This window comes from Rhipicephalus microplus, chromosome 5 (genome assembly GCF_043290135.1).
Source record: "Rhipicephalus microplus isolate Deutch F79 chromosome 5, USDA_Rmic, whole genome shotgun sequence".
NCBI lineage: Eukaryota > Metazoa > Arthropoda > Arachnida > Ixodida > Ixodidae > Rhipicephalus > Rhipicephalus microplus.
Window position 1 is genome coordinate 172,607,578 of NC_134704.1, and position 62,982 is coordinate 172,670,559.

At 48.0% G+C, this 62,982-nt stretch overlaps 2 protein-coding genes across 2 annotated transcripts; both read left to right on the forward strand.

Moving 5' to 3' along the window:
• Positions 1–9,829: 9,829 nt before the first annotated feature.
• Positions 9,830–39,715, forward strand: LOC119174118 (uncharacterized). The gene is made up of 3 exons (XM_037424925.2): positions 9,830–9,952; positions 39,170–39,221; positions 39,515–39,715. Exons 1-3 carry the CDS (start codon positions 9,897–9,899, stop codon positions 39,638–39,640), a joined length of 234 nt encoding a protein of 77 aa, XP_037280822.2. The 5' UTR covers positions 9,830–9,896; the 3' UTR covers positions 39,641–39,715.
• Positions 39,716–41,216: 1,501 nt separating this feature from the next.
• On the forward strand, positions 41,217–46,010 carry LOC119173621 (uncharacterized). Its single transcript, XM_037424422.1, has 2 exons — positions 41,217–41,244; positions 45,382–46,010. Exons 1-2 carry the CDS (start codon positions 41,217–41,219, stop codon positions 46,008–46,010), a joined length of 657 nt encoding a protein of 218 aa, XP_037280319.1.
• Positions 46,011–62,982: the final 16,972 nt, after the last annotated feature.

Below are 62,982 nucleotides of genomic sequence, written 5' to 3' on the forward strand. Positions count from 1 at the left end.
CTTGCCGCACAACTTCTGCAACGCAAGCCATGGCATTTTCTGGCGGAGTCACAAGGAGGTTTCGGATCTCCTCCCGAACGACCTCACGAATGAGTTCGCGCAGAGAACCCTCACTACCGGCACTCAGAGCAGAGAGGCTGGGAGATGTTTTGTTTGGTTGGTCATGGTATCGGCGCCGTTGCTGCAGTGCTCGCTCGATTGTTGTAGCCTCTTTGGCGAATTCCGCTGCGCTTGTTGGTGGGTTGCGTAGGAGACCGGCTAACAGCTCTTCCTTGGCGCCCCTCATCAAATCTCGGAGTTTTTTACCTTCAGGCGTGTCGGGGTCGGCCCGCTGAAGTAGGCGGGCCATGTCTTCCGCAAACATGGCGACGCTCTCGTTTGGTTTCTGTATGCGTGCCTCAATGAGCTGCAGAGCAGAATCACGGCGGTTGGTGTTTGCGAATGTCACGAGAATTTGCTGTCGAAATTCATCCCATGAAGACAGCGTTGACTTGCGGTTCTCGTACCACGTACGAGCGCATGTTGTCGCTAGGTGAAAATAACAAAATACAGGACGACGGTGCGACCAGAAAAAACGAGGTCTGTATTAACAGAACAAAAGAGCAGCCGCTTCGACTTCTTCTTCTTCGAAGGAACCGTGGGTGCTGTCCACGCTCATCATTTCATCGTCCTCTGTCTTCTTTCCCGGCCTTTAGCCATGACAATATGTGGGGTTTAACGTCCCAGAACCACCATATGATTATGAGAGACGCCGAAGTGGAGGGCTCCGGGAATGTTTGACCACCTGGGGTTATTTAACGTGCACCAAAATATGAGCCCACGGGCCTACAACATTTCCGTCTCCATCGGAAATGAAGCCGCCACAGCCGGGATTAGATCCCGCGACCTGCGGGTCAACAGCCGAGTACCTCAGCTACTAGACCACCGCGATGGGGTACATTGTCAAGTTTGTCAAGACATACATGACAAGTATATTGGGCTATTGAAGTCTCTTCCTGCCAGTAATTTTACGTAGAGGCAATATTGGCTTACGTCATGCTACTTGAAGAACTCAAGAACTGGAAGAGATAGATAGATAGATAGATTGATGGGTAAACGATAGATAGATAGACAGACAGAGGTATATGTATCCTGAAGGTTGTAGAACTGAGCAAAAAATGCTTAGAATTTAAAACGAATTGAGATACTAGGAAACAAACTGAACCCGACAAGTAAAGTGATCTTTGCAAGCTTACTTGTAAACCCAATATTTCATTTCATTTCATTTATTTATACTGTTAGCCCAGAAGTGGGCCGTTACAGGGTGGAAGTACAAACAATTATTTGCGAAAAAGAAGTACCGTACAGGTCTCGAGATAATTTCTCGGTATTATTGTGAGCAGCAACTCGAAGTTATACATAACAAGAAATGGAACACACATGCAATGCAATACATACGCGCAGAACGGCACATGACGCATTTGAGGCGGCACTTTTGCACCGCGCTGAAGATTTGAAAGACAACTACTACAGTCTCATGCAACCAACAAAAAGTACACACGCACACCACTGTTATTCAGAAAATAAACGTTTTAGATTCTGTTCAAATGATGTAAGCGAGGAACAACCAATTATAGACTCTGGCAGCATATTCCAATCTTCAATAGCACGTGGAAAGTAACTAAACTTAAAGCAATCGTTACGTGGGACTAGGGGTGGTAAGTACATATTATGGTGATGTCTGGAGTGTTCTTGTGTGTTGACCTGGAAGCAATCTGAATAGTTTAGTTTAAAATGATTATGAATTAACTGGAAAAGGAATTTCAGACGCTCAATCCTCGTCCTAAGTTCAAGACTATCCAGTCCAGCTTTTTTACAAAGTTCAGTAGGTGAATGATGTCGGCGATATTTATTAAAAATAAAAATAAATATTGTAGGCAACAGAGAACGGACCCCGCAATTTGCACATAACCGCAATAAAAACTAAATGTGTAAGGATAGTGCCCTATGTTGCGCACTGCCTTGGGGTCTGATTATCGTGAAGTGGTGAAGCATATCTGGCCTCTCGAATGTACACAGAGAATAAAAAAAAGAAAGACAAAAAGAACAGAGGACTTCACGTTTTACCGCGCTAACCTATGTGGAATAAAAAAAAATTACTCCATCTCCCGCTAAAGAGAGCCACGCGTAGAGTCGAAGCAGTGGCGCTAACGCTTACATTGGTGGTGGCGTTGACACTGGCTTTCATTGCGGCGTCGCACTTGGGAGCCTTCATGTGCATGCCACCGGGTCCATACGTTGCACAAGAGAGAAACATGGTAAGGCGCAAATGACGCACTGATGGGCCGCTGTTTCCGACTGGAACACGCCAATCGCTGCTAATGGGCAACGAGAGGCGAACACTGAATGAACACAGAGACCCGAAGTCCGCTTTTAGTTAATGAGCCCGCTGCGAATTTTTCTTCAACAATGCACAGGAGAAATCTCCCAGCGGCACTACCTTGGTAGTCAAGAGAGAGATAAAGATGCAAGGAAAGGCAGGAAGGTTAAGACCTTGGTAGTCAGGATGCAGTACCTGTATATAGGGGTGGCCAGCGCAAGGGAGGTGTAAGCTCCACGGGGAGGAATTTCGGGAGATGAGAGAGGGGGGTGGGGCCAGCGTAGAGTAGCAGATGCTCCCGGCGTTATCGTTGCAAGGCGAGAGAAGGGGGGCCAATGAGAAGAGGAGGAGGGGGCGCGCATTCGAAATGGGGCTGTAAACGCCGCGGAGAGGGACGCCTAGGGGAGAAATGGGGGGGGGGAGCAAGCGTAGACTAGGAGATGTTGCTTGCGATGGCGTTGCGAGGCGAGAGAGGCGAGGGGAACGAGCATGCACAGGAAGGGCGGCCACGCCGCACAATGGATTGAGCTCGACCATAAGATACTTCGCATCTCTAATAAAGGAATTCATGTTGCTTCAGTTATGCCGTTTGCAGTGCATGCACTCAGATGATCACCAATACACGAACAAAGGGCTCATACATGTAGAGCCATTAACACCTTTAGCACCTTTAACACGAACACTTTGATGCGTGGCCAGGGCTAGTTTGATTGATGCCAGCAGCAAAGTGGTCGGTGCTTTTGCCGAGATAGGGTTTGCCGAGATATGCAATCCTACCGAGGTAGGATTGGATAGTATGTCGGCATGTATGGTTAGCATGTTGGCAACAGAACCCAAACACACGTGGTGTCAGCGTCAATCAAACTGCTGCAGGGCACATCGTGTTAAAGATGTTGACGACTGTGCGTGGGAAAATGAATACATTGTTCCAAATCGCTATCCGGTCTGGTTCAGTGCCTTGCGTGGTTACTAGTTTTTCAATTTATCGATTTCATGACTGTGAAACAGTCAGGTACCAGCCAGTCTGTGTTAGTCCTAATAAGAATGAAAGAAGCTCATCAGAAGAAAAGTAATTAAAGACGAAAATATTCACAGCATATTCACGGAGTGAATGATGATGAGTGGGGTGAAGTGTCCATCCACCCATCTCTACATCTTTCTGTCCATCCATCCATCCGTCCGTCCGTCCGTCCGTCCGTCCGTCTGTCCGTCTGTCTGCCTGCCTGTCTGTCTGTCTGCCTGTCTGTCTGTCTGTCTGTCTGTCTGACTGTCCGTCCGTCCGTCCGTCCGCCCGCCTGCCTGCCTGCCCGCCTGCCTGCCTGCCTGCCTGCCTGCCTGCCTGTCTGTCTGTCTGTCTGTCTGTCTGTCTGTCTGTCTGTCTGTCTGTCTGTCTGTCTGTCTGTCTGTCTGTCAAACGGACGCTTCGTCCCACTCATCATCATTCACTCTGTGGATATGCTGTGAATTTCTATACGAAAACCATTAACGCCCTATAGCGATATTATTTTCAGGGACATATACACATAACACATAGTGAAAAATTATTAAAACTACATAGAAGTGGCTCCTGTACAACGTACTTATACTAGGAGAGAACAATCCGTACAATAAGGAGCTTCGCCTCTAAGAAAAGCAGCCTCAGCACTGGTATGCATAGCGTGCGAAAACTTATTCGGGTCCTGAATATCAACCCTCGACTTTATTTTAATGCTCAGTTTTTTTATTACATCTGGATCGGCTTTGTGGACATTCATGAAACAGCGAAGCTGTTGGCGTTCAGTGGCGTTGAATTAGGTGGAATGATGTGGGTGAACGAAGTGGGAGTAGTGGTGGACGTAGCGGTGACTTGAGGGAGTAGTGCGCAGTAAGAGTGGTAATAGGAGGGACACATCTCCGTAGGTGGAGTTACCTACTTGCTGTGTGTAAATCCCTGTATATATGATGACTCCTGGAACTGAAACCCTCGACGGAGAACAGCTTGTCTTGAAGGGCCACCCACCGGGCCCCATAACAAATTTTAGTTAATTTAATAATAGTGATTCTGCGGACCAACCCAATAACTTCATTTCTTTAGACAGAACTGCCATGTTTTTAAAAAAGTGCCTCGCAATTCTGGTCCGCTTTATGGAGTAATTCTGCATATGCAAACCTCGGTGTGCTAGCGAGCGGTGCTCGTAGGCATGACGGCGAGTGCGGAACACCCATTTCTTTTTCTAGCTGCCGTCGTGTGGCACGTGATAACTTAACGAGTGGACAGTTGACCAATAATCCCTCGTGCATTACATCAAGTCAGCCTGAATGAGACCCTCGCTATGAATGAATGGAAGAAGTTGGTAATTTTGAGGGCTCGTTTCTTTGTTTGACGCAAGCTTAATTAGAATCAGCTGATAATGAAGCCAGGGAAGACATAAAAGACCCTAATTTCACTGTTTTAAGCATATTGTTTTAATTATGATATAGATGTAAAAAGAAGTGCGGTGAAAGAAAAGACAACTTCTCGCCGACAGTGACCGAACCTGCAACTTTGGATAACGGGAACCATAGAGTTTCACAAAATCATACCTAGAGAGAAATTTGGCGCTAGTGAGCTGCTAGATGCAAGGATTCGAATTACGGGATGCGTGAGCTTCGAACTTGACTTGGATTTGTATACCTCAAAGTCGCGTCTGGCTTCACGTTAACACGACTGATTTCTTATTAAAAACTCGCGTAATAAGCTACTCATTTTTGTCATTGCACAAAAACATGTTGTGTTTAACACTAGAACCTTCTACGTTGATGTAAAATTTTATGAATCGTAAGAAGTAACCAGCGTCGTCTGCCTGCCAGTAAACTCGGCAGGCAGACGACAAGCAAGCGTTCCCTCCGCCACTTTTATGCCGTCTGTTTCTTTCTTTCCTCCTTTGGTTGTGGCGTCAAGGTAAGTGTACTTTTATTTTAGAGTGTAATACGCGTGAATGAGATCTGTCTGTAAACGTTTTGTTTTAGTAAACCTTTATTTACGCAATCGTATTCGCTTTTGAGCCGAAGCCTCGCTGAACACCAGCCGACACACACACACACACACAGAGAGAGATAAAGATGCAAGGAAAAGCAAAGAGGTTAACCAGACGCACATCTGGTTTGCTACCCTGCACTGGGGAAGGAACGAAGGGGAGAAAAGAGGTTGCAGGGAGATAAGAAGGTACAGACAATCATGAGCACACTCGGGGGAGCACACACAGTCTACAGGCGGTCGCTCAGGTTTGTTGACTTTAAAGTAGGAGTGCTTTAGTCGCTTTCTGCGCAGCTGATGCAGGTGCCCAATGTCCTAGGATATTCTGCACATAAAATTGTCTGGAGTCACGTTGATTCAAAACTATCCGGAGCTGGCATCGCTGTGTGTCGTAGCAAGCGCAGCTGCACAGGACGTGTTCAATGGTCTCTTCAACTACACAGTTGTCGCATGTAGAGGTGTCTGCCATACCAATGCGAAAGAAGTACGCCTTTGTGAATGCAACACCCAACCGGAGGCGGCATAACAGTGTCGCATCGGAGCGGGAAAGTTGTGATGGCAGCTTTATCTTGAGCGAAGGATCCAGTTCATATAATTGACACCTTTGGAAGCTGGTAGACGACCAGAACGTGCGTGTAAGGTCTCGAGCCAGCTGAGGTAAAGTTGTCTTGCTGCATCATTCCTTGATACATGAATCGGGACCACACGGGTTCCTTCATGGGCTGAGCGGGCTGCATCATCGGCTAATTGATTTCCGGTAATACCGATATGTCCAGGCAGCCATTGATATATAATATCATGCCCTCAGGCTAGAGCTTCATGATGGCAATGTCTTATTTCATGTACCGATTGTTCATGATTCCTCCTACGCGTGGCAGACTGCAAACTCTGAAGCGCTGCCTTCGAATGACAGAATATGACCCATTTTCTTGAACGCTCTTGAACGAGATATTGCAAAGCAGCCGTTATAGCAGAAAGCTCTGATGACGTAGATGTAGTTATATGCGGCAACTTAAATTTGATTGTCATTGCTGCAGCCGGAATTACAGCGGCACCTGAAGAGCTGCTGGACGAGACGGACCCATCGGTGTATATCTGCGTTCGGTCCAAGTACAACTCATGTAATAATAGCAGTGTTGCTTGCTTCAATGCTACTCTGGAGCGATTGCTTTTCTTTTTGATACCCGGAATTTATAGACGTACTTGCGGCTGGTCGAGGCACTGCTGGCGTATATCCTGATGGAATGTTGTGTAGGTGCTTGGCTATGACGTCTGAAAACGTAGCAAGTGGTCTTCCGGAGAGTAGAAGGGCCAAGTGGTGATCGGGGACACGGCTAGCATGTCGAATGTGTGCTCTGAGACAATCTACAACTCTATATGCCCTGACCGGATGGTCTTTGGCAAGCACGATTGTGGCATAAGCAGAAGCGCGTCGGGGCAGTCCTAGGCAGATACGCAGCGTCTGACCCCGCAAACTCTCCAATGAATGAGTATTGGATTTGCAAGTGTTAGTCAGTACCGGCAAGCTGTAGCGCAAAAACCCAGAAATAGGGCCCTGTGCAGCTGTAGCATGGAGGCCACAGAAGTTCCCTATGCTTTCCCGCACAAGAATTTCATTATATGCAGAATAGACAGCACTCTCTTCTTCAAGTACGCACAATGCGGGCTCCATGAAAGACTTCTGTCGATTGTTATGCCCAGAAAATGATGCGTCCGTGCATATTTGACACTCTGCCCATTGATGTAAACAGGGTATGATGTCATTGGTTTGTGTGTAAACGCCATCAATGCGCACTTAACAGTTGATATAGTTAAGCCTTGTTTCTGAAGGTAGGCTGTTGTGAGGGTTGCTGCCCGCTGTATTCGTGCACGCACCTGAGGGCGAGTGACTGCAGCACTCCAGAGGCAAATATCATCGGCGTATATGGATAGGCACACCGACTTTGGCAGAACTTTCACCAGACCAATGAGGGCAACATTGAACAATGTGGGGCTTAAATCACCTCCCTGAGGTACTCCGCAGTAGGTGTAATGTTCAGCAGTTTTACTCTCATCTGTTTGCACAAAGAAGCCCCTGCCAGTTATATAATCTTTTATGCATTGAAGCATTCGTCCACCAATGCCCATTGCTGCGAGAGAAGTGAGGATGGCATCGTGAGCTACATTATCATATGCACCCTTCACGTCAAGAAAGGGTGCAACTGATATACGCTTAAGACTTTCTTCTTGCTGAACAAATGTCGATAAGTCAAAGACACAGTCGATGGAGGAGCGGCCCCGACGAAAGCCTGCCATGCAGGAAGGGTATTTGGTGTATCGTTCTAAGTACCACTCGAGACGAAACAGAACCATTCTTTCCATCACTTTTCCAAGGCAGCTTGCGAGGGCAATAGGGCGATACGCTGTCAAGTCCATTGGCGATTTTCCCGATTTCAGAAGTGGCATTAATCGACTTATTTTACATTTTCGGAGAACACTGCCGCTAAACCAGGAGTTGTTAAAGCATGTTAAAAGTTCTGTTCTGGCTTTTGGTCCAAGATGTCCCAACGCAATATAAGTAATACCATCAGGGCCTGGCGATGATGTGCACTTAGAAGCGACTAACGCACCTTCCTGTTCTTCCATGGTGAATGGAATTTACATTTGTGGTGATCGTGTCTCAGGAACGATCACGGCGTTGATGCTCTCGTTCATAATATTCCCGGCAACTCTCGTGGAAAATTCTTCAGGCACCTCGAGTTCTGTTTTTCCATGATGGAGTGCCAAACCTTTAAAAGGGTGCCGTTGTTGCGGAGAGGAGCGAAGACCATGAACTGTTCTCCAGATATATGACAGTGGTTTATGAGGACCTAGAGATTCGCAGAATGCTTTCCCGCGTTCACTCTCTAGCTTGTAAATGCGTCGTTGAATCTTTTTCTGAAGCCGTCTTGCTTCCCTCAGGTCGTAAATTGACCTTGTGTGTCTGTATCGTCGTTCAGCACGCCTTCGTAATCTTTCCAGTTCGATGTCGAACTGTGTTATTTTAGACGAAAATGGTAATTTACATTTGGATGCTTGCATAGCTTCCGCGATGGTATTTTTTTCCAGGCTGCAGGCAAACACAAGCCAACACAAGCTGCGAAGAAACATATAGGCTGTGTTCCAATTCTTAGGCAGCACGTAGACAGTCTACGAAGACTGCTTAGAAGACCGCACCGAGCCCATGCTGTCCGAGAATGGGAACACGTTTAGACAGCTTTTACGCGACGATGCGCTACCTAGCGTCGAGAAGAAAAAGCTAAAAGAAACAAACGTAACAGTTGTAATTTCTGGCTTGTTTCGTGTTAAAATCAAAAACAAATAAACATTACTCACATTGAGCGTCTGGGAAAGCGTCTGATTGTGTGCAGACGGTCATTCTAGCGAGATTTTATTTATCGAAACGATTCGTTGAGCCGCCATCTTGTTTAGACAGCAAAGTAGTCTGCATCGTATTTGTCTACGATGCGGTCTTCCCGGAGCTGTCTCTTTGCCGGTTACAGGCGAATTGGAATGGGACTTAAGATGGCCGCCGTCCATATAGCTGTCTATTTAGCCGTCTACGGTGAGTATTGGAATACAGTGACTGTCATTCCCAGCGCTCCAACATCGCTCCTTAAGAAATTAGCATAGACGGCGGCGCCACACTTCCCTCTAGGTATAATTGTGAGAAACTCTATGACAGGAACGACGCTGTACTGATTAACGTATTCGTAAAATAAAAAGTAACAGTCGCGCGCATTTATTTTTCTTCAGATTGTGCTGCCCGCAGGCTTCGGTGCTTCCGCCGGGTAAATGTTGTCAGCGCGTTTTGTTTTGTTTGTGAACGGGGCAACATTTTATCGAAGAAAGACGCTCTAGTGGTGATAAGTATATATCGACTTGCTTGACAAAGAACTTTCTGTGCGTGCCAACCCCCCACCCAGCTTGTTAATAGTATCGGTCATTTCCGTTCTGCTGTAGAACATCATTTTGCCACGTCTAACTTTATTGGTTACCTCTGCGGATGGAATGTGGATTTGTTTCGCGATAGCCAGTTGTTCGCTTGGAGTGTTCTCGCCCTGCAATTAAAGGCCAGATCTATGTCGCGTCATTATATTGCAAGCGGCCGACTTGGCGAAAAAATATCACTGCGATAGGGTGGATATTCAGTCTAGCAGCCGCAATCTTCATGCAATGATGACATTTCTTAAAGATCTTTATCGTGTTGCGCACCATCTCTGTACGTGCATTGACGACCGACAAGCGAAGGTGTTGCCCTTGAATGTTAACGCCTGAAAGCCTGGGCTTGGCGAATGATGCAATCGACGCCCGTAGAAAGGTTTTAATCACTTCCTTCTCCTGCCACGACGATGGAAGAACAACAGTGAAAGAATAGATATGTGGTGGCGCGCGAAAAGACTGCTTTCGACACAACCGGTCCAACGTGGTATATAAATGGCAGACGTTCGTGTTTCACATGCTGAGTCTCTTCGAAGTTCTGACATTATAGCCTCTTTAGGGGAAGTACATTTGCGCAGCAAGATGAACAAGACCCTGATGTGCTTCATTGTAGCGGCAGTTTTTATTCGCTGCACTGAGTGAGTACGCAGGACTGTCACTATTTTATTTTACGCTGTTTGAAAGACAAGTTCGTTAAAAAATTGTTGAAACATGTTGAACACTTCCGCACAAGATACTCGCGTCCGCTAATTTTGGTAAATGTTAGGAACTTGCGTACGGCTGCGAACAAGCAATGACAGCATACGCGCAGGATGACCCTTGTCTTTAAACTTAGTAAATATACACAGTTGTCTGCCTAAAATAAATAAATGCATGCCTTACTTGCATAATTTCTGGATATCTTAAATTTTATCTGCGGTAGTATCCAAATATGGTGCGTTCGGCTGATGTCGGTGAGGTTCTCGCCTGGTGAGAGAAAATCACTTTTTTGCATAGCCACATTTGCCGGCATGCTAGCTTCAGACCAAAACTTAATTCACGGTTAATCTATCCCACGCGCGGCTTTATTTTATAATGTGAGTGGTTACGTGCATTAGTGTCTGTCTTGAGCTTGACGTATCGATTTTAGTAGTGACTAAGTTTGCTTCTACTTGCTCAGGTTCCCTCATGTTTGCGTTAATATTGTGATAGCGTAGCATAATTACATAGGTGAATGCTGAAAACATCGCCACGCCATAGTGGCACTCAGTGATTCAGAAGCCAAAGTGCCAGCTGAAGCAGGTAATCTTTCCATAGACGCGAAGCAGCTTAGGCTACACCTCAATTCGGTGTGCGTTGTGACCCCCCCTTCTGCGCATGCGCGTACGCTCCATTTCTCTCATCTCCCACGTCATCCCTCTCTCACCTGGCAATGTCCATGCAGAGAGTGTCTGCTAACCTGCGCTCGCTCCCCACTCTCTCTCCTGTAGACTTTCCTCCTCGCGAAGTTTACACCCCCATTGTGCTTGCGCGTACCCTCCCCCTCTCTCTCTACGTTCCCTCCTCTCTCGTCTCCAAACGCCGGCGCAGGCAGCGTCTGCTAGTGAGTTTCTTGATGAAAAAAAAAAATGAACCCGTATCTGCATGTTTGACTGCAAACGTCGTCGAAAGGCGATAATATTCCGTCCGGAGAGAGGGCGTAAAACGTTTATTTGATGTTTTGCGCGAGAAAATTGGTGAATGGGATTCTTGAGGCGCTGTGTTACTAGAATTTGGCAAAAAAGCAACACTCTTCTCCGCCGCTCTTGTTCCTCCTTGGTTTCCTCTCCACTCTCTCTTTTCGAACCTGGAGTCACTTACTTTGCTCTTGCATAGCCTACGGCCTTTCGAAAAGTGAGCGGCGTGCGCCAGGCCGAATGCTTTAAGCATTCGTACTAGCCATCTCGCTTGCGGTATCTTTTGTCTTTGCTTTATATGAAATGTTAGCGCTTTTATAAAGCTTCACACCCTCGTTTTCGCAGACAGAATACGGGAAAATTGCAGCAATTCCAGAAATACATCCATGAGCAACAAGGGAGTGTTCATGTATCTTCTTGTAAAGCGCACTACTTCTCTCCGATAGCTCATGTAAATTTATTATCACCGGGCGCGCGGTGCATGCAAGTGATAAATTGCAGCGTTCTGTTAGCATAAAAACACTTGGGGTAGGAAAGCCGCGAGTGCCGAGTTATCACGAAAGAGCACGCAATCTCGCCAGAGAACTGTTAATCATGAAGAGCAAAAAGACTCCACAAAGGGTGCGAAACATTTTTGAAGTGCAAGAAACACATAAGCAATAGGCGTTGGGGGTATTAGGCTGGTTAAAGTGTGGAGATTCCAATTTATTTGCAAAATGCTGTCAAGTTTCGTGGACTTCATTTGACAAGCTAAAACTCTGCGACATTTCGCCCACGCCACCTTACATTAGTCTCTCTCTAAGAACATTAGTTTTAGGGTGCCTACAGGTTGGAGGACAGTACGACCTGACACCCCTATTGTGTTCCACTGCTGGGGTGGAGCTGAAAAGAATAAGGAACCTCATGTCATTAGTGATTGTATACAAAAGCTGGAAGTATATGCTATTTATTTCCAAATACTTGTGCATCAAAAGTTTGCGTTTAGAGTCTCCACGTACGCAATTACACTACTGACAACATAATGTGGGCGCGTCAATTTAAACAGGCGCTAGCTGTTTGAAAACTACAGTAAATCACCTTCAATGCAATGACGCGTTTGTGCGAAATACAAGAAGCAAGTAAAAAACAGGGCAATTTAACACCGGTTCCTGCTGATAAACGTATACATTTGAGAATGCATCAATGAAAAAATCTATGGTGTGATTTCATGATGGGTCGTCATATTATTCAACATAACTTACTACTTAAGAGGTAAATATTGTTGCGGGGAATAAAGTATACACAATGAATATACTGGCGAGCAAATGCGTACAGCGCTGCTGCAGTCGAAGCACGTTCCGCATAGCACTTCGTCGTCGTCATCTTCAGGCATCTACTTAGCCCGTGACATTACCAGCCGACGGCAGAAGCACCGCCCCGGTGCGATCAATTCTCGGGGCGTGAGTACTATGTTTTAAGCCGTGAGACGTGCACTATATCGGTCGGGACTGAAGCTGGTACTGACGTGGTATGGAGTGGAGCTATCTCATAGGTCACGCTGGTGACCTTGCGTATGACGTGGTAGGGGCCAACGTAACGGGACATCAGTTTTTCGCAGAGACCAACATGACGCGATGGTAACCACAGCAAGACGAGTGACCCCGGAGAGTACTTTAAGTCGCGGTACCGGCGAACGTAAGCACTCTTTTAGTTAAGCTGCGAGGCACATAACCGATCCCGGGCGACTTGGTGGGCGATGTCAGCTCGGGCCAGGGCATCACGAGCATAAGCAGTCGATGAGGGGGCGTCAGATCGGAGCATGGTGTCCATGGGCGAAGGTGGGTCATAACCAAACAGTAGGTAAAAAGGTGAAAATCCAGCTGTATCGTGACGTAAACTGTTGTATGCGAAGGTAACGAAAGGTAAGTGGATGTCCCAATCTTTGTGATCCTTGGAGACGTACATCGCTAACATATACGTCAGGATATGGTTGAGGCGTTCGTGAGGCCGTTGGTTTGTGGGTGGTACGCTGTAGTGAACTTGTGGTGGGTAGAGCAGGATCGCAGGAGCTTGTCGACTACTTTTGATAGAAAACAGCGGCCGCGGTCAGTGATCAACTGACGAGGACCACCATGACGCAGAATGATGTCATGAAGAAGGAAATCGGCTACATCAGTAGCGCAGCTGGTGGGGAGGGTGCGTGTAACGGCATACCGCGTTGCGTAGTCGGTAGCAATAGCAATCCATTTATTACCGGTGGCCGACACGGGAAAAGGTCCTAGAAGATCGAGGCCGACTCGGAAAAATTGCTCATCTGGTACTTCAATGGGCTGGAGTACCAGCAGGTCCCAGAGCAGGTGTCTTGCGGCGCTGGCAGAGGTCGCATGTGCAACCTACTGTCGCACAGAACGGTAGAGGCCAGGCCAAAAGAATCGGCGGTGAACGCGGTCATACGTGCGTGACACCCCTAGGTGTCCAGCGGAGGGGGCATCATGGAGCTGAGCCAAAACGTCTGAGCGAAGATGCGCAGGAACAACGAGTAAAAGCTTAGCACCATGTGGGCGCGCGTTGTAGCGGTGCAAAATGTCGTTGTGAAGAACGAACAGTTGTAAGGAGTGGTCAGGGTGGGGGGAGTGCAGACCATTGATAATAGCACGCAAAGAGGGGTCGCGGCGTTGTTCAGCAGCTATGTTGGTGAAGTCGGTAATTGAAAGAACGAGGACCTCTTGTCCCTCTTCCATCATGTCAGGAGGATCGACTGGATAACGGGACAAGCAGTCGGCACCCTTGTGAAGTTGTCCGGATTTATAGGATACGGAAAAAAGTGTACTCTTGTAAGCGCAGCAACCAGCGGCGAAGGCGTCTCGTAGGGTCCTTGAGTGAGGAGAGCCAGCAAAGCGCATGGTGGTCCGTAATAACTGAGAATAGTCGGCCATAAAGGTATGGTCGGAATTTCGCAATTGCCCAGACGAGAGCTAAGCACTTGCGTTCTGTGATCGAATAATTTTGTTCCGAGCGTGACAACAGTCGACTTGCGTACGCGACGACGTGGTGCATTCCTTGTTGCCGCTGCGCCAGCACTGTGCCTATGCCATGGCCACTGGCGTCAGTACGAAGCTCCGTGGCGGCAGATGGGTCGAAGTGTGCTAGGACTGGTGGATTGGTGAGAATCTCAACGAGCGACGAGAAGGCGTTTGATTGCTGTTGGCCTTAGGTGAATGCGACATCCGTTTCGTGGAAGCTGGTTAGAGGACGGGCTACTTCAACAAACTTCTCGACAAAACGACGGAAATAGGAGCACAGTCCTCGAAAACTTCGGAAGTCCTTGGCTGAGCGGGGTGTGGGGAAGTCGCGAACTGCTCGGACTTTCGCATGGTCTGGTTGAACGCCCGCAGTGTCAACAAGATGGCTAAGAACGCAGATTTGGCGTTGCCCAAAGCGACATTTGGACGAGTTAGGCTGCAAGTTGGCACGTCGGAAAACATCAAGCACTGTGGACAGACGGGTAAGATGATCGTCTAAAGTAGTCAAAAAAACAATAACGTCGTCAAGATAGCAGAGGCAGATGGTCCACTTCATGCCTCGAAGGAGAGAGTCCATCATGCGCTCAAAAGTCGCGGGGGCATTGCATAATCCAAAAGGCATCATCTTGAACTGATAAAGTCCATCAGGAGTAACGAACCCCGTCTTTTCTCTGTCTTTGTCGTCCACAGCGATCTGCCAGTACCCTGAGCGAAGATCTATTGAAGAGAAATATTTGGCACCGTGTAAGCAATCGAGTGCATCATCTATGCGCGGTATGTGATAGACATCTTTCTTGGTAATATGGTTGAGATGGCGGTAATCAGCACAGAATCTTCAGCTATTGTCCTTATTTTTAACAAGTACAACGGGTGAGGACCAGGGACTAGATGAGGATTCGATTATGCCCTTATGACGCATTTTATCGACTTCTCGCTGTATAATAGCACGCTTCGGGGCTGACACAGGGTAGGGCCGTCGGCGAATGGGCCGAGCGTCACTGGTGTCGATGCGATGGGTTACCACGGATGTCTGGCCCAAATTACGGTCGCCGAAGTCAAAGATCTCCGATAAGAAGCAAGCACACTGCAGAGAGCAGAGACTTGTTCACAGGTGAGCTTGTCAGATAGCATTGCCTTGAAAAGGTAGGAACAGGAACGTGACGAGAGCGACGTTGATGAAAAATAGGGTGGCGGATCGGTGGTTAGGGGGAAACTGTGCGGTCGACCAGTGGTGTCAGATGCGCAAGTGACATGCCGCGAGGAATAACTTGCGCTGAGAAGCCAAAATTGAGGACGGGAAATGAAGTTCGGTTGTTTTTAACGGTAACCACCGTGTTGGGGAGTGCAACATTACGTGTCATGGCCACGTCAGAAATTGGGGCAGCAACATAATCATCATCGGGTACTGGAGGATATGGTGAGAGTTGGACTTGGACTGCGGCTTGCGGCGGAAGTCTGAGGAAATCGACAGAGCGTAGACGAGGTGGGCTGGCAGAGACGGTGTCTGAGAAGGATGGTAGTTCGAGCCGAAGAAGACCTTTGGAACAGTCAATGAGCGCAGCGCGTGAAGTCAGCAAGTCGAGTCCAAGGATGAGGTCATGAGGGCAGTGTTCCAGTACAGCAAACATAACTGAAGTTTGATGCTCAGAAATCGTTATTCGCGCAGTGCACATTCCAAGGACAGCAAGAGTACTCCCATCCGCTGTACGAACGGTCGGTGCAATCGCAGGTGTCAGAACTTTTTGGAGGCGGCAGCGGAGGTCTGAGCTAATCACAGATATTTGCGCACTGGTATCAATAAGAGCAGTTACAGGTAAACCACCAACGAGAATTGTAAGAAGGTTGCACCGCTGGTCGGGAGTAATCAGAGGATTTGCAGTCCGAGTCGTGTATGCAGCGTCACCTCCGGGGGCTGCACCGGGTAGTTTTCCGAGCGACGGTCGTAGGGAGACCGAGAACGGCGGGGTTGGGGCGAGCGGGACTGACGACGCATGCGCAATGGCGAGCGGCTGGTCCGACGTTCTGAATTATGCTCTGCATGTTAGGACGGGGCATAAGGTGCACGTTTGGAGCGAGGTCCCCAATCATAGAAGCTCGGTCGAGGTGATGAGGTTCAACGGCTGCGGCAATGGCGAGCGATGTGTCCTATCCGATGGCACGTGAAACATATGGGCCGATCATCATGAGTGCACCATTCAGCTGGGTTTCGTCTTGGCGCGAACGTGCGGTTTGAAGTGGCAGCCGCAACGATTGGAGCCGAGCTGGAAGTAGCAGGGGCATTTTGATGAGGTGGCAAAATGCCCATATTCGCGATCTCTTGTCGAACCACGGCCTGTATTATTGAAACAGCATCGAGGTTGTGTCCTGGCGCGCTGACGCTAGACATAGCGGGTGCCATAGCCTCGAGTTCCCGACAGATTATTCTGGTGACGTTTTCCGGCGATGGTGGTTGATGTAGTGTGGGCGAATCTTCGCAAGAGGACGTAGCCGCCATGTTGGGAAGGTGGTCAAATCGGTGAACTATGCGCCTACTTTTCGCCTGTTCGAAGCGACGACATGCTTCCATGACCGACTCGACCGTCGAGCAGTCCTTGCACAGCAGAAAATTGAAGGTGTCATCGGCAATTCCTTTCAGGATGTGTCCAAATTTGTCCTCGTCAAGCATGTCCTTGTCGACCTTGCGGCAGAAAGCCAACATGTCTTGGATGTACGCGATGTACGGCTCTGTGGATGTCTGGGCACTAGTCGCAAGCTCTTCCTTTGCGGCCACTTGATGTCCGATGGGTTTCCCAAATAGATAGCGCAATTTCTGCTTACAGACGCCCCAGCTGGTCAAGTCTTCTTGATGTGTCTCGTACCAGTGTTTTGCCTTGCCATGCAAGTAGAAGATAATGTTCGCCTACATAAGCGTCGGATCCCAATGGTTGCTGCTGCTGACGCGCTCATATAGAACCAGCCACTCATCGACGTCTATGCCACTTGTGCCGTTGAATGTGCCGGGGTCACGAGGTTGCACCACAACAATCGGTTGCGGGGCTGACGGATCTTGTTGACATTGAGTAGCCTGGTCAGTCATCGCGGTAGCTGCAATGCGCTGTCCGCTGCGAAGATCCAGCTCGTGGGGCTGTATAGCGAGTTGTACCCCGCACCTCCACCAATGATGTTAAGGGGAATAAAGTATACACAATGAATATACTGGCGAGCGAATGCGTACAACGCTGCTGCAGTCCGAGCACGTTCCCCACAGCACTTCGTCGTCGTCATCCTCAGGCATCTACTTAGCCCGTGACAATATTAGCAAAATGCAATCAAGTAAACAAACTTAATAACACCGACTAGGAAAAGTAACTAAACCCAAAGTACGTACGGAGGCCAAATGGGCAATATTTAAGCACCAAGAACGATAGACATCAATTAGACGGTTCTCACCTTATGTCAGTTATCGGCACTTGCTTTCCCACACTACAACTAACGCACTTGAAACTTGAGCTGCACGCTCATTTTCCTTCTTCAAAGGAATGCGTAGCTTTGTTTTTAAAAACGCCTTCACGAGCTTTACCTCAACATCATGGCAAGATGGGGAACAATTTGCCCCTTTATTATTACTCTTAGCAGACAATTCTAGTAAGTTGTGGAAGGTTTACCTTATTTTGCAGAATGCCTTGGCTGGTAGCACGAAGTAAGGCCTCGACACTTTTGATCAAATGTAGTACTGCTGGTGAAGGTAGGACAAGGTACATGTTGCTCGTGTAGGATTTCAGTCGCGTTAGTGTGCTAGCGCTATTTGATTGAAGTGATGCTTTGCACTCATTATAGCATACAGTTTTGTTCAGTAAATTGCTCACCACGTACCCGGCCAGGTAGTGTAACGATTGCTGTTCTACATTGCGCAATTCGAGAATGTCATTAGGGAGCGCAGAGAATTTCGTGTCTTCCGTCTGAGAACAATTTTTATTAATCTGAGACATTCAGGCCAGTCAAAAAAAAAATCTGTCATCAGTGACATAGCTACCATCTTTGCTAGGTCATTGAAACTGAGCCATTGTTGCAGCTCGAATCGTACAGCGTAACTCAAGAGGCGTAGGCAGTGGGTTTTTTTTAATGCTATGTTGAAAATAAATTTTCACGCGCAGCTTGTCGGAATCAGCTAAAGAGTACACAAAAGCAGTTATTTTAGATGCGGAAGCATCTTATACTCGCGCCTTGTAGTGCGCCGTACGCGCCGTCCGCGCCGTCCGCACCGCTTCTCGAACATTCGACAGCTGACGCGCGCGCATGCGCCGTCACGCCGTCGCCCACTCTTCCACCATCTGTGCATCCCTTCCTCCTCTACACACCGCGCGCGCTTCACTCCTCCACCATCTGTGCACCCTTCCTCCTCTACACACCGCGTTCGACATCTACAATTCTCCTGATTCTCCAGTGGACGCGCATGTGGCGTCGCGCTTCGAGAACATTCAACAGCTGACAGTGCATGCGCCGTCGTGCTGTATATTTATTTATTTATTTATTTCGACATACTGCCAATCCCATCAGAGATTTTAGCAGGAAGGGCGTGAACATAAAAATTCGAATAGGTACACAATAAAGACATACATCGCGATAAAGTACAGAATGAAACTAACAGAATCGGATCATTTAACAATTTCAGATCAAAGAAGGCATAAAACATTAGTGTAAAGAGAAGTTGTCAGAAGAAAATAAATGCAGCGACTTGGTTGACACATTGGTTGACATATTGGCATATGCATCAAGAAACACAACAAGAAATCACAGCAATAAGAAACTACCCTACAATATGGCAAAGTATTTCAAGGAAGGGCAAATTTATACACACTGAAAAACAGAAACATGTTCAAGAATCAACAGGGCGATTTCTCTTCACCTGGATTCAGTACTAAAAATTGCTTAAAGAAAAAAAAATGATGACATGATACTTCGCTCGTACATTGTTCACACGAATACCCATATTAAAATCAACCAGGTGATTCCGTTTGCATAATACAAAGTTCATTTTCGACAAGGGTTAGAAATTTTGCTAATTCGGTAGTGCTGGAGATACTCGGATCCAGTTTATTCCATTCATTAGTGGCTAACGGAAAGAATGAGTACCTAAAGCAGTTTGTGTTGAAGGAGTATTCGTTAAGTCTCATTGGGTGTTTCTGGCGTGTTTTTCTAGTTTGATCAAACGTAAGATAGGCGGATACTTCAATGTTTAAATGACCATGTATTAATTCATGTATGAATTTTGCACGTGCTAACCTTGTTCTATTCATTAGAGTAAGTAATCCAGCTTTTTTCATTAGTTCAGTCGGAGAATCTGTATGTCTGTACTTGTTGTAGATGAACCTCAAAGCTTTCCTTTGTATTCCTTCCAGTTTCGTTATTTGCTGTTTTGTGAATGGTGACCAAATAATATTACCGTATTCCAGTAATGATCGCACAAGGGAAGTGTATGCAAGCAGTTTTAGAGAAGGCGGGGCCTGGCGAAGCCGGTATCTGAGTGTAAACAAACGGCGTAGTGCAGCTGAAGTAACGTAACTTATGTGTGCATCCCATCTTAGATCTTCAGTTATAATAATTCCAAGATATTTATGCTGACTTACTCTAGTTATGGGAATGTCATTAATGGTGTAAAGAAAATTTGACCTAGTTTTTTTTCGACTTACTGATAAAATTGTACACTTATTTGCATTAAGTGACATCTGCCATTTACGGCACCAGCAGGAAACATCTTGTAAAGCACTATTTAAAGCTACATGGTCCTCCGTGGAGTTTATTTCTCGATATAGCACGCAGTCATCCGCGAATAATTTGATTTTTTCCTTAATATTTGTAGGCAAATCATTAATAAAGAGAAGAAACAAAATTGGCGCCAGCACACAGCCCTGCGGAACTCCAGATGTGACGGAGGTGGTAGCAGAGGTTTCATCGTTAAATTCCACATACTGTGTACGATCAGTAAGATAATTTTTGATCCAGTTAAGAACAGTAGAATTTCCTAAGGTGGCCTCAAGTTTTTGAAGTAGTTTCTTGTGCGATACCTTGTCGAATGCTTTGGCAAAATCGAGGAAGATTAGATCAGTTTGTTTTTGGTTGTCAATACTCTGGGATACCTCATGTGTTAATTCCACTAATTGAGTTATGGTTGAAAGACCTCGGCGGAAGCCATGCTGATAGGGAGATAATATACGTTTTTCTTCTAGGAAAACAGTTATTTGTTTAAGAATTATGTGCTCCAAGATTTTACAGATTGTACATGTCAGGGATATAGGTCTAAAGTTAGATATATCATTTCCGCATCCTCCTTTATGCACAGGAACAACTTTGGCCTTTTTCCACTCCACAGGTAAAGAGCACGTTGATAGTGATTTGTTAAACATGACGCACAGATATTTAGCTAGCACCTCTGCATATCTTACAAGAAAGATGTTAGGAATGTTGTCAGGCCCTGCTCCTTTTTTTGTGTCCAAGTTTAACAAGAGATTTATGACACCGGCCTCATTGACAATAATCGGTTCCAGGGTACCTTCCGCACTAGTGTCGATGTCTGGAATGTTTCCGTCATCGACAGTGAATACAGACTTAAAATAGTTGTTCATTTTGTCTGCAGTGATCGGGTTATCTTTTTCCGGGGGTGTGTTGCTTTTGTTGTTTTTTGCAGGCTTTAGGTAGCTCCAAAACTTACTGGGTGAATTTTTTAGAAAGTTTGGCAATGTTTTAGTGAAATAGTTGCTCTTCGCTGTTTTGATTTTTGTTTTGAAGTCACTCACAGCAGCAGTCAAATTATCTACTGTTACTGCTCCGGGTTTTCATTTCATTCTCTTTCGTATTCGCTTTACTTTGCGTTTCGCATGTATTACCTCACGTGTTATCCACGGGTTGTGTTTCTTAATTTTTTTCACTCTAAGAGGTAAAAGGTATTAATACAGTGGTGCATAATTTCTTTTAACTGAGACCATAATATTTCAATGGTCGTGGAACTATCATTCGACAATTCTTCGAAGGACGGAAACTTTATAATTAGATAATTTAGTATGCTGGTGTCGTCGGCATATTTAAAATCCGGGTAAGTAATTTTTATGTTCGTTGGTTCTATTTTATCACGAAAGGGGACAGTGCACAAAGTGAGCTTGTGATCAGATATGCCATCCATAACTTCAATCTTTGATTCATCGGCTGGGAAGTGGTTACTCAAGAATATAAGGTCAAGAATATTTGAAGTTTCTCCCTGGACACGTGTTGGTTGGTTGACTACTTGGTGAAGATTAAATCGCAGCATTGTGTCGATAAGGACATCTGAGCATGCGGAATGAAATTTCATGGATTGCCAGTCGATATCAGGAAGGTTAAAATCACCCAACAAGATGAATCTTGCGCTTTGTATGTTTTGTTCAATGTAGTTGTAGAGCGATTGCATGCTATCTTCGCCAGAAGTAGGACTGCGATAGCAGCAGCCCACAATTGTTGTGTGAAGGCCAAATTTTAGTTTCAAAAAGACAGCTTCTACACCTTCAACCTCTGGCAGCACAGTGTATTGAATTTCGCGTTTTATCATTAACGCTACTCCACCGCCTCGTGTCGGTCTGTCCTTCCGTAATATATTGTAATTTGGGGGCGTTAGTTCACTATCTAAAATGTCATTGTTTAACCAGGTTTCGGTTAAAGCAACAAAGTCTGGCTCAAGGTCGAGAAGTAGGCATTCAAGAGATTCTAATTTGTTTAAGACACTTCGGCAATTCACATTTATAAACCTCAACTGGGGCGGTTTCGAGTGCGAGACGGCGGCCCGTTGCTTGGCAGGTTTTTTTTTCCAGTTGAGGGATTTTTTGCCTCGCCAATCATCACTTTATCGTTTACGGTGTCATCCCAGCGATAAAGAATACGGTCTATACTAATTTTGTCGTAGACAAGATGTACCTTTTGCCCGGATTTCTTATTTGGTTTCGCCGAGTCCCACAATTTTTTCCTTATATTACGCACACGCTGGGAAAAGTCTTCACTAATTGATATGTCGGTATCCTTTAGTTTATGACAGTTTTTCAAAATCTTTGTTTTGTCTCGATCATCAAGGAGTTTGAAAATTATTGGTCTAGTTTTGTTCGCGCTTGGTTTACCGAGCCGATGTATCCTTTCGATTGAAACAGGTTCAATTTTCAGAACACCTTTCGCAACTGTGTTGTTTATTACTTGCTCTAGTGATTCCTTGTCTTCTTTTTCATCCTCAGGGATGCCATACACTATCAAGTTACTTCTTCTTGACCGGTTTTCTAATTCATCCAGCTTTAATTCTAGGCCTGATACTACTTTTTCTAAGGCGGAAACTTTGTTGGTGCAGTCCACTCAAGGTCGGCGCTCGCTCGCTCAGTTGCCGCTCGTCGGTTGGTTTGTACGGCGCGTCGACGTCCAAGGTCGCGGTGAAATGAATTCCAACGAATCCACAAACACAATGATCGACGTCCCTTCGACCAGCGCCGCCCTTTCACATACGTGTGTACGTGTTCACTCATTTAACACCCCCTCCTACAACCACGTTAACCAATTTAGCCATCGACCCAAGCAAGTCGCAATTTAACACCCCATTTCACAACCACGTTAACCAATTTAGCCATCGACCCAAGTAAGTCGCACTTTAACACCCCGTTAACCAATTATATGGTCCGCATCCTCCTCAGTGTTCCCCCGAGGGAAGCTGCGGGCAATTTTTTGTTCAAGTACTAGTCCTGCAATTCAACTGCTACTCTTGTCGCTAACCTCACTCCGGTCGGCACAGGTTTCCACGCGCTTTTCTTTGCATTGCCAGTTTGCAGTCTCTCTACATATGTTATTATTAAGGAATGCAACTGCTTCACCGTACTTCTGCTCATCAAGCTTACTGAGGGCAAGCTTTGTTGCTCTTGATGTCCATAATTTACACCATGTGTAAATGGCTTCAACAAACGAAACTGAATTGTGAGGGCTTCCACAGGAAGTCTCTTCTCCCTCTTTTACTAGGAAACCAATGGCAGTGACTGTATCATGGTTGAAAAATGAATAGGTGAGACTTACTTTCATTTTTCTTTGAAATGCCATGGTTCTAAACAAGTCGGCTTCAGGTGAGGTGCAATATTCAAATCAAGAGCAGCGTCATGCAGCACAAGAGTCCTTACGTGCTAAATCTTACTCTCAATTACAACTTATTCTTAGCCACTATGTCATCTGGCAAAAGAAATGCTTGCCCTTTTGTAAAATAGGTGCGATGGTTCTTCAAGAGGTGCTCAACATCTGCAACGAAACAAAACCTGCGACTTCCATTACAGGGCTGCGGGCATGAGACAGTTGATTGGCAGTGCTTTCCGACAATATGCTAAACTCTTTCCAAATGGCTTGGTTACCACCTGCTATGTCACTGACAACTGCATCTACAATATTAGAAATATTTTCGAACTTTTCTATTACGTTTAGGATAGCTTTCTTAACAGCACCGGAACCAAAATATAAATTACCTGTAAAGTGTTGGGCCACTGTCTGTTTCGAATCTGTGGTCACACTTCCTAACATAAAAACTACTCTATGTATAGCCAGAGCGTTTTGTGGCAGCGTCCCATCGGCTAGAGGTATTGCAGGCCGGCCAATTACCACACCGGTTGACTGACCATGAGCAAGGTCTCCTGTTAGTTGTATTTCGTCGAACGTTAGAACTACATACCGCTCGCGGTGATCAAAACAAATCAAATTATTTATTTCTGCCTTGTAGGGGTACAGAGATTGGAGTAGATTAGAAAATATAGTATGAGTAATATTCACATCGGACATACAGAGATATGGCTGCAAATAACAAAAAGGGTAAAAAAAACTGAATGTAGATGTTAACGTACTTAGCATGCAAAACCCTTTTCGACAAATTGAGAAGATCAAAACCAGTATGTAGATAAGAATTTAAAAGAGGACGAAGAGAAAATTGCAGGCATTGTCAACCCGAGTTTATTTTGGGTGTCGGCACAACCCAAAATTTTCCACGCCTTGTCATAAACGTGATGTCGTGGGCATGCAAATAAAAAAAGTTATCGTAAGTCCTTTATATTTTTTTATTTTCGAATTCGAACCTGCCACTCAAATGGAATTTGTACAAGTTTTGAATATTCATTACATTACTTTGAAAAAAGAGATCCGCATTCTGCGAGTGCCAAGGCACATTGCGAACATAACGACATAACTCCTTTTGTGAAATGTCGACACGCTGAAGACAGCCAATAGTAGTCGTGCCCCAGAGTATGTGGCAATGGTTTAAATAGAAGTAAAAAGGTAATTGTACAGTAGTATTTTTATTGGTTTTAAAAGAACGTATTTGAGACCGCTTACGGCCCCAGTTAAAAGATTAAGTTTCGTTGAAATGAGGTCCACATGCTGTTCCCAAGACATAGAGGAGGATGAAAACCACTCTTAGGCACTTGAATTGTTCAACCACGTATATACATCGTGAGTTCATAGCCTTATCTATAGCCTTAACCTGAAAAATGAAAGCGGATACTGAGATATCAAAGTCGATTTGTTATGAACAGTGCCGCATCCACTTACTTTCCGAGAAATGCAGTGCAGGATGTTATGAAGCACACCTGGAGAAAACTTGTTCTTTTCTAAGTGCCTTTGCACAGTGCGTTTTTCGGGAAGAAGTATGCAGAGTTTCTTTACAACAGCATATTCGTGGGCACCATGCGACAGTCTCACATTTAGAGTTTTCTGTATAGTGCTTGGCGACAACGCTCTTTCCCATCCTATGGCCTTTCTAAAGAATGCAACTAGTCAGAGGCTAAGATTTGTTTCTGAAGGTTGCTCCTTTCCTGCACTACTTTGTTTTTCTGGCGCTGTGCAAGTACCAGGCTTCTATGTTTTATGTTGGAGTTTGTTTTTCGTTTCCCGTATCCTCTCGTGGAGAGTGGTTACAGCATTCGGTTAAAGGTGCAAACCTTCCAAAGAGACTTGTACTGGCCGATTGTCTCTTAGGTCATTTGTTGGATCTACGAATGAGACATTAGATACCTGCACTAATCAAAACTGTGTAATAAAAAAATCTAAAAGGGATTCATGAAAAATGCAAGCAGAAGATTTAGCATTCTTCTATTGCTAGCGCTGAATTGTGACATGTTTCTTCCAGAAATTCAAAAGTGCATGGAGCAATCAGGGTACCTGGTTATTAAACTGTAAATTAACTTCACTGGCATTTAGTGCTGGGGATACTAAATTCAAAACACTACCACTTACTCCCTCTTACGGAATCACAAACAGATTTTTTACCCGCGCTTTAATTGTTGCGCCATCCGAAGGCGCAGCATCCACCAATGGCAAGTTGGCAACCAACACTGACGTCGATTTTGTGTGCTAAATAGCTTCGAGCACAACGCAAGTTGAATGGCAAGCACGCATCTGTGAAGCGCAAGCACTGCACGCACACACACCACCAGAGAGAAAGGAAGAGAAAAGTGAGCCCCGTAACTGTCTGCTTCAGCGAGTGACACCTCAACAGTAGCTCACAAGGGATGGGGGTGAGGAATGATTAAAAGGATAGGAACAAAGGTGTAGAGAAAGAGAGATGAGGTAAGCCAGAGAGCGACGACATATCGAGGGGATAGGAGAGATAGGAAAGATGGAAACACGGTCACAGGAGTCCGAGGACGGGGCACCACTTGCGAGAGCTCTTGTCGGCGTCAGTAGATGGCGTAGAGCAAGCCCAGTCGGTCAGATCTACACTGTCGTCGGAGGTCAGCGTCAGGAGATGACGTAGGGCGAGCCCAGTCGGCCAGAGCTACGCTGACGTCGGAGATCGCGAGGGCACAACCGGTCGGCACGGAATCCTGTGAGCGAGTACATGCGCACAAGGGAGTCCACGCTTCCGCACGCGAGAGCAAAGGTTGTAGTCTCGGGCGACGGAAAACAGAAGAAAGCTCCTCGTGGTACCACGTGACAGCAGTTGGCCATTGAAGATGCGGTGGTGGCCTCGGAGAGGTCGGAGGAGGGATACAAGAAAGAAAGCGCGCGATTGACTGCACACGTCGATACTTTGCGAAGGTTTTGGTGTTTTACGCTGCATTGAACGCTGCATGAGACATGAGTGCCATCTGGCAGTAGTCTTGGAAAATGAAATGATGGCCTCTGATATAGTGAGCGCGCGGCGTGCGCGTGCAACCTCGGGGGCCACAATTTATGGAATTCAAGGTAGATGACAGCAAAATATCGACCTAACCTTATACTTTCATAAAATTAACTAGAAAAGACTCTGGCACTTCGATCGTTCAGCGGCCACACTAATTATGGGCATGACGTGGATCTGCCTAGTATTCGGGCTTGCGGGTGGCACACGCACTTGCGGCTTCGTTTATTGCGGCGTTTCCGTTTGGTTTCGAAGAAAAGAACAGACCATTTTTTTACTTGGTGACTCGATTTAAAATGGTACGCCTGAAAGGTGAAGGTGGGGATGCCTAACTGCTGAAAATTTGTCGATTGTTGTTTCGTGACAAAGCAGCTTCAAGCCACGCGAAGCTAGAACAAACGCAAAGTACGAAGAGTAGGCGAATCCATGTCACACCTACAATTCGCATGCTCGCTGAAGCGCCATGCGTTGCAGCTCCCATAGACACTAGCGCCAGAGTTTCCCCTAGTGTATATTTAGGAAACTCTACGGTCTTAGCAAAGCATGGGGAACACATGGCTTTCGTGCATAGCGTCGCATTCTTGAAGTTAAACGTGGGAGTGTCAGTCAGTGCCATCTGTAGTCATGGCGGCGAGTGTGGCACACTCTTTATGAGCCTGTATGGCGTCACGTAGCACGTGAACTTATAACGAGCTGGCAGCTGACCGTAGGCCGGCACTTTGAGAGACTACTCACTCATACTCTATCACCACAATTTTTTCAGCCTTCACCCTCACTCACGTTCATACTCACGCCTACTCGCACTCATGAGTAGTCACTAACGTTCATACTCACTCCTTCTCACACTCAAAGTACTTACTCACGTTCATACTCACGCCTACTCACACTCACTCCTACTCACTCACGTTCATACTCACTCCTTCTCACACTCAAAGTACTCAGTCACGTTCATACTCACTCCTTGTCACACTCAGAGTACTCACTCATGTTCATACTCACTCCTACTCACACTCATGAGTACTCACTCACGTTCAAACTCACTTCTACTCCCGCTGAAAGTACTCATTCACGTTCATTCTGACTCTTACTCATACTCATGAGTACTCACCTTCAAACTTACGCCAACTAACACTTTAGGCCCTCACTGACGTTCATACTCACGACTACTCACACTGATGAGTACTCAATCATTTCATACTCACGACTGCTCACACTTGTGAGTCCTCACTCATGTTCACACTCACGCCAGCTAGCACTCATAGGCCCTCACTCACGTTCATACTCACGACTACTCACAATGATGAGTACTCACTCATGTTCATACTGACGTCTACTCACAGTCACTCACGTTCATACTCACGCCTACTCACGGTCACTGACGTTCATACTCACGCCTACTCACAGTCACTCACGTTCATACTCACGCCTACTCACACTCATTGTTCATGGCTCACGTTCATACTCATGACTACTCACACTATTAGAGAAACACGGACTGCTGGGCGACTTGGTAATTCATATTAACTGAGGTGCGCGAAAAATTGAAGTACAAAAGGAAGACACCTTGAGACAGCGCGCCGTGTCCAGGTGTCTCCTTTTTGTACTTCAATTTTTCGTGCACCTCAATTAAGACTCATAGTTACTCACTCACCTTCATACTCACACTTGCTCAAGATCATAAGCCCTCACTCACCTCCACACTATTCACATTCAAACTTACGCTTACCCATACTCAGGCGCACTCACCCACGTACTTTTACATTCACATACTCATCATCATCACAGCAGGACAAAGGCCTCTCCCCTGTTCCGCCAGTCTACTCGGTCCTTTGCTTGCTGTTGCCACTTCATACCCGCAAACTTTCTAATTTCATCTGCCCACCAAACTTTGTCTCCCCTTTTCCCGCTTTCCTTCTCTTGGAATCTACAAAATAACCAGCAGAAAACGAAAGTAATGAACAACAACCTCGAAAGAAAACAGCGCTTTGAAATAGGTGGCAGTGCACTTGAAGTTGGAAAAGGTATATACCTCTACTTAGCATAGGTAGTACCTGTGGAGCCGAGCCACGAGACTGAAGTAACTAGAAGAATAAGAGTGGAGTGGAGAAGATTCGGCAAGCATTCTCAGCTCATGGTTGGTAGATTGCCACTATCACCTCAAGACGGAGGTATATAACAGCTGCATTTTGCCGGTACTTACCTACTGAGCAGAAACCTGGAGGCTTACAAAAAAGGTTCAGCTTAAATTGAGGGCGACGCAGAGACCGATGGAAAGGAAAATAGTAGTTGTAAACTTAAGAGTCAAGAAGAGAGCAGAGTGGATCAGGGAACGAACCGGGGTTAAGGATATCATACTTGAAATCAAGAAGAAGAAATGGACATGGGCCGGGCATGTAGCGCGTAGACAGGATAACAGCTGGTCATCAAGCATAACTGACCGGATTTCCAGAGAAAGCAAACGGGTTAGGGGGAGACAGTAAGTTAGGTGGGCAGATGAGATTAGGAAGTTCGCGGGTACATAATGGCAGCAGCAAGCACAGGACCGAGCTGAGTGGCGGATCATGGGAGAGGCCTTTGTCCTGCAGTGGACGTTGTCAGGCCGATGATGAATATTAACATTGAGGTTGCGTTACGTGTACTCAGGTTACTCAAGAAACAATCGAGCTTAACAATTGTTGCTTTCTTTTAGGGTCGGTAGGCTCCACAAACAGGCAATGACTCAGCGCAATTACGACGCACCTGCACATTCATTTGTGTGCCATGACGCGTAGGAGACGCTGAGACATCGTTTAGAATCTCAGTAATGCGTTACAAGCACTCAAAACGCGCTTTCGTAGGCTACGACGCACGCGCGCAAAATAGAGACGCTCTCAATATCTTCAGTATACTAGACGGCCGCCGCTATGATTACCCGCCAGAACCCAAGACGTTGCCATGCCATCTGGCTCGGCCGCTTCGTTCGTTCCAGTGCCCCTAGCCCCTTCTGACTGCACTAGCGGGACAGGCGGGCGCCGGGGCCTTGCCGCCACGTCGGCGCCGTGGCGCCGCGGACAGCCCGGCCGCCCGGCCACTAGTAGGTGTTCTGTGGCCCGGCGCGACCGTCGAGACGGCGCCCCCCTCTCTGCCTCGCCTACAGATGGAATGCGTTGCGTGCGGCAGTTTTGCATTCGAGAAATTGTGCGCATCTTCGGAGATGTTTTCTTTCCTCTGTGGGTCGCGCTCACGTGGAGACTTCGTTGGCTCCGTGCCCGCACTGAAGATTGCAGGGGGCCTTATTTATGGATCTGCTGACGCGGTTAACGTTCATTGGCAGTGTGCGTACGCAGGGTTATCGCGGACAGCCGAATGAAACGGTAAATAACGAGTTGCGTTATTGTGTTTTTGTACTAGCCCACGTTATGTGAATGATAGAATAAATTATCAAGGGTTATTGGGCGCTGTTACGACCGGCCCTGGGGAGCCAAGCAGGGAGAGTTTGGGGGAGAACCGGTTCTTGACCTGACGGTGTCGTCCACCCCCACCTCCCCATTCGGGTTCCTCCTCGCCGGGAGAGCTACGGGGTCTGCTGTGCGTTCGTGACCATATTTGGTAACATTTTGGGGCGCCGGGACCATATATGGACCTCGTGTTGGGTTGTGCCACTCCTTGTGTTGTGAGAGGTGTTTTCCCCTCCCTCGTGGCCGAGGTGCCGGCGACACCGTATTGGCTGACGATGCGGACAAGGCGCCCAGTGTCAACAACGTGGCGCTATAAAATGCCGAAGACGTTTTGTATCACACGCACCCTTCTCTCTTTGGGTCAGTTGACCACTTCTCCACATGTAAATAAATCTCTGTTGTTCGTTCGGGCGCTTCTTCTCGCTGAATTGTTGGACGATGGATCCTGCGACTGGGCCAGCTACCGAAAACGAGACCGGCAGGACCCGGAGTCCCAACAACTGGATGGCAGCGGTGGGATGCTGATAACCCCGAAAGCGACCACTGGACGGAGTGAGTCCGAAGTTCAACAACGGGACGACAGGAGAAGGATGACACGAACTCATCGACTTCCAAAGGGAATCGAACGGCACTTCTGAGAGGCACGACGCCGGAGACATGACTGCGAACTGGGTGAGTGCCGGCTTTCTCTGTTAAATTTCACCAGGCATTTACTCTATGTGTTAAGTAAAAGCTGGTAGAGAGGGGCTGTCCTGGTCATTGGGTTAACAGGTAACTTGCGTCAGGCAGAAATTGTGTGATAGCTTGGTTAAACTCTTTCTGTCAGTGGCGTCAAGGTTAACAGTGACAGGGCAGGATTCCGTGTAAGAGCTTTTGAAGCTTTATTTGTAGACTAAGTTAACGGAAAACTTGAGGCAAGGCAGGTATCTAGAGCTGTCGTTGCCGTCAAGGTTAATTAGTTGCAGGACAGGAATCTTTGTGGAACAGAGACAGCGGTACTGGAGGCAGCCATGAATCTGAAATCCCTGCGAAAGTCCATGTTGTTGCTTCTTGCAAGGGAGTTGAATCTGGAGGTGTCGGACTCTCAAAGAAAGCCAGAGCTGATAGAGGCGATTCTCGCATTGGGGGCGGAGGATGACGAGCTGTCAGAATGTGTCGAGGAGATTCAGGAGAGGCAAGCGGCAGAGGCCGAAAGAAAGGCGGCCGCGGCCGAGGCCGAAAGAAAGGCGGCCGCGGCCGAGGCCGAAAGGAATGCGGCAGAAGCCGAGGCAGATAAGATGCGAAAGCAAGAGCTTGAAATGAAGCGCCTCGAGCTAGAGATTAGCCATAATAGTAGAACAGGAGGCAGCGAGGCATCCGGTACCGCATAGAGGGTCAGGTTCAAAATGACGGACCTAATGAGATCGTACAAGCTAGGGGAGGACATTGGGCTGTTTCTCGTCAACTTTGAGAGAACTTGTGAAAGACAAGGTTTCAGCCAGGATACGTGGCCTCAACGCTTGTTGTGCCTACTTCCGGGGGAGGCCTCAGAAGTAATCGCGCGCCTCACGAAAGAGGAGGCTGACGAGTACAGTGAGGTAAAGTCGAGCCTTCTCAAGAAATACAGGTTGTCAGCGGAAGGTTTCAGGCAAAAATTTCGCAACGCCGTAAAAGAGAGCAATGATTCATACCCGGAGTTTGCTTACAAGTTAATGGCCAACATGGGGGAGTGGCTGAAAGAGGCAAAGGCGTATGGGAATCATGACAAGGTGCTCGAGTGTATCGGTCTGGAACAATTCTATCAAAGGTTACCAGAAAAGGTGAGGTTCTGGGTTCAGGATAGACCAGACGTGAACACCGTAACAAAAGCCGCAGAGCTCGCTGAAGAATTCGTTACGCGCCGCGCCCTCGAGGCAAACAGCGAGCCTAAAAGGGAAAAATTCCTACGGCCGAATAAGGCGCCGTTTAGAAAACAACCGACAAGTCTCGCACAAAAGGGTGAGGAAAACAATTCATCTAACCATGGGGCGTCGGCAGAGGCAAGCAAAAGGAAATTTGAGCCGAGAAAACCGGCTGCTTGTTTCAATTGCCACGAAACAGGGCACTTCGCGAAAGACTGCCCGAAAGAAAAGGTGGCCTTTTTATCTATAAATGAAGCCGACGAGAACATGAAGTTGTTAGAGCCCTATATGTACGACCTTACCGTGAACGGCAAGCAGTGTCGGGTTCTTAGAGACTCCGCAGCCACTATGGACGTAGTTCATCCGTCTTTTGTTCAGTCCGGACAGTATTCAGGAGACTGTGCCTGGATTACACAAGCCGTAGAAGCAAACAGTCAGTGCCTTCCCGTAGCTAAAGTTGTCCTTAAAGGCGCATTTGGAACATTGGAAACAGAAGCCGCGGTATCGCCTTATCTACCCCCTCAGTATCCTTACTTATTTTCAAATAAGTCAGATCAAATGCTGAAGGAGAAAAGTCTAACGTTGGGAGAAGGCATAGTTCAGGCACTGACTAGATCAAAGGCACGTGCACTGGCTGCGAGAGCAACCTTCACTGAGGCAAACAAGCCTCAAATCGACAACGGGCCTGGTTGCGAGTTGGACACCACGGAAACAAATCGACTTGTGCGAGAACAGGCTGCAGAAGCCGTAGTCGCGGAGGCAACCATTCCTAAAGGCGACGTTGAACCTCCTCCCGAATTGGAAGGGGTCAATTACGCCTTGTTGACCGAGCAAATAGAGAATGCCATTGCTCCCAAGCCGATTCCTGGTAGTACAGAGGATAGCACAGAGGGTGACACATTCCAGGTACTAGGAAATACAAAAGAGTTGTGTGTCATGCCAACTTCGGATAATTTCAGTCGGCTGCTGCAGGTGAGTCCCGCTTCATTAATAACCGAACAAAAGGGGGACCCGATGCTTAAGCAATTCCAGGACAGTTCGAAAGAGGGAATCGCCAAACGAAATGTGAGATTCCAAGAGAGGAGCGGCATACTCTATCGAAAATATCTAGATAGGCGAGGAGTAGAGTTTGACCAGGTAGTCGTACCTCAGGCGTATCGTCAGGATTTGCTTAGTTTGGTGCATGGAGAATCATGGTCAGGCCACTTAGGCGTAAAGAAGACGAAAAATCGTCTTTTACAGGAATACTACTGGCCTGGACGCTTTAAAGATGTAGAGAGGTTTGTAAAATCTTGCGTTGTGTGTCAGCGAGTGGGTAAGCTGGGAGATAAGGCGAAATTTCCAATGAAGCTGGTACCCGTAATCACTGAGCCCTTTCGTCGGTTGGTAATTGACACAGTAGGTCCTTTGCCCAAGACAACTTCAGGCTACCGTCACATCCTGACCTTAATCTGCCCAGCTACTAAATTTCCAGAGGCGGTCCCGCTAAAAGAGCTAAGTTCCGTGGAAGTAGTGAACGCACTTCTGTCCGTGTTTGCCCGGGTAGGCTTTCCTGCCGAGATACAATCAGACCAGGGCACCATTTTCACGAGTGCCTTAACGACAACCTTTCTAGAGCGGTGCGGCGTGAAATTATTGCATAGTTCCGTCTACCATCCGCAGTCTAACTCGATAGAAAAGCTTCACTCCGTGATGGAGCGAGTGTTAAGAGCCAACCTGTGCTTAGTTCACCGGACTACTCGAGGCCTTTCATAGTCCAATGCGACGCTAGTGATAGAGGCATGGGGGCAGTTCTTAGTCAAAGGGATGAGGGGGATCAAGAGCATCCCGTCCTCTATGTTGGCCGGAAACTCACCCTTCGCGAGCAGGTTTACAGCGCTAGCGAAAAGGAATGTGCGTGCTTGGTTTGGGCAGTCCAGAAACTGGCTTGTTATATTGCCGGAAGAAAGTTCATTGTGGAAGTGGACCACTGTCCTCTCACCTGGCTACAGACCATGTCCTCTAAGAACAGCCGCCTGCTGCGTTGGAGCCTCGTTTTGCAACAATATACGTTTGAAATACGCTACAAAAAGGGTGTACTCCATGGCAACGCTGATGGCTTAAGTCGATGCCCCTGACGCGAGAGGATGTCTCGAGAACTCTGGCATTTTTTTTCCTGACCTAGACAAGAGCTAGTGATTGTTTTTTTACTCGTTTAGGTGTACTTGTTTGAAAACGTTGAAGACACGGCTATCCAGGGTTTCTGGTTCGGTGTGCTTCCAGTGTTGTTGTTTTGTGTCACCTTAAAGTGTGAGTAACATTTTGAATAAATTGTGTATTTCCTTTAATATCAGTTAAAGGGGAAAATTGCCTGGTGGAGTTTGGCGGAATTGTCCGGCGCTCACCGGCTGAGTAGTTGTGTTTTGATGTGCGTATGTGACGTCTGTTGAGCCCTCAATGAAGCAGGTGTTGCCCTCTACTTCATCAAAGACGGTCGTCACCAAATCGACTGCCTGCGCTGATCTCTCCGGACAGTGGCTGCAAACCTCAGCCCATCGAGATCTTCACCCCCCCCCCCCCCCCCGCGCGAGAGACTGTTACGACCGGCCCTGGGGAGCCAAGCAGGGAGAGTTTGGGGGAGAACCGGTTCTTGACCTGACGGTGTCGTCCACCCCCACCTCCCCATTCGGGTTCCTCCTCGCCGGGAGAGCTACGGGGTCTGCTGTGCGTTCGTGACCATATTTGGTAACATTTTGGGGCGCCGGGACCATATATGGACCTCGTGTTGGGTTGTGCCACTCCTTGTGTTGTGAGAGGTGTTTTCCCCTCCCTCGTGGCCGAGGTGCCGGCGACACCGTATTGGCTGACGATGCGGACAAGGCGCCCAGCGTCAACAACGTGGCGCTATAAAATGCCGAAGACGTTTTGTATCACACGCACTCTTCTCTCTTTGGGTCAGTTGACCACTTCTCCACATGTAAATAAATCTCTGTTGTTCGTTCGGGCGCTTCTTCTCGCTGATTTGTTGGACGGTGGATCCTGCGACGGGGCCAGCTACCGAAAACTAGACCGGCAGGACCCGGAGTCCCAACAGCGCCTACTGCACATGGTGTCTGCACTGTTGAAGGCATAATAAGCCGCCGAAAAGTGAAGCAAGGGTAGAGATGGAAACGGCGAGGCGAACAGGGTCCGATTACACTATCGTATACTATACTATTGACGGTGAAGCTCAACGTCCTCCAAGCTTTCCTTTTTTTTTTCTTAATGGGGCACTGAGAAGGCGAAGTTTGCGCACAGCTTCGTGCTTGAGAGGCCATGAGATCACTTAAGGTTCACTTGAGGGACAACGCAGAGACAGAAACTGCAAACTCGCTGCGCACAATGTGCGTAGCGCACACAATGTGCTTTCTCTCGCGGGCCATTTCAGCGCTTTTTTTTGTCGCTTGCGCAGTGCATTTCTTTTTTCTGAACCGGCTCGCGCGGCGATTTTCGTTAAAGGGCTTCTCAAGACCTTGATGTTTTCCATGTGTAATCAGCGCGTCACGTAGACTGAAGCGCAAGAGGTAAGTGCAGCAAAAGCGGTAGCTATAGGGACAGGCAGTTCAAAGTTATTCAGTCTAGAACATTCAAATTACAATAACATGAACGGCTACCCTCAACTCGAGTTTTGCGTGGTCACTTCGCACCCCCTCCCCATCTGATGTAGGATGGCTCCCCCAGTTTCCAAACTAACTGAAGGCTTTTACGTACAGGAAGCTTGCATGCCATAGTGCCCGTTATTTCCAACGTATTGAGGATGCCGTTGCGATGGTTACAAATATTTTTCACACTTATAGTAACTCGCTCATGTTCCTACTCGTTGCTACTCACACTCACAGCAACTCACTCACCTTCGCAGTCAAGTCTACTCACACTCATGAGTACTCACCCACGTTCGTACTTACTCCTACTCACATTCATGAGCTCTCACTCACTCCTAATCACATTCATGAATAATCACTCACGTTCATACTAACGAATAATCACACTAATCAGTACTCACTCATGTTCAAACTCCTACTCACACTCAAGAGTACTCACTCACGTTCATACTCTCTCCTTCTTACACTCAGAGTACTCACTCACGTTCATACTCACTCCTACTCACACTCACACGCTCTCACTCATTCCTACTCACACTGATGAATACTCACTCACGTTCATACTGACGGATGCTCACACTGATGAGTACTCACTCACGTTCAAATTAACATCTACTCACACTCATGAGTACTCACTCACGTTCATACTCACTCATACTCACACTCAAAGTACTCACTCACGTTCATACTCACTCTTACTGATACTCACAATACTCACTCACGTTCATACTCAATTCTACTCATGCTCAGAGTACTTACTCACATTCATACTCACTTATACTCACACTCAGAGTAGTCACTCACGTTCATACTCACTCCTATTCACACTAAGAATACTAATTCAGGTTCATACTCACTCCTACTCACACTCATGAGCATCCACTCACGTTCATACTAACTTCTACTCACACTGAAAGTACTCATTCACGTCCATACTCACTCTTACTCATACTCATGAGCACTCACTCACGTTCTACTCACTCATACTCATACTCATCAGTACTCACTCATACTCATACTCACCATGTTCAAATAAGTATGAATGAGTGTGAGTGAGTGTACTCATGAGTGAGTATGCCGAGCTATGCAGCTGACCATTAGTCTCTGGTATACAACCCAAGGCACACTCCCGCGCTAAAATTCACATGTAAACCCAATAAGTGGCTGCGAGGATAGCCGCCGTGCTAGCTCAGTGGCAGAGCATCGAATGAGTTGTTTGAAGGTCGTAGGTTTGGTTCCTGTTCACGGCAAGTTAACTTTTCTCCTACTTTTCTTTCTTCGTATTTACATTATAATTTGGTCTAATAACTTCCCCTATACTTTCCTCGGCATTATTGTCTGTAAGATCTCATATATATATATATATATATATATATATATATATATATATATATAGATGGATAGATATATGAAGAGAGATAGCTTCCTTGACGTGCTCACACTTTCATGTGATTTTTCATAATACGCACAACACTTGTTCAATAGCATAAAAAAGGACAGTCAGTTTCAATCAGCATGCTCTGGGACAAGTATATGTTTGTCATGTATGATGCATGCAATAATACTACACGGGATGCTTTTTATGCATTACCTTACAACATTCCGCATAAATGCAATCATATTGATGGCGGCCTCCTCAACAGTAAATATTTTATGATTGAATGAGATTTTAATGCCCAAAAAATAGCTCACAAAGAATTAAGTTTTTATATTTTAAGCACTCCTAAACAAACCAAACGTATTTTGAGAGCTTTTATCTACTTTTTTCAGCTTCCCACTGAGCTCTAGTCTACTGCTTTATTCGTCGCTGCTTTCAAGCTGCATTCGAGGCTCCAAGTTGCCATAAGCAAGGTTGATCAGATTTATCGGAGATTAAAGCAGAAACCTTTCTTGGCGCTTCCAGTACGGCAAAACTAAAATATTTAGAAAAATTAGGCGCAATATAGCGCTCACAGCAGCTTCGACAGAGCAGCGGTGATGGTAATCCTTTTTGATGAAAGAAAATAATTTTCCTGCAGGAGAAATTGATTTGACAGGTTCATAAAAAGTTTGTTCGTTCCCATCTATAACTGCATCGGCCAGTTGCAGTAGAATAAAAATTAACAAGTGATGTAATATATGGGGCCCCTGTGCAGTGCTAGCCTGCTCTGCAGTGCTACTCCACAGGGTGAAAAGCGTCGCAAAAAGCCTTCAAGGAAAATTGTCACTGCTGAAATGTTGAAAGATTATCACTACATTGTACCTTTGCTTCACAATATTTTCTTTTTCTCGTTACATTTAATTTAGTGGTTACAGTGGTGAAGGAAAGTTTTGCCTTAGTTGTTTTCCCCTGCGCGCAGCCGACAGTGACCATTATCGAAAGTGGGTGGGCTTAGCCACCCAACTTTTCTCAGTGGGGGAGCTCAGCCCCCTTGCCCCCCCCCCCCCCCCCCGGCTGATACGCCTATGGCACGTTACCAAGATAATCAGACGTGAACTTGAAGCTCTGTCTCCTGCGTCCGCATGCTACCTTGCCTGTGACTCTAGCCCTCAGATAGTGCCACTGGCACATGCCGTTGTGCGGCAAGAGCTTTCCCATGCTGGACTGGCCTCCGAGTGCACTACAGCTCCTTCTCAGCCGATCGACCGCTGTCGACCCCCTGTTTCGTATGCCTGAGATCAAAACCTTGCGGGGCGCTCTCCCAATCCAGCCGAGTAGAGAACTGCTGATGATCGTCCGATTTGCTTCAACTGCCGCCGAATCGGACACGTGGCCTGCCATTGTAACACCCGGTGGCATTGGCATTAGGCAACTTATGGGTACACTTATCGCCCACAAAAGTATCATGGACGCTTTCAACCTGACCGGGAATCACCTCAGGCCACCAGTGAAGATGTTCCTTCTATGCCGCCGTATCGTCATCATTACCCATCTTCGCATTCTCACCAGTCCCGTTCACCGCTCTCCCATCGCCCGTAATCTCAATCACCCCGATTTCGCTGACCGACGTCGCCGACTGATCACCTGCTACGGGAAAACTAGATGATGTAGTTCCTGGAGATGATGCTGCATCGACGTCCTGCCTGCCAAATCCTCTGACCATGCTGCCTACTAGACGCGACCTTATTGACGTTGAAGTAGACGATGCACCCGTTGTTGCCCTTGTGGACACAGAAACTTACACATCAGTGATGAATTCACAACTTCGTTGCCGCCGTAGGAAAGTTTTACCGCCACCCAAAGTACCACTCATCCAGGTCGCCAACGGTGGCATATTTCTCGTGCTTGGAATGCGCTCCACGCGTATAAGTGTTGCCGATCTTTCCACGACAGTACTATTTGCTGTGCCCGAGAAATATTCCCGTGAACTTATCCCCGGCGTGGACTTTTTATCCTCCCACTCTGCCCTTATTGATTGCGGAATCAGCATATTAACCGAGTTACCATGACGACCCAACACCAGCTCAACCACGTCTGTGTTCTGTAGAGCAAGTTCGCCTAGCACCTCAAGCCGTTACCTACGTAAACCTGAGGTCTGTCCTTCCTATTCCCGACGGTGATTACATGTTGACACCTATTGCGGACGTTCTGGTGGCCAAAAATGTTGCCGCGCCTCACAAACTTTTGACAGTCACGGAAACACAGCATCTCTTCCCATCCTAAATTCGAGCTGGTGCGCTCAGGTTTTCCTAGATGGTATATGACTTTGGCAAAAGTCTCTTCTATCGATGCTGCCATTGCGGCGTTTGTTGCGGAATCTCCTTCCTTCTTTCCTCCATTCTCCTCCTCGCATAGCGCAGCGGATGCTACCATCGGCAAGATGATCGCCCCTGAACTTGTGCCAGCACAGACAGCTGATATCCGGCACCTGCTGAAATTCATTGTGAAATCCTATCGTGGCGTCAGCTGCCTATCACTATCTCTGCATATTTTGTAAATATATTTCCTTCATTCATACGCTCACCCTCGTGACCAAATAATCACTCGGCGATTAGCCTGCTTCAGTTTATTGATTAAGTGATGATTAAGTTTGATGATTGTGCTTCACCGTGGCTGTTCAAAAGTGCCAGTGCAAGCCATCTGAAATGTGTGAATAGTTAAGTTGTCGCATGACCGTTTTTTTTCGTGCGTGCAACAATCTGTTTCTCTTTCAGAGCCTTGTGGAGCTTTCCTGGAGTAGAAAAGCACGCTCAATGTCTCGCTCAGGTGACGTATTTACTGAATAGATATCAATAAATAATAGGAGAGTATGATATATATGAACCAAAGGGAATATTGTAACAAAAGTTTTCATGGTTATTTTTGATTTCATCTAGTAGCATGAAGATGCAATAAATCGTGGTGTGTACACGAATAAATTGGAGTGACAGGATGAATACATTCACAATAGAATTTAGAAATACGCTATGTAATAAATACTAAGAAATATACGTTTATGTAAGTGAAAGTTTATGTTAATACATTTGTGTTAATACATTTGCGTCTCTTTTTTGCAACAGTGTAACCCTGTGGGAAATGGCACCGCATGTGCCGAGGGATGCACCTGCCGTCATAAGGTGGACCAACCGGAACATATCGAAACGTGCTTGGTGACCGAAATCGACCCGGCGCCGGTGTACGAGTGATTCCTTCATTGTGGAGATAAAAAGCGCAGTTCATAAAACGGCAGATAGCCAGTAAAACTGCCAGCGTGGCCTCAATCGGAGGGCGTCTTTGTTTGAACGCTAATGCTACATTCACTACGAGAACCAAAATTGGCAATCACTGGGAGCATTGGCTTTAATCATCTATAGCACAAAGCAATTACCTTCGGTGAAGCAGAGTAAAGGAAATCAAATTACAATGTATACTCACAGAGAACATTTTTCGATACCATGTTCAAAGCGCTTAATCATATCGCAAAGATAAGCGCTTAGTGATAAGAAGTGCTATGTAGTCGGTTGTCGTAATTGGGTCCGTTGCTGGTGATGAGATAATCCCCTCACCAACCACTCAATTTTCATCAGACTTCTACTGAGTGAAACCGACAATGAACGATGATACAGCGAAATGTACCTTAGGAACTTGGCACGTTAAAATTGTCCCGAAGCTTTAGTGGCGAAGCCCTTTACGCCGTTCGAATTACGCGCCGTGTCGTCGTAGCTGTCCTAGTCGCAGTAGCCAGTTGCAAGTTAAATCGCATTGCATGTCACTAGAAACGGTGTTACAGCATATCCACGCAGTGTGCGATGGTCAGTGGGTTGAACCGTTCGTCATTCCGTCCGTGCTTTCGTTCGTCTATCCATTCGTACGCCTGTGCATTCGTCCACCCATCTGTCTATGCGTCCGTCCGCGTATCCGTCTGTGCGACCGTGCGTGTATGCGTCCGTCCGTTTGTGCGTCCGTCCGTCCACGCGTCCATGCGTCCATCCATCCGTCTATCCATCCGTCTATCCATCCGTCGGTGTGTCCGTGCTTCGCCCCACTCCTCATCATCCAGCACGTGAATATGCTGGGATTTTTTTATACAACGCTTTCACGTGAAAGTATTACTTGGCCAAGCTAGCAAAAGTGAGTGCCGTCCTGGTGTCCGCAAAACCATTTACGGAACGCACGTGACCTCTCTAATGGGAACTGAGAGACACTGGCGCCAGCAATAACCGCAGAATCGCTTGCAGCCTCGGAGTTGGGAAGTACCACACTAAAAGGGGAAGTCCCGATCAGAATTGAGGGTTCTTCCTGTCTTTTTGTGCTTCCTTCCTTCGTACTTGCGCAGTACGCTAGATGTTAATAATAGTATCGGGGGTTTTAAGTTGAAAAACCAAAATATGAATATGTGAGATGCTGCAGTGGAGGGCTCGAGAATTTTTGACCATCAAGTCTTCTTTAACGTGCACCGACAACGCACAGTACACGGGCATCTACCGTTTTGCCTCCATCGAAATCATCGCTCCGGCAGGAATCAAACCCATGACCTTTTGGTCAGCAACCGAGTGCCATGTCCACTGCTCCAACGCGGCGGACTGCGCTACGCTATCCTTTCTTGTGCACCCTTATATACTGTATCAGTTGGTTGCCAACATCTCGGGTGGCATGGTCGTGGCAGCGTGCATTGCTGATTTAAAACAAATACCTAGTTGCACAGGGTTCGATATCGACGTTGTAGCCCCAGCGCGGTATTGGCAGAATGCTCTTCGACGAAGCACTCCATTGATAGGACTCATGGGACGACTGAAAGTCAGTAAGAACGGTGAGGCGAGTGCTGCCGAGATCAAACACATCAGCGTGGTGGCTCTGTTCACGTACATGGCAAAGCGTCTGGAATACAGAGGAGGGATTGATTTGCCGTTCAAAGAGAAACGCATGCATGTTGTCATCACACCAGAATATTAATAGGAATCATCTGCAACGTCTTCTATTATATTCGATTCCTCTTCACAGTCTTTGACCATGACTAGCTTTCACTGCAAAACAGCATCGAATATTGTTTACGAGGTGTTACGACCGGGTTTGCAGAGACCGGAGGTCCGGGATGAAGTTGTCGAGGCAGGAGGAATAGAGACTTGAAGAAGGTTTATTTACATTATATACAAAGTGAGCTCTCGTACATGACGAGCTCTTTAATTCATGGCGAGCTTTCGAATCTGGCATTCCTCTACATGGCACTCCTTCGAATAAGCCGGGTGGCTCATTATAAAGGTTGTGTTCTCCCCAGATTCCTAGATCAGGGAACACGTGCAGAGGTTATTGTCCAATCACAGATCACACACAGCCGGCGAGGGTGAAGAGCATGCACGGCCCACGTAAACGTCCAATATTGAGGCGTGATCACTGTTTTCCAAGGTGGCGCCAGCGGGGCTCTTCCTCGTCTTTTGTTTACCGCTGGCCGAGAGGTCCGAAGCTCATGACAGCATACATCAAAGGGTCCGCCGAACCGCTCGCTTAATTAGCGGGGCGATTTGCGGCGGCCACCGCGGTCTCTTCCAAGCATGATGCTGTATTCGGTATCCTCTCTTAAACGGCCTCCAGCCTCGTGTTGACACGACGTCTCACCCTCCGGCTAGGAAAGACAATGCCTGGTGGTCATAGGCAGCCGGCCGGTCGGCTACTTGTTTGAGGATACAAAGAGCGCCGCTCCCTTGTCAGCTTTGGCGCCAGTCACAACAGCTCATCCGCCAGCGGGAGATTCGACCTTAGGGTGACCAGCTGCACAGGTTGCCCGAAGTGTCGTAGTGTGGTGCCGTCTTCCAAGCCACTGCTGATGACGCCCAGCCAAGGACTCTTTCCCGCTCGTTCCTTGTGGCTCTCTTCTGGGAAAAACATTTATACACACCACCACAGACACGGGAGAGCGCCCGGCCCGCCCTGAGACCCATCGAGTCCTACGAATTCTCCAAAACAACCTTCCTTAAGTATTATCACAACACAAAGCAGCAATCGGAAGGTTTGTCTGAACTTTCGCCAAAAGTTCAACCATGATTCGAGAATTATCTTCCCATTAGACTGCTTTCGAGAATATTAATGGCCAAATGAGGCGTTCCCCGTGGTATACCTGTGTGCTAGCGGGAGCAATCCGCTGTAACCTAGCAGGCCTCGTACTCATTAAATAAAGCCTTTTGCTTCACACTGTCTTTTAGTTCCGAAAATTTTGTGCCACCAAAGCTATTCGTCAGTTCCCTCAGAGCTGACGAAGAGACAACTGTCATGCTGCACCTGCATCAGGAACATCCACATCCTCAAATGCACGTCACAATGCTCCTGCCTGAATGAACTACTACTTGACTTTCGCTTGCAGTTACTACTCTCAGAAAGCATACACATGAACTCACGAACTAGCTTTTTTTTACTTCCACACCGGACACATGCGAACAAAGCATTACATTAAGAAAGGAAACTTTCTTATGAACCCTGAAAAAACTCGCAAGGAATATCTTTGCGTATCTGCCATTTTTTTTTCAATCGAACGCCACGGCATGTATTTGTGCTGACCTGGCTCACGAGGTGACGCGATTTTCACGGTATTTGCCTTTCAGTTCGCCTGTGCGCATGCCTGTAGTGGGCTAGGTCGCTGTTATATACAAAAAAAGTTCTGGGAACAAATGTGATTCGTATCCTTTTGTTGAGCTTGGTAAACAAGAAAAAAAGCGGCGGTCAGGACATTGCCCTCAGCAGAATTCTGTCTCGCGGGGTGCAGCAGTGTCTCGGTGCACGATGGTGAACCGGATAAAAAAAAAAACCGTGATAGGGGCACCTCTTTTTTATGTGTGGAATTCTATGTAGCGTTGTGCTACAAGCGATGCTATCTGAGCGAGAAACAGCGCCCTAGACGGGACGAAAGGTTAGACGAGGCACACAGACACAGCACCGAGTCAATCTTGTATCGAAAGAGGCGGAAATTGTCGTCGTGTTTAAGAAAAACAGAAATGGCCTTTGCGCTTACGGAACACTTCGGCGTCATCCCCACCGAAGCAATCAATACGCACGTGTGTGTAGTCGACACAGCGTTTAACGCCAGGGAACTTAGCCACTTCATAAAGGTCCCGCATAACTATAGAAAGTGCTGCCGGCTGCGGAAAGCGCACCAGCATTGCGGACAGGTGCTTTGCGATGAGTAGCGTAACTTTTTCTACTGCATGACAAACTGTCGACTACGGAATGCGGACGAGATCCCGGTGACTGTTTGGAATGTGCCAGCGCCGTAAAACCCGAGAGCCATCAGTAGCTGTAACACTGGGGGCACAGGCTGTCCTCGGTTGTCCTCAGTTTCACGGAGCGGCAACATACCCAGCAGCTGCCGCACGGCGTTCTTCGTGAATCTGTATTGAGCGTGGAGTTGTTCCTCGTCGTACAACTTCATCGAATTTCCTCGGTCACGTAAAGCGGGTCCAAGATTCTTCGGCAGGCAGTGCGCCTCGGAAAATGCTACGCTTATGGCGAGGCAAGCAAACTCAAAAGCGGCCACCCTCTGCGCGACGTCCATTCGAGAGGTGGCCATGTTGGAATAACGCACGAAGTCGCTTTCAAGCTAGCTCCGCAGCTGATTTGAAACTTGTCCTGACTTCGACCGAGCTAAATCGCCTTCAAGTCGTCCGCAAGTTCGAAAACGATTTATGGTGACCGGCAAGACTGTCTTGAGTCAAGAACGAGTCAAGTACGAGCCAAGCAACATCTCTCATTCGGGTGTTACTCTCGCTTAGCGAGCCACGTACCTCGCACTCTCGCGGTCAATCGAACATGTTGTCAATAGAGCGACGAAAGGCTGACCGTCCTCTTTCTTCCAAGGAGCTCATCTCTTAAGCCCTGCAACTATCTCGATTGCGCGTCGCTATCCTTCCGATAGATATACTTGCAATGCATATAGGCTACCGAAACAATAGTGCGCTAACGAAAACAAAGTTTAAACTAGTTATGCACAAAATCACTAAAGTAAACAAACAAAGCCTTCATTTCAACAGTCCTGAGTCAATATTTTTGAGAAGCTAACAACTCTTCTCGAAAAACTTGAGTCGAAGTCGTGGTGGTCGCGCCCGGAAGGCTTTTTTCGTCAAGCGGGGTGTACAACACGCGTCAAGGTAAATATCTTTGCTACCGGACCCCGCGACGTTTCTCAAAACAGACTTGCTGTCGTTCCTTCCAGCCACTTCGCGAAAACCACCGACCTGTGTGTTGCGCACCCCGTCTAATGCGCCGCGAGAGCAACAGAAGGGTCCCCTGTCCTCCGATCGCTTACGCGCGCAATGCGTTTCTCTTTTCTTTGCTCTAGGGCTGGTCGGACGCTTGCGGTACTGCAACTTTCTTGTGATTTTGCTCCGCCATTTGAATACATTCCTGAGGCGGAAATGTTGTAGGCCCATGCGCTCGGATTTGGGTGCACGTTAAAGAACCCCAGGTGGTCGAAATTTCCCGAGCCCTCCTCTACGGCGTCTCTTATAATCATATGGTGGTTTTGGGACGTTAAACCCCACATATCAATCTGTGGCGAAATGGGTCGGCACCGCTTCTGCGCCTGCGCGTCGCGGCGATGCCTCCAAACACGGGCGCCAGCGATAAGAACACTCTCGCTCGAAAGAAGCAAGAACACTGTGTATGTGCCCCGATTCAGCAGCAGTCGTTGTAAAACCTTCAGTGCGGAAACATTAAAGTTATGTTATCCCACATCTGGTGACCCGGAAAACGAACGTACCGCACCGCCTTGGCCGACGAAGAAACCCTTGCTGCCCTTCAACAACAAGTACAGCAACTGCAACAACAACTGCAGGCCCAGCAGCAAGTTATCCAGAACCAAGAGTAGCAGCTCCGGGAACAGCAGCAGCGCAATGAAAATCACTCTCGTCCGACGACCATGCACCACTCCACTTGGGTCACGCCCCCCAAAACTTCGCTCCAGTGGTCCTTGCCACCTCGGGCGCCTCCGTTGCTGCGGCTGCCACCAACACGGGTGCTTTTCGCGTCGCCGTCAAACTTGCGCCATTTTGGGCAGAGGCGCCTGACGTGTGGTTTGCTCAAGTCGAGGCGCAGTTTTCCACGGCACGCATCACCCAGGACCGGACGTGCTATGACTACGTCGTCGCCCATCTAGACTCTCGCTATGCGGCTGAAGTTCGCGATATACTTGCGAATTCCCCGGCTGATGACCGTTACCTACACCTGAAGAGGGAACTGATCCGCCGGCTCTCACCTTCACAAGACGAGAAGGTGCGTAACCTACTCCAGCACGAAGAACTCGGTGACCGCAAGCCATCACAGCTCCTGCGTTACATGCGTGACCTCTTGGGCAGCACCCCGGTCGACGACTGCCTCCTCCATATCATCTGGCTTCAGCGTCTACCCCCACATGCGCAGGCCATCCTCCAGGCGCAGCCGAATCTGCCGCTGGACCAGCTCTCTCGCATCGCTGATCAAGTCGTCGAGATTTCGTTGCCAGCATCGCCTCTCACCGTCAACGCCTTTGACACCAGACAGTCCAGAAGTGAGCTCGCGCGCTGTGTCGACGAAATCACCAGTCAGCTGGACTGAATTCAAAGGCGCCTGGATCAAAGCCCGAAGCTGCGTCCACAAAAACGCTCTCAAAGCCAAGACAACAACGCCGCTTCATCGCACGGAAACGGTAGCGGCCCCTGCTACTACCATCGTCGCTTCGTGGACAAAGCACGGAAATGTCAACCACCTTGCTCAGCTGGACGTCAGGGAAACTTCAACGGCAGCCCGTAGAGACGGCCGCGAGCTGCCAACTTAGAGGCCGTCACATATTCGTCACCGATCAAGTCGCAAAGCGGCGGTTCCTCGTCGACTGTGGCTCCGACATCTGTTGCTTTCTCCGAACCTTCCTGCGTGACAAGCGTCCTTGCACGTCCTTTGAGCTCAATGCGGCGAATCATTTGACCATCAAGACCTACGGCTCGCTCCGCCTTAACATCGACCTCAAAAACCTGTGTCGAGAATTTCCATGGAATTTCGTCATCGCCGACGTCGCAGAGCCGATCATCCGGTCCGACTTCTTGGCGTACTACAATCTTACAATCTTCTACCTGACTGCCGATATGACCGACTTATCGATGCTACAACAAGCCTCTGCACGCCGGGCCAACGTGCGACCACCCAACAGCCTAACGTCAAGGCACTCACCATTGGGAACCAGTCGCCATACCATGACACCCTCGCAGAATTTCCCGACCTGACTCGACCTAGCGGGCGTCCGCGAGAGGTGCACCACTCAACCGTGCACTACATTCGTACAACTCCCGGCCCCCCGGTCTCATGCCGCGCCCATCGGCTAGCCCCGGACCGCCTACGAATCGCACAGGCTGCATTCGAAGCCATGCTCCGCGAAAGTACTGCCCGCCGCTCCGAGGGACCTTACGCCTCACTGCTTCATCTGGTACCAAAGAAGACCAATGGCTGGCGCCCCTGCGGAGATTATCCCGCCCTCAACGCCCGCACCGTTCCCGACAGGTACCCAGTCCATCATATACAGGACTTTGCACACCGCTTAGACGGCAGCACAATCTTCTCAGTGGTGGACCTCGTAAAGGCCTACACACAAATTCCTTTAAACACGGTGACGTCCCAAAGACCACAGTTATCACGCTTTTTGGCCTATTCGAATTCCTTTTGTTTGTTTTGGTCTCCGCAAAGCAGGGCAAACCTTTCAACGCTTCATCGACGACGTAGTCCGCGGCCTGGACTTCTGTTTAGTCTACCTAGACGACATCTTGATCTTCTCCCGCAACGAAACGGAACATCGCCAACACCTTCGTCAAATTTTCCAGTGCCTAGACGAACACGGCTTACTCATAAACGTTGAGAAGAGCACGCTCGGCGCCCCCCTCTTCACGTTTCTTGGCCATGAAATCTCCGCAGAAGGAACTAGACCCTTGCCTGACCGCATCCTGGCCCTGCAAAATTACGCGCTGCCTCCACAGCGAAGGACCTCCGCCGTTTCCTGGGCATGTTCAACTTATACAGGCGCTTCGTGCCTAAAGCGGCCACATATCAGGCCCCTCTCCATGACGCGTTGGCCGGCCAACGCGGCAACCGTCCTGTCACTTGGACCCCAGTTTAAACGCAAGCGTTCGAAGACTGCAAAATTGCCCTCTGCAACGCTACGGTGCTCTCCCATCCCAAGCCAGAGGCGCCCCTGGGTCTTTTCACAGACGCCTCTAGCACCACCGTCGGAGGCTCTCTATGCAGCGTGTGGAAAACAACTGGCGCCCCTTGGCGTTCTGCTCGAAGAAACTCTCTTCCCCGAAGCCGCCCCCGCCTTCCAGCAGCATCGGTGATGCAACCCCGCCCCCTGCGGAGACGACCTGGCCAGCCTACTACAGAGAGCTCCTCGCCATCTACGAAGCAGTCCAACACTTTCGCCACATCCTCGAGGCACAGCACTGCACCACATACACCGACCATAAACCTATTACTTGATTTGTGGGGTTTAACGTCCCAAAACCACCATTTGATTATGAGAGACGCCGTAGTGGAGGGCTTCGGAAATTTAGACCACCTAGGGTTCTTTAACGTGCACCCAAATCTGAGTACACGGGCCTACAACATTTCCGCCTCCATCGGAAATGCAGCCGCCGCAGCCGGGGTTCGAACCCGCGACCTGCGGGTCAGCAGCCGAGTACCTTTGCCACTAGACCACCGCGGCTGGGCTAAACCTATTACTTACGCCTTCTCCTAACGCCGCGAAAAACTTCCACCGGTCCAGGAGAACCAGCTGTCCTTCATCGCTCGATTCACCGCAGATATTCGCCACCTCAGCGGAAAGGAAAACGTGGTTGCCGACGCACTCTCTCGCGTCTCGGCTGTCGAGCTACCAACCGTTACAACCGACACCTTTTCCGAAGCTCAGAAAACGGACACCGAACTCCAGCAGCTCCTCGAGAATGGCTCTTCCCTTCAACTTCAAAAAGTTACCATCCCTGAGTGAACGGACGCTTTCTACTGTGACATATCAACAGGACGAGAGAGACCATACGTCCCTTCTTTGCATCGCCAAAACCTCTTCAACCAGTTACACAGCCTCAGTCATCCCGGTATCCGAGCTTCTACACGCCTCGTGACTGACCGGTACGCGTGGCTCTCAATGCAACGAGACTGCTGCACCTGGGCACGCACATGCATTCAATTCCAGTGCGACAAGATCACCCGGCACGTCACGTCGCCACTCGGAGAATTCTCCCTCCCGACGGAACGGTTGCAGCGCGCCCACATCGACATCATTGGCCCCCTCCCACCAGCCGGTCCTTACCGCTATTGCCTCACCGCCATCGATCGTTACACTCGTTGGCCCGAGGTGTGGCCGCTCGAAAGGATCACCGCAGAAGATGTTGCATCAGCCTTGTTCTCCTATTGGGTTTTACGCTTCGGCACTCCTCGTCGAGTCACCACCGATCAAGGAAGGCAATTCGAGTGTCAACTCTCCAGGCTTCTCGGGCTCTCCACCGGGTTCGAGCGTTCACGGAGAACTAGCTACCACCCTTGCGCCAACGGGATGATTGAACGGTTTCACCAGCAATTTAAGGCAGCCGTCATGTGCCACCCTCACTTAACCTGGCTAGAAGCCCTCCCCGTCGTCGCTCTTGGTCTGCGCGCAACTCTCAAGCCAGACATTTAAGCCACGCCCGCGGAACTCGTCTACGGGGAGCCGCTTCGCCAACCTGGAGAACTCCTCTCCTCTCCGACCTCTGATGTAACCAGCTCGGACCCTGCAGACTTCGTCGCTTGACTCCGTTGCACAATGGCCGCGCTGCGCCCCTCACCAGCGGCTCGCCACACCAAGCCGACCCCCTTCGTGTTTAGGGACCTGGCAACATGCTCGCATGCCTTCCTCCGCGACGACACCGTACGCGCACCTTTCTAGCCGCCTTACTCCGGACCTTACAAAGTCATCTGTCGCAACGACAAAACATTCACCCTGCAAATCAGTGGAAAGAATGTACGCGTTTCCATCGACCGCCTAAAGCCATCATACCTCCTTTCCCAGGAGCCTACCAACCCCCGCACGCCTCCCGTAATTCGCCGGCAGCATCCCGCAACGCCAAGGTGGCACCCTACACCACCCGCCTTCGACGCCAGGTGCGGGTCCCCAAACGTCTTCAACCCTGACGGCTCCTATCTGCGTGGGGGGGTGGGGGTGGTGAAACGGGTCGGCACAGCTTCTGCGCCTGCGCGTCGCGGCGATGCCTCCAAACACGGGCGCCGGCGATAAGAACACTCTCGCCCGAAAGAAGCAAGAAAACTGTGTGTGTGCTCGATTCAGCAGCAGTCGTAGAGCCTTCAGTGCGGAATCATTAAAGTTATGTTATCCCACAAATCAGTCAATACATTCCTCAAACGCGTCGCAATTTTCTCTTGCCTATTTTAAGCACGAATGCACTTTATAAGCGACCCTGAATCAGCCGTCCGCGGTGCGCCTCCTCCTTTCTTATAGCAACGGCGCGAGCAGCGGAGAAGTCTGTAGCAACGGCGCAGCGACGTCACACACCACGTGATTGCGCGCGCTCCGCCCTCAGCTTGCTCGAGATTGGTAAGTCGTCATAGGTATGGATTTATCGCAGGCATCAACCTCGAGTGCGATACCTCCAACAACGAGTACAACGCAATCGAATGCGAGCGTTGCACGCGTCGTTGAAGATGTCGCGCCGGTTGAAGACAAGGCAGCGCGGCGAAGGGCCCGTGATGCCGAGCGCAAGCGGGCGAAGTGGGCCGTGGACATCATTATAGTGCGAATTTACTCGCACATATACGCGTAAACTCAGCAAGATTTCTCGAGAGGGTCTAATGGTTCCTGGGAATCGCAATGTGGTCACTCGGGGGAGTTTACGTTAACTCACGGGCGAATGCCTACGAATTTTAACTTTACTCCCCCTCATAGCATCACTCCGTGCATTCGCACGTAACCATGTTCACCCTCGGGGAAATGCTTGGGAGTTTTTTAGGACGCTTTTTCCGTTTTGCACGCACCTTGGTGCCGTCTACGGCGCCTTTCGCCCACCTCTGATGCTCATCAGCACCCACATGCTTGCTAGCTCTTTCGCGCGCACTGTCCTGGTGATTGCCTAGCAATTTATCATTCGAATACTCTTGCGTATGAAGCGCTTTTTTTTCGGCGGCTCGGACGCATACGATACAGACCCGTCAAAGGTGACAACGGCACTTTTCTCGCGATTTCACTCCGCGGTTTGAAACCCTTACTTAAACGCGTTGTTCTCATCGCGAGCATTGCCTTGCTGTTGCCCTTCGGACGCTTCTTCCTTTGTACATGCTTCTGTGTGCGGACTTTGGAGCCCTTCGTCCCACTCTGACGCTCTTCATCATCGATATGCTGTCTCGCGTGCACAGTCCTGATGATTGCCTTTCAGTTCATCGTGAGACCGCGACCACGTAGATTGCGCTTTTCTTTTCTTTACTTTCCGGCCGCTCAGACGTATGCGATTCAAGCCAGTCAGAGAAGACAACAGGTATTTTCTCGTGAATCCGCCACGCTGTTTGAAGGTTCTCGTCAAACGCGCCGCGCTGATCGTGAGCTTTGCCGCGTTTCGGTTATTCGCACGCTTTCTCCGTTTGACACGCTCCTTGGTGCCAACTTTTGAGCCTTTAGTCCACCTCTGACGCTCATCAATATCGTCCATAAGGCTGCAAGGTTCAATTCTTATGGAACGCTCTGCTAATGTTAACTCCGTTTCCACCACCACGGAACCCTCACACCCTGCATTGACCGTGAGCTCTTTGCCCTCGGAACAGGTAACAACCTCAACCATGTCTTTACAGGTACTAGCCTTCTCTTGGGCCTCAAATGGCACCGCCCCTATATCACACCGCTCGTGCGCTACATCTGCAAATGTCCTACCTGTAGCCTTCTCTTCGGCTTTAAACGGAACTACCGCTACAACACATTGTTCGTGCGCTACATCTACGGATGCCTGGCCTCTTTGCTGCAATGCCACCACTTTACGATGCATCCTTTCTATCTCCTCATTCAATTCCTACATCTTCTTCCTATGTTCTTGATGCCTGCGCTCGATTTCCTCTTTTTCCCGCATGCGCTTCTCTTCATCTTCGTGATCCATAAATACATATTGCCGAAGTGCTCGAATTCATCCTTGTTACTCTTGCTTTCGAGAATCACTTCATGAAGTTTAGATGCTGGCATATCGTCGTCAAAATCTAGATTGAGATGCTAACAGAGGTTCAGCAGGTTAGCTCTCGTTAATCCCCTGAGGTCCATGACTACTGCTTTGCCTTGGCTCAGCTGTGACAAAACACAAAACCACCAGCGTTTCAATTCTGGGTCTGGAGAAATTGAAGCCTGGCAAATTCCACAGTGGAGACCACAAGGTTAAGCACACAAAGAGCATTACGTGTACAACCTCTCTATCTAACCTGTTTCCTGTTTTTTTCTCACTCTACTGATTTTTCTAACATCCCGAATTTCCCCCCGCAACGTACCCTTACGACTTCCACAAAATTTGACAGTTTTTCCTATCGAATTATCTAAGCTTTTTTTTCCTTAACCTAAAGCCTAAGATAAACATCCAGTGCTGCTTTGTGCCGAGATGACAACCACAGTGGCCAGGCAGTTGTTGGTTATATACACCTTTTAACGGGTCTAGGCTAAAAGACGCGATACATCTCAAGCACACAGCTAGGCACTCACCCCATTACATGCGGTTATGGTACGCTGCGCCGATCCCGCCGAATTCCAGGGCTTTCGGCTGACCTCCGGTTCATGTCGTTCTCCATCACGGAGTCGTATGCCAACGCTGCCAACCAGTTGTTGCGACCGGGGTTTGCAGGCACCGGAGGTCTGGGATGAAGTTGTCGAGGCATGAGGAAGAGAGACTTGAAGAAGGTTTATTTACATTATATACAAATTAAGCTTTCGTACATGACGAGCTCTTTCTTACATGGCGTTCGAATCTGGCGTTCCTCTACATGGTGCTCTTTCGAATGAGCCGGGTGGCTCATTATAAAGGGCATGTTCTCCCCAGATTCCTAGATTAAGGAAAACGTGCAGAGGTTACTGTCCAATCGCAGATCACACACAGCCGGCGAGGGTGAAGAGCATGCACGGCCCACGTGAACGTCCACTACAGAGGCGTGATAAATGCTTGTTCCAAATGGGCTCGTCCTTTGCGGACTGTCCGGAGGTGGGACCTCCGACAAATCATTTGAATAAAGAACATGCACATTATGCAAAGAACGACAACGTTACAGACGTACTGGAAGCACAAGGTTGGAAGGTTTCGTAATGGCTGAACATTGTGACAGAATTGAGGTGAACATATATGTTGTGTGTGTGGCAACTTTTCAGTGGTAGTAGTTGAAGGCGCTAGATTGCCTTGTAGGGACATACGAGTCCTTATGTGGACGAGTCGACGTGCGCGGAGGTCAACACTGAGAGCGAAATGGGTCGGAAAACCAGCATCCAATAAAGTCTTGTGTATGTCATCAACAACAAATACACATCGTCTGAGACCCAAATCGACAGGAAGAGAGCGCTGACCATATGTGTGGATGGGAGATTCGTTGGCTGCTTGAAAGGGCGTACTGTTTGGAGAATGTTGCCGTTTCAGTTGCGCCGCAAGAGCGACACTGACCTCTGCAACTGTATTCTGTTTTGCGGGATAAGGTGTAATTTTTTTTATCGGTACCACTATACCCTACGGCGAAAGTAAAAACGAAATAGACTTCATACTGAGTGCACACCCAGCTATTGTGCAGAATGTGAAAGTGCTTGGCAAGGTACGATGCAGTGGCCATAGAATGGTAAGATCTCAAGTTTGCCTTGACTTGAAGAAGGAATGACAGAGACTCATACGCAAGAAACCAATCAATGAGCTAGCACTGAGAGGGAAAGTACAGGAATTCAATGTCTCACTTCAGAACAAATACTCGGCTTTTACCGAGAAAATGAGCCTTAGCGATGACGCGATAAACGATAATCTGATAAGTATCATTACGGAGTGTGACGTAGAAGTTCAAGGTACGGTAGTTAAACAGGACACTGGCAAGCTGTCCCAGGAGACGAATAATATCATTAAAAAACGTCAAACCATGAAAGTCTCAAACACAACAGAAAAGATAAAACTGGCAGAGCTTTCGAAGTTGATTAACAAGCGTAAGGTATCCGATGTAAGAACGTATAATGTGGAGAAAATTGCACGCGCTCTAAAGAACGGAGGAAGCGTCAAAGCGGTGATAAAGAAACTCGGGATAGGTGAAAACTAGATGTATTTACTAAGGGACAAGGAAGGCAAAATAACTACCCATATGGATGGAGTAGTTAGAATAGCACAGGAGTTTTACGGAGATCTGTACAGTACCTGGGACAACCATGACCATAATGCAAGATCTAACAGTACCAAAGATGACATTCCACCAGTAATGACAGAAGAAGTCAGAAAAGCCTTGGGGGCAATGCAAAGAGGCAAAGCAGCTGGTGATGATGGGGTGACATCAGATGGGCTGAAAGACGTAGGACAGATTATGTTGGCTGATTCCATGAGAGATCGACACGGGTCCAAAAGTTCATATTTTAGATTTCACTGAGTATTTTATATTTCGTGCACCTCTCACCAGTTAGCCCGAATCTAAACTTCGTTTTATGATTAACGGCATAACTTACGGGAAAAAAAATATCAAACTTCACCAACATGGAGGCACCAATTTCGTCACCTGTCGTTTTTCGAAAATTGCAGATGCTATAAAAAGACAAATATTTTTGTTTCAAGGAAGATATTTTTTACCTGAAATGCGTGTCTAATGAAGAATGAATTCGTACGGTTTCAAGCTTGTAGACCTTAAGAAGATAGCTTTTTAAAAATGTCTAATTTTGCAATAGTTTAAAATAAGTTACGTATTCCTCTTTTTTTCCTGCGAAAATAATGCAAGCAGCGTTTTCAAACTTGACACGTTTTAAGGATTTAGTGTGTTCATTAGGTACATAAATTATTGCTGCCGTAGGGCAGACGTAAATTTTTATATATTGCCTCAAATTTCTCATATTGGCAAAAGTGTACTTCACGGAAATTTGAATAATAAAAAAACCACATTTTAGATTTTTCTTAAAATCTCGTAAATATACAACCGAAGGCCATTATACAGTAATACAGAAAAAACATGTTGCATTATTTTGTTTTTAGCGACAATATTCGTGGTGCAAATCAGAGTTTTTCGAGAATGCGCTGATAAGTTGAGAAATCTAGAAATCAGAATGGAAAAGCGGCAATGAGCTTCAAACGCGAGTAAACGTGACCGCATTTGGTGAAGAAAGGCTGTTTTAGCAGATAGGAGTAACTATATTGAACACGATATTCTTCAGTATCTGAATTCACCCTTATACGTAGAGCACTGAGACTTCTACTATGGGGTGCCTCTCCATTACTGACACACAGATGGAGCTGCTGTGACGGCCATTCGTTTGCAACACGTTGGGTAAGAGAATTGAATGTTGAATGAGTTCATAAACGATTCATAACGAATTTTTATCATTTGGGGCACCAAGGCTGCCGCATTAGACTGAAGAACACGCTTTAGGGCAAGTTGTTATCCGTCGTCTGCTCTACAGATGAATTGCTGTGTGCCGCATCTCGGAGGCAATGCTTTAGATCATATCGTTCACAGTAGGGACAAAGATTACGCCTCCAGTAATTTTATCGACAAACACATTGTGAAATTCATTTCAACGTACTATACTTTAGTTTTGCATTCGCACTGCGGATACTTGCGCACGCTGTTTTACGTCCGCTCTCATTAAAGGTGAGGAGGAAGGAGGAGGAAAAAACCTTTATTGATGCTGGCTGTGCCAGATAGCCCTTATCCCCACCGGGCTGGTTGACATCCCTAGTCCGGGACGTCATTAGTCGAGGCCGCCACCCGAGCCCGCTGCACTAGAGTTCGCTGTTCCTCTAGTGTGGAGCTATTGAGTAGGGTCGTCTCCCAGTCCTCTTTGGTGGGGTTGGGAAAGGCGGTTAATTTTGGGTTCATTTGGCAGGCCCAGACCATATGGTAAGTGTTGGCCACTTTCCCACAGTACTGGCACTGCCCACTTATTTTAGGGTCATGATATTTTAGTATGGCTGGACAGAGCAGCGTATTTGTCTGTAGGCGCCGCAGGATGCGCTCCTCCGTTTTAGAGAGTCCCTTCGCTGGTGCGGGATACAAGCGGCGTTGCTCAATGTAGTATTCTTTGATTTCTCGAAACCGTGTTAAAGGTGTGGGACGTTCAGGTCTATCAGGGGAACGGGGAGTTTCCCGGGAAGTAAGCACGCGGGCCGCTGCATGTCCAGCCTCGTTACCCTGTAGACCCTGATGTCCCGGAGTCCATATAAGACGTTTTGGGGTAGGATCGCGGTTCCTGATGCTGAATTTTAAAAGCCTATTAGCTATTGGAGAGATTTCTCCTGCAAGATAGCTCTCTCAGGCTCTTCGAGAGTCTGTAACTATTTGTTTTGAGTTTGGATGGGATACTGCCAGTGCAATGGCCACCTCCTCCGCCTTACTTGAGCTTGTGGCTTTGAAAGTGAGGCCGTCCACCTGCGTTCCTTGATGTATTACCGCCACCGTGTAGTATCCCCTAGGTGACGGCCCGGCCACATCGACGTAATAGACCCCATTACGGGAGCCAAACCGTTGTTCAAGTGCCTCAGCGCGCGCTTGCCTTCTACCCTGGTGCGCCTCCCTGGTCATATTGTGGGGAAGCGGGGACACCCAGAGTTTTCTTCTCCAAAGTTCAGTAATACGCTCCGCGCTTTCGATTTCGCATTCGTGCCGGATCAATAGGCGGTCCAGTAGGCGCCGCCCGGGGGGCGTCTGCGTGAGACGCGTATATTGATTTGTGAGGTGGGCTTGTTGGATCTCTTGTATAGAGTTAAAGACTCCCAATGCAGAGAGTTTCTGATTTGAAGTGCTGATAGTTAAATCAAGTGCGCGCTTAATTACTTTCCTAAGAATAGCATCGACTCTGTTCTCTTCGTGTTTAGTCATTCGTAAGTACGGTATTGAATATAGAATCCTGCTAGTTACAAAACCATTGGCGAGCCGAATCGCGTCCCTTCTTCGTAGCCCCCCGCGCTTGTTTGACACTCGGCGGATCATGTGCCCTACCTGTTCTCCAATTTTTCGTAGCTTGGCTAGCGTGGTACTGTTTTTCGTTCTGTTGTGAATCAGAAGGCCAAGGATTCGTAGTTCTGAAACCTCTCGTATTGTTGATCCTCATACCATCAAGTTCAGGGACGTCCTATCTTTAATGTTTTCTCTGATATGCAGGAATTCAGATTTGGATGGAGCGCACTGCAACCCACACTGGGCCGCATAGTCCTGCACAATGGAGGCGGCTTGCTGCAGGTGGTCTTCAATTTCTCCTAAACTGCCTCGATTCGTCCAGATTGTTATATCATCGGCGTATATTGCATGATATATTCCTTCCACTACTGCCAATGCTTGCGGGAGCTTCATCAAGCCAATGTTGAATAGCAGCGGAGACAGGACAGCTCCTTGCGGGGTTCCCCGCGTACTCATTTTGAATGGTCCATGTTCCTCGTTATCTATGCGAATGAACGCCAGTCTTTCAGAGAGGAAGTTTCTGATGGAGGCAAATACTTTCTTACCGCAATGGATACTACTCAAGTTCTTCAGGGTGCTTTCATGTTTAACGTCGTTGAATGCGCCTTTAAGGTCGAGTGCAAGGATTGCTTTGTCGTTGTGCGTCGAGGGAATGGGTTGGATAATGTCTCGTTTTAGTTGCAAGAGGATATCTTGCGCAGACAGGTGGGGCCTAAAGCCAAACATGGAATCTGCGAAATGCCCCTTGCTCTCGAGGTACGTGGCGAGACGGTCTCTAACCATTGTTTCCATCAATTTGCCGGCACATGAAGTTAATAATATAGGTCTGAGGTTGTCCGTGCTGATTCGCTTGCCTGGTTTGGGGATGAATGTGACAACTGCTGTTTTCTATTCAGTTGGCATGGTTGGCCATCCCAGATCGCGTAATGTATTGCAATAGATGCCGATAAGAGTCGTCTGACAGATTTGCTAACAATTTTACCGTGATCAGGTCTCGGCCCGGGGCAGTGCCCTGCGCATTTTTTTCAGTTCTGATTTCAGATCGTACATTTCAAAAGGGGCATCGAGCTGACTGTTTTCTCTACCTGCGTATTCATATGCGTTCATGTTGGGATCCGTGGTGCGACATAGGTATCTAGCACACAAATCATCAGCCAGCTGGGAGTTGGTTCCCTGAAAACTGTGCAGGGCTCGACGGAGCTGCTTTTGCGCTTCTCCTCGGGTTTGGGCGGGGTTCACGAGAGTTCGAAAAAGGCGCCATGCTTTCCTTGTATTCATTTCTTTAGATATAACATTGCACCGTTCTATCCAATTGGATTCGTTCAGTTGTGCAGTATATTCATACGCTTGCTTACTCAACTTGGCTATTCTAAGTTTAAGCTTGCGGTTGAATTTGTTTTTTCGCCAACGTTTAGTTAAGCTTCTGCGGGCGTCCCAAAGGTGGAGCAGGTACTTATCGACGGCGGGGGTGTCTTCCGTTGTCTTTATAGTTTTAATTTTAAGACACTTGGAATTGGCTGCAAGGAGCTGTTTTGCCCATCCCGTATATCCTCCCACCCCCGGCACAGAGGGGATCACCTGTGACCGGAAGGCTGTCCAATCTGTCTGCTTAGCTTGGCTCCATGTTCTACGGCCTATGTTGCCGGAGAGTGTGATTCTGAGGAGACAGTGATCACTGCCGAGCGTTTCTTCTAAGTTTTCCCATGTTGCGTAGGAAATGTTCTTAGTCAGTGATAGGTCGGGGCAAGTATCTCGGTTTACAGAATTCCCGATTCTAGTGGGTTTCATTGGATCTGTGAGAAGCGATAGACGAAGAGTGGATATGAGTTCTGCCAATTTCCGTCCCTTGGGGACTTTGCGGGTGTAACCCCAATGATAGCGGGGGGCGTTAAAGTCACCCAAAATCACCAGTGGGTTCTTATCTGCTTCCTTAATCGCTTTATAAAACATTTCGTTGAAGACACATTGCCTAGATTTTGGAGAACTGTATACATTTAGAATGTACAAGCTAGGATCTCGTCTTTTATTGGGAAGGACTTTGACCATTGTGTATTCATGCGCCTCTGACAGATGAAGGTCTATCTGACAAGCGGTATACTCCTTGTGTACGAGAACACAGGTGGACGCACTTCCCTGAAATGAGTTGTAACCAGGCAATTTCGCCTGTAAGCCAGTTTCTTGTAGCGCCAAAACTGCAGGGGTAAAATGTTGATTCTGCAGGAAAAGGTTAAGAGTGGCCCTCTTTTTCCTATCTTTAAACCCCCTGCAGTTCCACTGGAAAATATCGAGTTGCTGCTGTTTGGAGCTTTTATTATTATGTTTAGAATTGCCTGCCATCATGAATTTATTATTGAGGAGGTGTCATTTTCGCCACTGCATCCAGCGTGGGAGCCTGGAGAGGCGTGGGGGACTCAGTTTGGTTGGTTAACGACTGGGCTATGTTGTTCTCGGATTCAGAATTCGCCAGGTTACGATGAACAGTTTTGCGTCGGGGTTGTTCTGTTGTCTTAATGCTAGTTTTGAGTTGGTCCAATTGGGGTGTGAGCCAATTTTGAACGGTTTGTAGTACACTGGCTGTGAGAATTGGCAAAATGCTTTGCTTGAGGTCTTGCATAGCGGCTTGAACTGATAGGTTCAGCTGCTGCGGAATAATGTATTGTACTGTAAGCTTGGTTTGTTCTAGGATCATTTTGCTCTGCTCCTCAAGCTTAGCCTCTAGTCTGCTTAGTCGACCTTCTATGTCGTTCGAAGCACCTACCACAGTTTTAGACACACTAGTGTTACCCGATACGTCTGACTGAGTGTCCTGCTCATCGTCCGAGCAGTCGGAGGTGTGCATAGCCACCGGTTCTGATGGTGGTGGGGGAGTAGCAGCCTGCGACGCCTTCAGCGCCCGATTTTCGCGTTCCAGAGTTTCAATGCGTTTTTTCATGGCTTCCAATTGTTTTAAAATTTCAGAATTGGAGGGGGAGGCAGTGGTGGTGGTGAGAGACTGAGAAGAGATCCCTACCCAATTGCTCACCTCTTTGGGCGGGTTTGCCAGTGACGGGAAATCCTCGGCGCCGAAGGTAGGCGGCCTCGACTTCTGTCCAGCTGGGGCTTTGATCGGCTTGGGCTTGTTATGCATGGGCTTCGCTTTTTCGTCAGTCCTGAGAGGGGCTGAGGGCTCTTCTTGCTTGTTTTTTAGTCCATGTTGCCGCTGTGTTTGAGCGGGCTTCCATGCCTTCCGGAATTTTCCGACGCACTGCGCTGAGCTGGTGAAATGGTTTTCACCGCATATAAGGCACTCGGGTTGACAGTCGTGCTTCGCTGGGCCCTCCGGAGTGAGTTACACCTTCGCACCACAGTGAATGCACCGCTGATTGTCCGGATTGGGGCACGCATCCGGTCTGTGGCCCACCGTTCCACACCGGTAACATGCCGGAACAGTTTTCTTGTAGTAGCGCACTGGCACGTTTTCAGAGCAGTAGTGAATGAATCTTGGTACGCGGCGTTCTTTGAAGGTCGCCACTGCAACGTTGGATGTTCCGAGTTTTCGCACATACAAAATTTCGCCGTTGATCCACTCGAGCTTGCGTCGAAGGGATTCCGAAGTTTCATTGTCTGCGACGGTGACGACACCCTTGCAGGTTTCTCCGGCTGATTTCAAATGTCCTTGAAATGGTACCTGGCGGTCCCCGATCGTCAGCGGGATGTCCCCGACGAGCTTCGAGGCCAGGCTTTCCGTTTTCACACCTACAACAACGATGTTTTGGTCCCACACCGGCCACACGGAGATACCAGCGTCCGTGGTGCTGCCGGTGAAGCGTTGCACTGCTGTGCCAATCCCGCCTGGGCCGAACGCAGCGTGCAGATCCATGGTTATTTTTGGTTTAAGCACAATAACCAACTCGTCCGACCGGATTCGAGGCGTGTGTGTTGGGTTCCACGTCGCCATCTGCCGCGGGGACTCAACGCAAGCTGCGGGTGTTGATCCTGTTTTGCGAGCCTGTGGCTGGGCGGCGGCCGTCGAGCCTCGGGGCTTCATTTTAGCGAGCTTCTCTTGCATTTGGCGAACCATGATCTGAAGATATTCGTCTTCACCTGGTATGGGGTCTTCCTGTGTTTCTGCCACCTCGATGTCAACCCACTGCATCGTGCTGGGGTCGTAGCCTGTCTTCGTGGACGCTGCCATGGCTGGGGAGCCCGGGCGTAAGCCTCGTCGGCGTTAGGCCTAGCCGGGCTCGGGCGTCGCGTGGTGTTGAACTAGTCGTAGATTGGCGGAAAATGGGCCTACCTGGATAAAATAGGTATCCAGAGGTTCCTGATGGCTTCGTCAAAACGCTGAACCTGGTTTCTGGTGGATGTTTGCCAAAAGTCCACAACATTCGTCGATTTCCGACGGAGCCGACGTGACATGCGTCTCCCGCACGCGCTGAAACCTTAAAGGTGAAAGACATAGGAACAGACGACAGATAGATCACTTTCGTGCTGCTGGTTTCATGCATAGTTGCATTGCCAGTAATTTGAACTTCAAGGAGCGTGGCGATGGCTGACCACTTCAGCCGGGAAAGAGTTTTTTGTTCAGATTACCTCATGTTGCATAAAAAGAAAATAACTTATCAAAGAAACTTCCGCAAGGTCGAAGACATCGGCCTGTTTGCCCCCCAGAAGCTTTTGCCGAAAGCTGCCCGCCATGCACATAACAACGACCACGTCTGCTAGAACTGCTTCAGACGCCTCGGAGATATGCTGTCTTCGTCTAATGGCTTCTCAGCTGAAACAGCTGATGAGTTTTTGCCGGAAGAAAAAGGCAGAAGTCAAGAGCGGTGCGTAAGCACGCCTGAAGCATTGTCACATATGCGACTCGAGAAACTGCATGCGCAAAATAGCAAAGTTCATGCAGAGCCAAGACAACTTAGCAGCAATTCTACAGTAACCGCAAAATGCTACAGTAACGTGTGTAACCGCCACTTTCAACCATCAGATCTAAAATGCAGTGTGTGTGCCCAGTGGTTCAAGAACTTCAAGCAAGCCTATGAAGCGTGCTCTTCGTATCAAGAGCACATGCGTTTGTTGACACTGTTGCTGAGCGATGTAGAGCGCCGAAAACTCCAAGCGCTTATACCAAACTTGTCAGCTTACATGATATACAGATCCCGACGCTGGCGCTCAAAACACGAGATATGGTTATCACCAAATGCGGTAAAAAGGTCACGGCTGAACCAAATGGACGTCAAGGCAGCTATAGCTTACTACTCCAAAGATGAGTATAGCTGCTCTCGTCAGAGTCCCAACAAAAAAGATGCAGTATCTGTTATCATTGACGGAAAAAAGGAGCTTGTTTCAAAAAGGCTTATGACCCGTTCGGTGTGAGAGGCTTACCGTCTCTTTAGAGAAGTTAATCCGAACATGTCTATTGGGTTCTCAATGTTTCATTCACTGAGGCCGAAGTGGGTTCTTCTTGCACCACGCCAAGAAGTGTGCCTTTGTATATACTGTGCTAACGCCACGGAGTGTGTTTCTGCCCTACAATACGTCACCGATGGTGCCTACACGGCGGACTTCTTGAAAGAACTATGTCTTTGTAGCTCCCCTACAAGTGATTCTTTTTTAGGCAATTGCGACTATTGTGCTAAGGAGGAAGCTCCGACAGCCGCATGTTTAGGAATCCCTGAAGATATTGAGGTAGCCTATGCAGAATGGGAAAATGGCGATCTAGTAAAAAAAACAAAAACAGCCTAGGCAAAGGCTTTTCTGCGAGAGCTAAGTCTATGGTTCGTGAAGTGGATTACCCATGATTACATAAGATACATTCAAGAATCAGCAATACGCCAGGTGAAAGAGAACCAAGAAAAAGAATCTTGAATTTTTCACTTTGATTTCGCCGAAAATCGGACAGCCATTTTAGCGAATGAGGTAGAGTCGTATCAATGGCACAATAGACAGGTGTCTATATTTACGTGCGTCGTCACAAGGAAGCAATCAATTCAAAGTTTTGCCGTCATCAGTGATGACACATGCCATGATGCTGCACATGCCTGTTTTGCTCTACAAATAATATGAAGGAACAACTTGAGCCCGACAGGCATGTTACTTATGTTTCTGATGGTGCATGCAGTCACTTGAAAAACAAGTACCAGTTGTTCGAGTTATGTCAGAAAGATCGTATATCAACAAAGAGGATTTTTTCGGCCACAGGACATGGCAAGAACTCTTGTGACGGCGTTGGTGGCCTACTAAAGCATCAGGCTACGCTCTACGAACTCAGAGCGGCATGCTCGGCTGTGATTATGTCAGCATCCCAAATGGTGGCGCAAATGAGCGCGAAGCTCAAGAATGTCAAGCTGCTGTGTGCAAATGCACACGAGCTGGAAACATTCCGTCAGTTTAAGAAGAGCCAGTGGAAATCGTTGCCACGCGTTCCAGGCATACGTTCTTG

What these genes read in the sequence shown, in the direction of transcription:
- LOC119174118 (XM_037424925.2), top strand. Translation starts at nt 9,897, where the DNA reads ATGAACAAGACCCTGATGTGCTTCATTGTAGCGGCAGTTTTTATTCGC. An exon ending in GTTTTTATTCGCTGCACTGA is followed by an intron (nt 9,953 to 39,169) that starts GTGAGTACGCAG and finishes TTTCTCTTTCAG; the next exon opens with AGCCTTGTGGAGCTTTCCTG. An exon ending in ACGCTCAATGTCTCGCTCAG is followed by an intron (nt 39,222 to 39,514) that starts GTGACGTATTTA and finishes TTTTTGCAACAG; the next exon opens with TGTAACCCTGTGGGAAATGG.
- LOC119173621 (XM_037424422.1), top strand. Translation starts at nt 41,217, where the DNA reads ATGGGACGACTGAAAGTCAGTAAGAACG. An exon ending in ACTGAAAGTCAGTAAGAACG is followed by an intron (nt 41,245 to 45,381) that starts GTGAGGCGAGTG and finishes ACTTCGCTCCAG; the next exon opens with TGGTCCTTGCCACCTCGGGC.